General features: G+C 36.6%; 2 pseudogenes; both read right to left on the bottom strand.

The window, feature by feature from the left end:
* Window positions 1–15,962: 15,962 nt before the first annotated feature.
* LOC122905401 lies at window positions 15,963–16,722 on the bottom strand (annotated as a pseudogene).
* A 10,014-nt stretch (window positions 16,723–26,736) lies between these two features.
* Window positions 26,737–50,013, bottom strand: LOC122905400 (annotated as a pseudogene).
* Between the last annotated feature and the right edge of the window lie 22,076 nt (window positions 50,014–72,089).

The raw sequence follows: 72,089 nt of genomic DNA, 5'->3' as shown, positions 1-72,089 counted from the left end.
ATTTTACCAAGGCTTTGACTGGGATGTCATATTTGAAAAGACTCAGATATGACCAGACAGTTTAAAGGAACTAAGGTTGACTTTATGAAACCTGGAGCCATTAAGCCCCTTAGGACTGTTGGCCTGATACCTTGCTTACAGAGTTCCCAGCAGCCTCACCAGGTGAGTAAAGAATGTCACTCCTTGGTAGGTGCAATCTCATGAAGAGGCATATGCCCAAATCGACAGGTATTGCAGGCATGCCTGATGGCAAGTACGTGGCTTGGCTTCTGGCCTGGAGAGGCTACTAGAAGTTCAACCTAGAGATTCCTTATAAGAAGTTCCAGCAAAGCAGATTCTAAAAGATCTATATGATCACACTCAACTGTTCTTGCTGAGCTTATGTAAATAATGGGCCAAGTTTGTTAAAACTGGACTTGTTTCACAAGTGACTTAGTCCTGATTTGGCTATCTCTGTAAATGAGGGTTATTTTAGAGAGAAAAATTATGTTTTAGTAACACACCTTTATGGATGTTAAATTCTAGATTTGATTGTCTTTAAATGTTTGTTTACCTAAGCTAAATAATTTGAGGTAAACTTCAGAGAAGTTGTACAATAGCTCCTTTAGTCGATCTTATTTTGAGGGGATATTAGCAGACCCCACGGCACATGATTAAACAACTGGAAAATGGGATTGATTCCCCTACAATTTTATAACTAACACCTTGTGTGTGGCTGGGATAATGAAATTGCCTAAAAGCCAGCCTATCGCACTCCATAGGATTAACTATGGACTTATGGAGATAATGGATGACCCCACTTTCTTTATGAGTGGATTGGATGATGCATGGGGAACTCCCCTTATCTCTTGACAAGTTTTCTCACTTGCCAGTGATCCTCTGTAATCAGGATATTGTTAAGGCTGGACCACTCAAAGGTCTTCTTATTGGTTTCATCCCTTAGTCATATTTATCCTAGAGGCTACCTCTGTTGAGGTGCAATTGCAAACAGATGCTTTAGCGAAACCTAGAATAGCCCTCCTCATAAAAGAGCCTTAAAGCTCACTATGGGACAGTCCCTGACTGTAATGACTTCACATCAGGTCCAGATTTGTCTTAGAAGCCAAAGGCCACCAATGTATGGCAGAGGCCGACTTATTAAATACTGGGCTACACTAACAGATATGCCAAAAATAATACTTAAAATTTGTCAAACTTTAAACCTAGTTACCTGTCTCTACTTGGTGCCGAGACTCCATCGCTGCAATGACTTCACCACAACAGATGATCCTTACCACGCGCAAAGATACTTCTTCACTGTCAGCACTGGATTCAGCTGCCTCCGCCTTTCGTAACTCCCCTATACATTCCTCCATTGATCAATGTTGACCTGAGTAGGTAGGGACAGCTCTACGCCCCTATTCAGCAGGAAGAAGTTACAGAAGATAAGACCTTCCACCTTCAACCACCTTAAAAATTTAAGGGTCAAAATTGTTCAGGAGGCTGGCTGAGGAGGGAGCAGGGGCTGGCGCCTTGCACCCCCTCTCCACGCACTCCCCTTGGTAATATGTATGACATTTCACAGGCACCCCTAACTGCCCTGAAAGAAGAACAAATGTTTATATTGCAGAGATCACAGTCTTGTAAGGCAGAAGTCTCCCTTTGTTTGCAAATGTCCTTGAGATTTGCAACAAAGAAGTTACCTTACAAAACAGAAGAGACTTAGACCTACTGTTCCTAAAAGAGGGTGGCCTTTGTGCTGCTCTCAGAGAAGAATGCTGTTTTTTGCCGACCAGACTGGAGTAGTAACAGAAACTCCAGACAAATTGAAGAAAAGGCTAAATAAGCGTAAAAGAGACTTTGAATCCCAACAGTCTTGGTATAAAGGAGTTTGAAATCGTTCACCCTGGTTTACTTCCCTAATAACCTCCTTCGGGCCATGCATCATTAACAGAATAACCCAATTCGTAAAGGATAGATTGTCGCTTGTCCAAACCATGGTATTAACCCAACAATATCATGCAATAGGGCAGCGGGAGATTAGCCCCTAGTAAAGTAAAAGATTTTACTCGGGCCAAAAAAGAAAATGGGGGAATGAAAAGGGTTTTCTCCCTCCCTTTCCCCCTCCTTCCCCCTTCTCTTTGCTTAGCCAACACCCCCTTCTCCCACTCCTTAAACATTCCTCCCATGTTGTAAAAAGTGATAAGATACTACAAGGAATGTTGAAAGGTCAGTCTACATGCAAATAAGGGATTGTAGTCTGACCAATGCCGATGGTCAGTCTACATGCTAATAAGGGATTGTAGTCTGGCCAATGCCGATGGTCAGTCTACATGCTAATGAAGGATTGAAATCTAGCCAATACTGTCTGTTTCCCTTTTGTTAACGACCAATGAAAGTAACTTCCCACTATGTAAATGAAGGATGCTGAGCGAACCAATCAGGGGTATTCCCGCGCGCCAAGTATGCCTTTACATTCAAACCAGCCAATGAAAACTTTGTAACCATGCTTCCGCTTCTGTACGTATGCTTTCGCTTCCCCAAACCCCATAAAAAGGCCCTGAACTAAGGGCTGGTGCGCGAGTCCTCCTAAGACTTGACCGCCCGCAGGTACCTGTGTCTACTCAATAAACCTCGTGCTGTTTGCATCTGACCAGTGGACTCGGCTCGGTTTTTGGGTCCGGGGGTCTCCTCCTGAGAAGGGGTCCATTCCGGGGTGCTTGGAGCCCCGGGGGGATCTTTCAATACAACTTAGGCACTGATTGAATTTAGGAGGTAAAGATTATACAGAATTTTGAAGCCTGAGAGATGGGAGTATAGTAAACTTAATTTAGCAATCCAAGAGAAGAGGCATATTTATTCATTCAAGAATATTTATTGAGGTCTTACTATGTACAAGGCCCTGAGCTAGACAGACACCAGGGATAAAGAGACAAATAAGATACATTCTCTTCTTTTAAGTATCTTGAAGTTTACTGGTGGATGATTGAGGTAAAATGGAAAGTGAGATTGTAGACAGACTGAATTTAAGTGGCCAGGAGATCCCCTAGGAATAAATGTCCAAGTGGCATTAGAAATGTGAAACCAAAAATATTTTGGGGTTTGTTATCCCATTGCTATTTTTCATTTTAGTTAAACAATAAGTTTTCCTTTCATATTTGCACTGTGCACTGAGATCACTACCACTGTAAAGCTTAAGCAATCAAACTGTGAATTGGTGTGTGTTATAGAAAAGGTCTTGTTAGAGAAAAAGGAAAATGAAGTTGTTTCAACATAATTAATTATAATAAAGTTATTCTCAGTCCCAGTTTAGTCATAAATTTAATTATGGAAGATAAATTTAATTATGGAGATACGACTTTGAGAAAGAGAAGTGCAAATGAAGGAAGAAAAATTGTATGCATATCCAAACAAAATGAAACTGCTTGCTGTTTTAACCAGAGTAGCCTGAACTCTGTTCAGAAGAATTGATGATACCGATCTCTGCTTTCTTATCTGATTAATCCACACTCAACAGAGAAAACCACATGGGAAAACCTGACCATTTTCAGGAGGACGTGGCTGTTGTAGATACCTCCTCACCAGCAAAATGGCAAAGTACGTGTCCCTCTAGTGTCAGTATCACATTTCCGCCACTGTAAATAGATCTGTGGCTTGAACTTACCACATATATTAAAGTTGCCCTACATATGTTATGCCTTCATAATGTACATATGAAGCTTCAGATTTCTAAACTGATGTTAGACTCACATATACAGTTAAGGGCAAATATTCTCAGTGACTTTGAATAAAATAACTTCTAGAAACATTAACAAGGCTGGAATGTGGGAGAAAAGAAAGTACTTAAACAACCTTACACCAGAAAGAGGAAAATTTTCCCTTCCCAATGTTAAAACTTCTTTTCATTACATGCCTTAGTAAAGCCGGATATTAATTTGAACATGAAAAACCAATTCAAACATCAAAAATACAAAACACTGAAGGCAAAAGTTATGATCAACAGGCTGAATCCTTTTCAATGTGCATGACTTTTTACACAAGGATTGAGGAAAGAAATCAGGAACTATGAACATCACAAATCCATAGTGATAACTGCATTGAGTCTGGTTCCGAAACCAAAACAGAAGGAAAAAAAAGATCTCTGGTATAACTGCATATTCTGTCTTTCCCATCCAATTCTCCTCAGAATTTGTTATACAAAATAACTCCACACTGAAGGAATAGTTGAAAAAACATTTTTGAAAGATACCACACTAAAAACAAAAGACACCACACTATTTACATATGTATAAATTAGTACCTTGCCCTAAGATAATTTTATTTAGTAGCGAAAATCCATAAAATGGGTATCAGGGCAATGCATTGTGATGTTAACTTTGGTATGCACATCCCTCAGCATGTCATTGCAAGTGAAAGGCTATTCACCTTGTCCCACATGCACATTGGTTCCTTGGAATGGGAGGATTCCTGCTCTGGGGATCTGTTGATTTGGCAAATAACATTAAGAGGGGACTTTCCTGAAATTTTTGTTTAAGGAACAAAAGTGCACAAAACATTCCACATATTTGCAAAGTGTCTTCAAAAAACTTTAGTTATATGTGGCTCCTAGTTTACTCAGTAAAGCTTTAAGTATATTCATTCAGAGAATGAATGTGTGATATGTTATATACATATTAGATATATATGTTATATACATATTTATATATATATTACATATTGTATATGTTATACACATATATATATTTTGTATATATATGTCTCTGTGTGTAAAAATATATATGTAATTGATATATGTTAATTATATGTTATATATATATAAAATATATATCAGGAAATTGAGTCAAAGAGTTATATTTCAATAACACTTCAAGTCTGGTTTGGTAAGAGGCTTTAGGCAAACCTTAACAGCTCATTTATTTCTATCATTACAAACCAGTAATGGAATTTTCATGTTACAGAGATGGCAGTCTACCTAGACCTGATTCAACCTCTTCCAATTTTCAATTAAAATACCTGTACAAATTCACAAAAGACAGAAGCAGAGAACTACAATTTGGATTGAAGTTACCAAGAAAGCATATCCCAAATATCTACTGAATGATCCCTAAGTGCATCACTAAGTGTACTGAATTTTTAAAATGCACTCTGAAATTGAACATGTTCTGTAGTCTTAAATAGATAAATAGTAGCTCTAAGAAAGGAAGTATAAGGCTATGCCTTACACAACTGCCTGATTCTGGCTTCAGAGCCTAGGGAATGTGAGGAATGTAAAATCAAATAGTTGAACCCTACACCACAGTGTGGGGACAGATAGGAATTGTACCCCTAAATTTCTCTACTCCCTATTGCCTCTTTCTGACTCAAAAGAAATTTTTAACCACTTTTTAAAAAATACTTATACTGACAGCACAAATACCAGCAGCACTAGAGACAGAAAGTGGTGAAGGTGGTGTATTATACCATGAGAGGGTCTGTGTGGCTAGGAACGACAGTGAAGTAGAGAAAAATAGGAAGTTAATGTGGCACTGTGGCAAGAGTCCATCAGTGAAAGAGAATCAAATATATTCATAAAAGGTAAAGGTAAGCATTTCAAATCAAGGGAAAAATGAGTGAAGACTCAATACAGGTTATTAAAATATTCAGCTAACCATTAGCAGAAAGCCAAAAAAGGAAGAAAGGAAGGAAGGAAGGAAGGAAGGAGGGAAGGAGAGATGGAAGAAAGGAGGGAGGAAGGGAAGGAGTGAAGGGAGGGGAATAGAGAGAAGAAGGGAGAAAGAGCAATTGAATGTCCTTATATGTTAGGCTAAAGTCCAGATGATTTAACAAAGGAAATATAGAAATAGAAGGAACTCTATAGGCAAATAATAATATCTAATATCTTGTGTTTGAACCTTGTTGCCAGACTCTGTGGCATAATTTAAATATATTGTTTATTCCTTGTAAGTATTCAGGAGATATTAATGTAATAACAAATCATAATCTAGTGAAAGATCAAACAAAAAATATAAAATAAAACTCAAAATTAAGAAATATGCTAACATTATGCATCCTCTTAGTAGATCTTAGAAAAATTGTATATTAGTATCCCATAGATGTTGAAAATTTGGAATTTGGCAAAACTGAATACTCAATAATATAAGAATGATAAAATATATCTATTTCAATGCCAAATCCAGCATTATGCTGTATGGAAAAACACTCAGAGAATCTCTACTAAATTCAGGAACAAGACAGGATGAACATTACATTTATCATTGATTAATCATTTATCATTGATTAATCTTGAAAACATCGAGAAGATTGCACTGGAAACTAACAGTGGGTGCCTCATTTGTTATTTTGGATGGGGAGATGCCTCTGCACAGATGGTGATAGGAGTGTGTAATAGATATTATTATTATTTATAAATATTTGGTACTCCTTCCTGGGGTAGGATTATCCCTTCCTACCCTATTGGCCTCAGGCTTCACTATGGAATTTGCTTTAGCCTGTAAATTGTGATTGGAAGTGATAGGTTTCACTTCCAGACAGACGGTTTAAGCAACAATAAATAATTAGTTTAGAGGTGATACTTCAAAACGGGGGGGGGGGTTGTTCTTTGAAAGAAATGATGATGGCGTGACATAATAGCTTTATAGAGAATGACTGGATCCATTCCTCACACTAAAAATTACAGATGTATCAGAGATAGGAGTGCAATAATTGAATTAATGTAAGTATTTAAAATTGTCAACAGATGAGCTGGAGATTGCTGAGCTGCCACGTGTCGAGGTGGTAAATTAGGACAAGTCAAAATGAAAGAAACAATCAAGCCTTTATTCACTCACTGAGATATCGTAAGTAAGAGGCAAAGCAGGAAAAAACTACTGGCCTTCCCAGTGCTTTGGTTTTTTCCCCTAACAGTTGCAGGGTGAGGGTCAGATGCAAGCAGATGGAAGGAAATCTACAGCTTTGTATGGACCTGGGGGGAAGGAGGCCAAGGAGAGACTTGAAGAAGGGCTTGAAGTTGAACAACATTGAATCTTGAGTTAAAGTGGAGAAAAGCATTTTCAAGGTGCCTGGATAAGGCGGTATCCATGAAAGAGGTACCTTGGATAGGCCCTTCCCCACAACCAAGCAGGTCTCTAAATGGAGGCATTAGGGCTATAGATGCAGATATTTCTATATCTGCAATCCAAGAGCATTGTAGGTGTGGGAGTACTGAGTCCTTAACTGTATCTTCCTCCAGACTGTGCACCAAGTCCGGTGTGAGAAGGGCAGATTTCTGGGTAAAGACTATACCTGTCTTAATTTGGACCTAAATAATCACACATAAGTTTTTGGCCTGGAGCAGGACTCCTAAAAAATCATGTGTAAATTACTCTATATGCTGGAAATGAAGAAATGTTTTCCAGCCATAATTTAGAAGCAGTATGGAAAAAAGATGGATACATTTGATTACATAAAAATAAAATAAAACTTTACATCACAAAATATATGGGCAAAATAGAAAGACAGATGGAAAATTGCAAAAATGAATTTGTAATTTAAGTTAAAAAGGGTTACTCTCTACAGTGTATACAGTACTTCTAAATGGCAAAAATAGACACACAAAAAAACCATCAACCCCACAGAAAAATGAGTTAGAAAGATGAAGAGACAGTTAAAAATGTAAATGACTCTTACCCATATGAAAAGATGCTCAGAATCATTCAAAATAAGAGAAATGTAAATTAAAACTACATTGAGATGTCATTTCTCACATATCAGATTGGAAAATCAAAAGTTTAACAACACCGTCTATTGATGAGATTGTGAATAAATGGCACTTTCATTACTTATTATTGGTGCTGCAAAATGGTAAAATGCTTATGAAAGGGATATTGGATATATTCAGCAATATTGCATATATATTTACCTTTTGAAGCAGGAGTCTTACTTCTATGCGTCTATCTCAAAGTTACACTGACAAAAATAAAAAAAGATGTAAAAATAAAGCTATTTATAGTAGTACTGTTTAATACTTAAAGACGGAAACATATATATATGTATATATATAATATATGAAAATATATATACATATCAAAAGGGAATGGATTGTGGCACCTGGGTGGCTCACTCAGTTAAGCATCTGTCTTGGGCTCTGGTCATAATCTCAGGGTCCTGGGATTGAGCCCCCCATCGGGTTCCCTGCTCACTGGAGAACCTGTTTCTCCCTCTCCCTCTATCCCCTGTCCTTGGCTTGTGGTTCCCCTCTCTCAAATAAATAAATAAAATCTTTTTTAAAAATGCATTGAGGAGCACCTGGGTCGCTCAGTCATTAACGGTCTGCCTTTGGCTCAGGTCATGATCCTGGGGTCCTGGGATCGAGCCCTGCATTGGGCTCCCTGCTCCAGGAAGCCTGCTTCTCCCTCTCCCACTCCCCCTGCTTGTGTTCTCTCTCTCCCTGTGTCTCTCTCTGTCTAATAAATAAATAAAATCTTTTAAAAAAAAAAGATGCATTGAATAAACTCTGGTGTATGCACATATTGGGGTACTATGCAACTTTAAAATGGAATGAGAAATATCTATATATACTAGTATGGGATGATATTCTGTATATATTCTTTTTTTTTTTTTTAATTTTATTTATTTATTTGACAGAGATCACAAGTAGGCAGAGAGAGAGGAGGAAGCAGGGTCCCTGCTGAGCAGAGAGCCCGATGCGGAGCTTGATCCCAGGACTCTGGGATCAAGACCTAAGCCCAAGGCAGACGCTGAACCCACTGAGCCACCCAGGCGTCCCTGCGTATATTCTTAAACAAACTGCTAAGAGAGGGTCTGGCAGATAGCTCTCAGCTATCAGTCCTATCAGACAACTAAAGAAAAGGAGATATTTCTTTTCCAAGTGAAGCTGAACATAGAAAGTTCTGTCTTCCTTGCTCCAATTCAGAGCATTTCTGAATGGTCAATCCATCTTTACATAACCCAAAGTTCAGCTAAGGCTTCAGTTGAAACTGGATTCAGTTAATCTTCTTCCTTTGCAAAGTTCTACTTCTTTCCTTTCCTCTCCAAACTTATAATAAACCACCTGCATACTAATCTCTATCACAGATTCTGCTTCCCTGTGAGCTTAGAACCAGGAGTCGTTCAAGACAGCCAAATTTGGATGGGAATTTGAAGCTGGATCACTCCCCATCGCATGGCAAACTATGACTGGAATATAGTACCACTGGCACAACATGGCAATGCAAATGTTAAAACTGTTACTAGTGTGGTAGTGAGGTGCCATAATGAAGGATGGGAGTGCACTGGCTGGTGTAGCATATAAACTATTTAAGAAATATGGGGGACACCACAACTATAAGAACAGTACAATTGAGTGGTTTGTATTTTTTTTAAAAGATTTTATTTATTTATTTGTCAGAGAGAGAGCGAGCGAGCACAGGCAAAGTGGCAGGCAGAGGCAGAGGGAGAAGCAGGCTCCCCGCCGAGAGGGGAGCCTGATGAGGGACTCGATCCCTGGACGTCAGGATCATGACCTAAGCCGAAGGCAGGTGCTCAACCAACTGAGCCACCCAGGCGTCCCCAGCTTAGTGGTTTTTGATAAATTTGATCATTATGAATAAGATGATATATAGCCAAGGTGATTAATCAGCAAGTAAAAGCTAAGGGTGAAAGACCAACGGTCTGGAGACTATTGTCTCTTTTAAGCCAGAGGGCAGAGAAAACTGAGGACCCAGCTCAGAACATAAGCCTCAGATTCACCAAACTAAAACTGTTTAACTCCAACTAAGGCAGAAGTGCTATGCCTAGGTCAGAAACATAGTGAAGAGAAAAATAAGACCCTGACATATGGAATGGTTATATCTAGTGGTTGCCCTGAAAATTCTCAAAGTCTTCTAGACTTGCTGAGCCTATAGAAATGGCTCACATCTCTCTAAAACAGGGAAACAGTCTCCCTTGCTTTAAAAAAAAAAAAAAATGCAGAGGACTCTTCCCCACAAAACATCCCTGGAAATCTGTCCTGACTGAAAAATTCTGGGCATGGGGTAGAAAGGAACTGTACCCCAAAAGAGCTACTGGACGTAGCCATTATGTGCCAGGAGGAACCAGTGGGACTAGATCCTAAGGGAGTGTAATCAAGAGTGCCAGAACATAAAGTTGGATAGGAGGAAACTATCAATATATCCTCTCCCAAGATATGGAATATAATTCTCTGTCAAAGGCTTAAAGAGGCATAAACATCTTATTAGGGTAAATTCCAGAAGCATGCAAAATGTAATGGCTTATACCAAGTGAGGTAGAAATGCCTGAATTACTATATCAGATAGTGGGAAAAGGTTATTTAAAAGCTAATATAAGTGGGTTTGCTAGAGTGAATATAACATATAGGGCCAGAAAACCCACAATACTTACCCAAATTATAAGAAATATGTTAATGAGAAGGTCATCAGCAATATTTTAAAGTTTAGCACAGTTCTCCTCTGTAGGTTAGGGCTAATAAATAGAGGATGACATTAGAGAACAGGGTCAAATAATAGCAATAGTTATGCTAGGCTCTCAAAACAATAGAGTCTAAGCAGGGACAGAAGCTGGATGGATGCAATAATTATGGGTGGTGAGGTCAGAGAAAAAACTAGGGAACTTGATAAGCAGAGACTTACAGAAGTGTTTAATACACAGCTTTCCTAAAGGCAAGTGAGATGAACAGGAAGTAAGGATATTACACAATCTGGAAAATTAAAAGATTTTAAAGATAACCAGAATTCTGAGAATAGTTGCCCTAGCAAAGAGTCATGGCCTCTTGTTAGTTTTTGGAAGTCCAGAGCAGAGAGAACCCTGGACACCATGACAAGTATAAATGGTCATAAATATTCCAGTCTTTTCCTAATGGAAACTACAGCCATTTAATTGGGTGACTATACACTGAGGAAAGGGAGTACTTAAACATTACAAAAACTATTACAACAATAGTCTTCATGCCAAGAAATGAATGATCAGATATTTCACAGAAAGGAAACAGATGGCAAATAAGCACACAGAAGATGTTCAACATCCTTAGTCATTATGGAAATGAAAATTTAAAACAAAATGAAAAATCACTGTACACCTATCAGAGTAACTAAATTAAAAATAGTGACAACATCATATACTGACAAGGATGTGGAGAAACTGGAATATAAAATGATACAACCACTCTGGGAATATTTTGGCAGTTTCTCAAAAATCTAAACACAACTGCCATATGATTCTTCAATTGTGCTTGAGCATTTGCCACAAAGAAATGAAAGCTTATGCTCACAAAAAAAAAAATCTATATGAATGCTCATAGCAGCTTTATTCATAATATGCAAAATTTGGAAACAATCCAGATATCCTTCAACACACTTAAACAAACTGTGGTATATCCACACCATGGACTACTATTCAGCAATTAAAAAAAAGAACAAACCAGTGATACACATAACAATCTGAATGAATCTCCAGGGAATTAAAGAAAGTGAAAAAAAGTCAATACCAAATGGTTTCATACTATATATTTCCACTTACACATCTCTATTGAAATGACAAAATCTTAGAAATGGAGAATAGATTAGTGGTTGCCCAGACTTAAGGACCAGATGGGGGGTGGGAGAGAAGTGGATGTGACTGTAGGATGGCAACATGAGAGACCTTTGTGATGATAAAAACGTTTTTATCTTGACAAAATGAATGATAATACCCTGTATATTTACTATAATTTTGCAAGAAGTTACTATTGAGGGGCACCTGGGTGGCTCAGTTAGCTGAGTATCCAACTCTTGGTTTTGGGTTATGTCATGATTTCAGGGTCCCAAGATTGAGCCCTATATTGAGCTTGTCTCTCTCTCTCTGCTCCTTCCCAGCTCTCTCTCTCTTTCTGTCTGTCTCTCAAAAATAAACATAATCTTAAAAAAAAAAAAAGAAAGAAAGAAATATCATTGAGAGAAACTAAAATGTGCACAGAATCTCTGTATCATTTCTTACTATGAATTATCCCAAAATAAATTTGGTTTAAATAAATCTTTATGCTGTGATGCCTCCTTACAGACTCTGTGGAATTCAAAGCATCATTGGTGAAAAAGACATGGTGTGAAGTTTATGACTAGACCTAATGGGAGACTCATACTTCAGATTATGTGGTTCCTAGAGCAACAGTGCTATATGAAATAGAGAATTATAGACTTTTTGAAAAACACCTTCTGGTGTACTACTAGGATCTGGTAGGGAGTGTCTGGTTATGGAACACCAATTGACTATGAAGGCAATCTGGATATATTCATCCAAGGCAATATTGCTTAGCAATTAAAAAAAAAAAGATTTACCTACATATAATAAGGATGAATCTTTTTTTTTAAAAAGATTTTATTTATTTATTTGACAAAGAGAAATCACAAGTAGACAGAGAGGCAAGCAGAGAGAGAGAGAGGGAAGCAGGCTCCCTGCTGAGCAGAGAGCCCGATGCAGGACTCGATTCCAGGACCCTGAGATCATGACCTAAGCCAAAGGCAGCGGCTTAACCCACTGAGCCACCCAGGCGCCCCAATATGGATGAATCTTAAAATTTTATAACAAGTGAAAGAAGATAGGCATAAGGAAGTACATATAGTAAAATTCCATTTATATTAATTTTTAGTACTAAAAAAATGAATCTATAGTGTTAAAAATCAGTTTAGTACTTGTTTGAGGTTGAGGGAGGCTGACTAATTCCAAAGGAGTAGAAGGAAGTTTTCTAGGATGATAGAAATGTGCTATATCTTGATTTAATGCAAGCCCTATCAAAATACCAATAGCATTTTTTATAAAACTACAACAAATAATCCCAAATTTCTGTGTAAACAAAGAAGACCAAAACAGCAAGAGCAATCTCGAAAAAGAACAACAAAACGAGGTATCACAATCCCAGATTTCAGGATATACTGCAAAGCTGCTATAATCAAAACACTGTGGAACTGGCACAAAAGTAGACATGTAAATCAATGGAGCACAAGAGAGAGCCCAGAAATATACCCATATTAAATAGTCAGTTAACCTATGACAAAGGAAGCAGGAATACGCAATGGAAAAAAAATGGTGTCTTCAACAAATGGTGTTGGGAAAACTGGACAATTATACGCAAAAGAATGAAACTGGACCACTTTCATACACCAAACACAGAAATAATCCAAAATGTGAGATCTGAAACTATAAAAACCCCAGAAGAGAGCACAGACAGTAATTTCTCTGACATGGGCCATAGCACCATTTTTCTAGATAGTTTCCTCAGGCAAAGGAAATAAAAGCAAAAATAAACTATTGGGACTACATCAAAACTAAAAGCTTCTGCCCAGCAAAGGAAAATATCAACTGAACAAAAAGACAAGCTACTGAATGGGAGAAGATATTTGCAAATGATATATCCAGTAAGGGATTAATATCCAAAATATATAATATACAAATGATCCAATTAAAATGGGCAGAAGACATAAACAGACATTTCCCCAAAAAAGACATACAGATGGTCAACAGGCACATGAAAAGATGTTCAACATCACTCATCATCAGAGAAATGCACACCAAAACCACAATGAGATACCACCTCACATCTGGCAGAATGGCTAACATCAAAAACACAAGGAACAACATGTGTTGCAAAGATATGGAGAAAAAGGAACCCTTATAAACTGCTGGTGGGAATGCAAACTTGTACAGTTACTGAGGAAAAAATTAGAGGTTCCTCAAAAATTTAAAAATAAAATTTTTTTTATTTTTTTGATCCAGATGTTCTACTAGTATTTACCCAATGAATACAAAAACACTAATTTGACTAGATATGTACACCCCTATGTTTATTGCAGCATTATTTACAATAGCCAAAATATGGAAGCAACCCATATGTCCATCCAAAGATGAATGAATAAAGCAGAAATACACAAACACACACACACACACACACACACACACACACATACACACACACACTGGAATATTATCCAGCTATAAAAAGTAATGAAATTTTGCCATTTGTAACAACATGGATGTATCTAGAAAGTATAGGATGTATCTAGAGAGTGTTAAGTGAAATAAGTCAGTCAGAGAAAGACAAGTACCATATGATTTCACTCATATATGGAACTTAAGAAACAAAACAAATGAACAAATGAAAAGAAGAGGGCCCCTCTCCCCAAAAAAGCCAGATTCAAATACAGTGAAAAACTGGTGGTTACCAGAGGTAGGCTGGGGATGGGTGAAATAGATAAAATGAGTACATTTATTGTGATGAGCACTAAGTAATGTATAGAATTGTTGAATTATTATATTGTACACCTGAAACTAATATGACATTTTAAGTTTAAGAATAAATTAATAAGTAAAAGAAAACATGTATATGAGTGTAAAATAAAAAAGGAATGTACTACATCTTGCCTGGGGTAGTTGTCACATGGATTTTTACAACTGTCCAAGTTCATCAAACTGAATAAGTAAAATGTGAGCATAATCTTACATATAAATAATATCTAATAAGTTTGATTTAAAAATTGTTTCCAAAAATGACCTACTAACCCACTTGAACAAGCTCCCACTGGCAAAAGATAGGAGAATTTGAGACCTTCTAAGATGATGGAGGAGTAGGGGATCCCAGTTTTGTCCGATCCCTGGAAATCAGCTAGATAATTATTAAATATATTCTGAAAACCTGGAAAATAAACCAGATACCTGAGAAAAGAATTTTACAAATAGAAAAGCAAAAACTTTTTGCAAGATAGGAGATGCAGAGATGTGAATCTGAGGTGATAACATCAGGAGATAAAACACAGGAGTAGAGAGCCTCCACACGCCAGCTACTGAAAATGTTACAAACAGCAGAGTGCAAAGTTGGAACTTCTATAAGTTTACCTGAATGGTGCTCAGGAGGGTTCCAACAGGCAGAATCCCAGGTGGGACAGCATGGTCTCAGGATCCCCCGGGTCACAAAAAGAACAAGGAGCACCCTCATTCTGAGTATGGCAGAGTTCCAGGCATTGGAGCAGGAAAGCTGGTTGCAACAGTTAGACCAGGTGCTTCTTTCTCCTTGGTGTTGCCATAAACCAGAAACCCCTGCATGGTAAGGGGAAAGTTCTCTGAGCAGAGGCCCAGCAAAAAGCAGAACTGCTGTGAGGCCCCCTTCCCTACCCTGAGAGGTGCAGTCCCGGTACACTCCACAAGAGTCTGTTTACAGTTTGGAGACTCATGAGCGGGTCTCGTGCTTGAGGTAAAAATGCTCAGGCACAGACTGGATGAACACAGAGTTCAGTCTGAAACTAGAGAGACAAGAGTGATTGACTGCTTTTCTGTGAGGGCTCACTGAAGAGTGGGGAATTCAAAATAAGCTCCTGGGATAGAGATCGGAGCGCCGCCATTTTAAGCCCCCTGGCAAGAGCGGCGCAATTCTTCCCAGGCAAGACCCCTGAGAATCAGTGAAACAGGCCCCTCCCCTAGAAGACCAGCGGGAACTTCTGGCAAATACCAAGTTTACCAATCATACAAAACTGTAAAACTCCAGCTTTGGGGGAAAGAAGTATACAGCATTCGTGGTTTTTTCTTATTTTTCTTTAATCCTTTTTAATATTTTATTATCCTTTGCAGCTATTTTACTTTATCAATTATTTTTTAATTTTCATTTTTTCGCTAGCCGTTTATATATTTTTCATTTTTGGCTTCCGTTCATTGTATTCAAATATATTTTATTTTATCTTATTTTATTTTCCATTTCTGACCAATTTCGGGATCTAGTTTTTTCTAACAAACACACCAAAATAACCAGGGTCTAGTTTATTGTTCTGTTCTGATCAACTTCTTGTCTGATTTTATTTCCATTTTATTCCCTTTTTTCCCTTTTCTGCTTGGTTTCTGTTCTCTTCTGATTGTGCAATGTATATTTTTCTGGTATAGTTATTATTCTTTAGTCCTTCAGTTTTATATTTTTACACTTTTCAATTATTTTCTTGTCTTTTGCGGGGGAGGGGTTTAAAGAAGGGAATGTATTAATAAGCACAAGGAGAGAACCTGCCATTGGGCACCCCCAGAGGAGGCAGTCCAGTCCAGGCCAGGCCCCCACTCTGGCAGAAAGGAGTCTGAAAGTCCCAGGAGCTCTCAGGGAATGTCACTGCTAAAACATATATATACCATTCATGGAAGGGCAGGAACAGGGCTGGGATAGGATCAGAGGATCTGGCAGGGCATCCTGGCCTGGGACACCCAGTAGTGCTGCCCATCTGCAACCCAATGACAATCTTGCCTTCTTGCAGCTGGTTGTCCGAGAAGTTCCAAGGATCTCCTTGGACTTCTTAGGAAAGCAGTTGGGATCCCCAGAGAAAAGCCCTTTACCCTGGGCTACCAGCAGTCCACCCAGGTTCATCAGCATCCACTGCATATAGGCTATGTTCTTTTCTTCCCAGATGTCTGCAGTCTGAAAGATGTCAATGGTGTGGATGCCACAGTGCTTGGCTGCCTGCAGGAACTGAGATATCTGCTCCAGCACCTTGAAGGCTCTAGTGGAGGCCTGGATATTTTTCCCTGGGGCCTGTCCCTTGGGATACAGCCTGTTGATGAGCTCACACAGAACCATGCCATCCTTCAGCCTGTTCTGAAGTTCTCCCACCCAGGCTAGAGCCAGCCCACATCCTTGTGGCACTGCGTGGTGATTCACTGGATCAGGATCTGCTCCAGGTCTGCATCCTACTGTTTCTCAATCTTCTGCTCTACCTCCCAGCTCAGGCTGTAAGCAGGTCCCCTACTGGCCATTCCAAAGGGTAGTGGTGGAGTGGTGGCTGTAAGTAAGTGGTATTGGTGGTAAGTGCAGCACAATCCTGGCGGGGGCTGCCAGTGGAGTCCAATTATTTTCTTGTCTTTTCAATTATTTTTGTCTTTTTAAATTTTCATTTTTACACTTACAGTTTATAAATATATATATATATATATATATATATTTCATTTTTGGCTTCATTTCATTGTATTCAACTACATTTGTGTGTGTGTGAGTGTGTATCCCAAATATAGTCAAGTATAGGCAAGATCCCAAAATAGGCATATATATATATATATATATATATATATATATATATATAGTTTTCTTTCTTGCCTATTTTTAATATCTGGTTTCTTCTAACAAACAGACGAAAATACACTCTGGATCTAGATTATTGTTCTGTTCTGTTCAACTTCTTGTCGGATTTTATTCCCATTTTTTTCCCTTTTCTTATCTTAATGGTTTCTGTTCTCTTCTGATTTGGTAGTGTGTATTTTTTCAGTATAGTTATTATTTTTTAGTCCTTCAGTTTTATATTTTATTTTCCTTTTCAATTATTTTATTATCTTATCAATTATTTTTACGTCTTTTTTTAAATTTCATTTTTACACTTTTACACCTTCAAGTTTCATTTTAAACTTCATTTTACACTTAAACATTTTTGAGGTTTTCTTTCTTGCCTATTTTGGAATCTAGTTTCTTCTAACAGACCAAAATACTCAGGATCCAGTTTATTGTCTGTTATGTTCTATTTCTTGCTTGATTTTATTCTCAGTTTTTTTTCTTTTTTCTTTTTGGTTCTGTTCTCTTCTGATTTGTGTAGTATACATTTTTCGGGTATCACTGCTGCTCTATTTGTATTTTCCCTCCCTTTGTTTTTTATTCTTTTCTGGACATAATGACATGATGGAAGAACTCACCCCAAAAAGAGAACAAGAGGCAGAACTCACAGCCAGGAATCTAATGAATATGGATGTAAGTAAAATGTCAGAACTAGAATTCAAAACAACAATTGTAAAGATACTCTTTGGGCTTGAAAAAACCATAGGAGACACTAAAGAATCCCTTAATGGAGAAATAAAAGAACTAAAACCTAAATCAGGTTGAAATAAAAAATGTTATTTCTGAGATGCAATAAAAAATAGAGGCTCTAACTGCTAGGATAAACGAGGAAGAAATGTGAGTTATATAGAAGACAATATGATGGAAAATAAGGATGGTAAGAAAAGATAAATAACTACTGGTTCATGAAGGGGTGGATTCAAGAGATCAGGGATATCATAAAGTGAAACAATATTAGAATAATTGAGGTCCCAGAGGACTCTTCTACCCAATCTTCCCCACTTCTCTTTCCCTCAACAGTTAGAACTGCATTGCAATCTGGTGGTACTCTGAGACAGTCCTGGTTTCTTTCCTATTCTCTCTCACTGGCATTTACTCTAATAAATCTCATGCATATGTAATCTCAAACCAATACAACATAGATCTTAATGCCAGTTCAAACAGCAAACTACATAGAAGTCTGCAAACTGTAGGTTGTAGGTCAAATCCAGTCTGTGACCTGTTTTTACAGTCTACAAGCTTAAAAAGGCTTTTACATTTTTAAATGTTTATAACAGTAAATAAAATAATATATACAATGAAAATTGTATGTGGCCAACCAACCCGGAAATGTTTATTTTCTGGTCCTTTACGTTAAAAAAGTTTGCTGACTTCTGAACTACAGAAAGGAAGGAAGGGAAGGAAGGATGGAGGAAAGTGGCAGGGGCCGGGCATTTTTTCCCAGCATTTGATGAAATTTTATTTGACTACATGGTTGATGATATTTAGAAATTATTGTTTATTTTTAAGTATATTACTATTGTGGCTATGTTTTTAAAGTTCTTATGTTTTTAGAAATGTAAAACTATTATCAGATAATATAATACATGGGATTTACTTCAAAAATGCATATGACTGGAGAGGGCAGAAGTGTAAATATAAGATGATTGGCCATGAGTTGCTAAGTCACAGGAATCAAAGGTACAGCTTAAGGAATATAGCCAATGATAATTGTAACAGGATTATAAGGTGACAGATGACAGCTATACTTGTGGTAAGGATAGCATAATGTACAAAGTTGTGGAATCACTATGCTGTACATCAGACACAAAAGTAACATTTTGTTTCAACTACACTCAAAAAGAATCTTTAAAAAAAGATTGGTCATGAGTTGATAATTGTTGATAGTGGGTGATAGTTACATGGCAGTTCCTTATTCTATTCTCCCTATTTTTGCATACTTTTGAAATACTCTATGAGAAAATGATTACAAATGTATTAAATAAATTAGAAATCAGATAAAAATAAGGAAGACTTTCTAATACTAAAACACTATTTAAAACACAATAAGAAAATATTTGACATTACTAATTCCTATGGGTTATATTATATCCCCATAAAAATCATGTGTTCGGAACTCCCCAGCATGTCATAATGTGAACTTATTTGGATATAGGTTATTGCAGATGAAATTAGTTAAAATGAGGCCAAGAAAAAAAAAATAAAAATAAAAAAAATTTAAAAAAAAATGAGGCCAAAACTGGGTAGGATGGGCCCCCAATTCAGTATGACTAGTGCCCTTACAAATAAAACAACACAAGAAGAGGAGATAAGTATAGGCAAGATGATATGAAGAGACTCAGGAAGAAGACAGACATCTTCAAGTCAAGGAGAGAGACCTGGGACAGATGCTTCCCTCATGGCCCTCAGAAAGAACCAGCCCTGCTGATTCAAATTTCTAACCTACCAGAACTGTGAGACAAACAAATTTGGTTGTTTAAGCCACCCAGTTTGTTACTACTTTGTTATGACAGCCTTTGCAAACTAATATAGTGATGAAATACACAATTTCCAGAAAAAAATTAAATGGCCAAAATCAATTTAAAAAAGAAGAAAAAAGCCAGATAGCTAAGAAACTATGAATAAAATTGGGGGGGGAGATTTCCTCCCCAAAAGACTATAATTTTAAGGATATATTTCCTTGAATTTCCAAATTTCCACAGAACCACAATTCACATTGCATGTAAACTCTTCCAAAGTGTATAAATATATGACTTTACTAGGCATTTACTTAGGAATGTAGACAATGGGGGTGCCTGGGTGACTCGGTGGGTTAAGCCTCGGCCTTCTGCTCAGGTCATGATCTTAGGGTCCTGGGATTGAGCATTGGGCCCTCCGCTTAGTAGGGAGCCAGCTTCCCCCTCTCTCTCTGCCTATGGCTCTGCCTACTTGTGATCTCTCTCTCTGTCAAATAAATAAATAAAATATTTTTTTAAAAAAGGAATGTAGATAATGTTAAGGATCTGTAGATCAAAAGACAATTCCCCTTCTATGCCTATATTTAAGAAAATGATAGGAACAAATATTAATAAAGAATTTATATTCTAAATGTTTTCCATACATGAATTAATATCAACCTCCAAACAACTTCTGAGGCACATACTATTATTATTCTGATTTTGTTGATGTGAAAACAGATACAGAGAACATGTACAGGTACATGTCATTCATATATAGAACAAATGGTAGAAAAAAGAATGTTTAGCTTCCATGGCATGCAAAGTATTTCCTTCTTTACCCATAGATACTATTGTTTTTTTATGTATTCTTCTATGTATTCTTATCTCTTTATTTTGAAAGAAGAGAGATAAAACAAATGATTTTGAGACAGGAAAACAATTTTCTTTAACTTGTGAGGAATCATCATGTGAAACCATAAGTTTTTTGGAAGCTGGATAATGTCATATTTTGTTAATGGTTTTAAAGTTCCTACATTATGAGGTGCCTGGGTGGCTCAGCAGGTTAAAGCCTCTGCCTTCGGCTCAGGTCAAGATCCCAGGGTCCTGGGATGGAGCCCCACATCAGGCTCTCTGCCAGCAGAGAGCCTGCTACCCCCCCACCCCCCACCTCTACCTGCCTCTCTGCCTGCTTGTGATCTCTGGCAAATAAATAAATAAAATCTTTAAAAATAAATAAAGAAATTCCTACATTGTGACTTCTTTTAATTAGCCACCAAGAAGTTAACTGAAGTTGGTTACTTACTATATTCTTCGGTTGTTTTTGTGGGGAATTAAAAGAGTGGTAGTATAAAAACAGTGAAGATTTTTTAAAATTACACTTCTGCTGACTTATTGTCAAGAGAGATTATAAGGAAGGAGTAATAGCCTTTAGGTTTGGAAGCTAAACATGTCTTCTTGCCCTCTCTCTCAGCAATGCAAACTGAGCATGATAATTTGTAGTAATATAATTCTCAAAATCTAAATTAGCAAGTGTGTAATAATACCATGATTAGGAACAGGTGGACTATGGAAGAACATTCCAGAATGGGCATTGAGAGGCCAAGGTCTCTCAGTCAGTGGTAAATCCCTTCTCATTCTTCCTGGTCACCAAGTGTTGTGCCATGTACACACACACACACACACACACACACATGCACACACACACTTACCCACCTTTACATGGAACCCATCTGAAGATATATATCAATCTTTAGTAATAATACTCCCAGACTCCTATTAAAAAAAGAGAATATTTTCTCAAACAATATTACCTATTCTGAATACTCCATTCACAGTGGAGAAAGTGTTTACAATGTAACATGAATGATATCAATATCCATTTAGTACATCCTCCTGCTTCTAAACCATGCCAAGATTCTTTTCTGTGTGTAAGAAATGTGAGACTCACCACAGCTACCCTTTTAAGTAGTAGAACCATCAGCCTTTAACAGCCATTTTTGGCAATATTGAGCACTAGCAAAAGCTTTAGAATTGCTTTATCTTTTACAATAGGGCTAATACAATTCTTAGGTAAGAAATTCCCACACTATTTACTAAAGGTAAAATAGAGCCTGTACAGGGATATTCATAGAAACCCACAGACTGGGAAATGGGGACAAACTCATTCTGCCTGTAATAGTACATATTTAGCAGTCCAACTTTATATCCTTAGTTGATTATGAGATCCTTGTAAGCAGGGAATATGTCTTCTTTAAGTATCTTGAGAGTATTTTTCATAGTAACCTGAAAATGAGCATATTTTCTAAAGTAAAAAATCTGTTCTCACCATCTGATCAAAGATTTTTTAGTTAGTTAATATTTATATAAAAGTCTTTGAAATATATAAAAATTGTATTTTCTTATAAATTTAATGGAAATATTAAATAGCCATTAAATGGTAATCAAATGCCCCCTTTTTCACTGGTGCCTAAACATCATCTTAATATCACTTCAATTGGGTATTGAGGCCAAATTTACATAAGAAAGTGAAAGTAGTTAAAATAGCTTGTTTTATCTTATACAATAGATTGATAGTAATAAAATAAAACCCAGTTTCCTGACTAATGTGGTATGAAGACTTGCAAATTATTCTCCGTGATAAAAGAGCACATTAATGTGGTCTGTGAAATTTCTACAGCTATCTATGAGTTTTTACAAACTATCAAGCTGATGCCTCTAATTGTTTATCAAACATTCACCCCTAACCCTTTCAATTTGATCTTCTCCCACTCCACTCCACTTAAACTCCTTTTCAGAAGTTATCAAAGAACTCTTTCAGGTCTATCTCTCTTGTATGTTCAGAAGGAAAAAGCTGCACATTTCATCACCACCTTTTGAAATACTTGTCTTACCTATAACATTAGAATACCTTGGTAATTTCTTCATCTCTTTCTTTTGCCTCTCTCCCCTTCATAGGGTCTTTCCCTCTTTTCAGTGCCACAAAATGTGGTCAGTTCCTCAAGGTTCCATCCTTGACTTTCTTTTCTTTGTGCATTAGTCTCCTCTCTTCTCTGTTCATTATCTTTCCAAGTGACTCAGATCACTATGCAAATGAATCTCAAAACTATACTTCTGACTTCTCTCCTATAATTTAATCCTAACATTACAAATACCAGCTAAATATTACTACAGGTGTTAGGATATAGGGACGGGGAGAGTAGGAGGTGAAAAGATGTAGATGTAGCCTGCTATATATAGAAAAACAAATGAAACTGGGCAGGAATTGATGGGTTCCTTGGAAAAAGTTATGTATACTCAAGAATGTTTTCCCATTATGTTCTTTGGTAAAAATTTATTGTATTGGATCCATATAAGTAATTTTCTCAGTTTATAAGAAGAATGTGTCTTAGTAAGACATTGGAGATTTCAAATATATATGAGATGTATCATAAAGATGATAACAGAGTTTTGTTTTGTTATCTTTACAGAGTTTAAAGGTGTACAGGAGGTCAGAGAGTGAGAAAATATGAGGAAAGTTTAAGCTAATGGATGAAAAAAGAGTACATACAACCTGGAAACTTAGCACATCTTGAGGAGTACTCATGTCTGTTATTTCTCTGACTGCTATGGTGACAAATATACATAATCTCAAGATATCCATGTTACATCCATTGTCCTGTCTGTTGCCATTGCAACACAACAAGAAAACCTTAAAGGAGTAGAATACAGTCAACAGCACGGTCTAATTTCCTTTACATTACTCCAACACCTTTCTATGCAATCCAGGTTCTTCTCCTACCAATGGGACCTTCATTATCTCATATTAGGTTCTACCTGTATCATGTTTCACATCCTCCTTACTTCCTTACTTCCACACTTTGAAATGTGGGTCCAGGATGCCTCACTGTCCCCATTGTGTCACTATTTATGTAGTTATTTATGTAGTTATTGAATGAAAATGACTGTCTCATTTTAAACTAAATTTCAGTACTAAAGATCACTACCCTAAGAAACAAACAACAGAGGAGTGCCTGAGTGGCTCAGTTGGTTGAGTGTCTAACTCTTGATTTTGGCTCAGGTCATGATTTCAGGATCATGAGATCAAGCCCTATGTTGGACTCTGTGCTCAGCAGGGAGTCTGTTTTAGAGTCTCTCTCCTCTCTACACTCCTCCCCCACCCCCCTGCTCACTCTCTCACTCTTGTCTCTTGCTCTCTCTCTCAAATAAATAAATAAATAAATCTTTAAAAGAAAAGAAGCAAACAATAGACATGACAACAGTAGATTGAGAGCTAAAGAAACAAAGCAGAATCCATTATTTATTAATGATTTTGTCTAAATATTACTCTTTTTCTATATTAACACATAATGTATTATTTTCCCCAGGGGTACAGGTCTGTGAATCATCAGGCTTATACATTTCACAGCACTCACCATAGCACATACCCTCCCCACCGTCCATAACCCAGCCAGCTAAATATTATTCTTGAGGTGAACTCTTCCCTAAGAAAAAATTTTTTTTAAAGATTTTATTTATTTATTTGACAGAAAGAAATCACAAGTAGATGGAGAGGCAGGCAGAGAGAGAGAGAGAGGGAAGCAGGCTCCCTGCTGAGCAGAGAGCCCGACACGGGACTCGATCCCAGGGCCCTGAGATCATGACCTGAGCCGAAGGCAGCGGCTTAACCCACTGAGCCACCCAGGCGCCCCCCCTAAGAAACTTTTATTAAGAAATCAATCTGAAATCAATTCATGTTATACCCTTAGCCAACCACAAAGGAAACTATAAGAACTATGAGGTCCTATCACTTCTGTTTCACACTGTCTGGGGACTTTCTTCATTTTACTGTTTAAATTTTGAGACTCAGATTCAGTTGATGACTTCCTTCTTCTGTTTCTTCTGACCCACACATATACATTTCAGCACTGAGTAGACCTTGACAATTTTTTAACAAAAATTTTATTACCTCCCAGTGCTGGTCTCCACAGCTACTATTCCAAAACTTGAGCTCTTTCCCTGCAATTTTTTCCCTTCCCTATTCTCATACCAGAGGTGGTTTTTCTTACTTTAACAAAGCAAATGTGAGATTTATAATTTAGCCCCATTATCAAAGGATTCAAATTTATAGGAGCAAAGAATGAGAACAACATTCAATTAAGATGAAGTAGCCAGACTAAAGAAACTGAGGAGAGGCATAAATAATTGCTTTTTAAACAACAGGGGAATAAACTGGTGTCCCTTCCTCTAATCCACAGTGTCTCTAAGAGTTGTTATCCAAATTGAACATAAATACCACAAAAGCTCTTGCTGAACCTCATCTTATTGGGCCTGTAACAGATTTCACCCATTACTAGAAAGGTTTCACAATGGAATCTGCTGGAAAGATATGACAGAGTAAATCAGTATCTAAGCAGTATTATTTTGAATCTATTCATTGGGGCATTGATCTGTTTTTATCCCCTAAATTTTAAAACAGTTAACAATTATAATTTTTCTAATTTTTCATAAATTTAATCTATATTATTAAGCTAGAAAAAGTTGATTTCGTCCAAGTACATTATAAACTGTTCTCTTGTTTGTATAATTTTTCTTCCTATTTGTGAAAGGAAGTCATCATGGGTCCTTTCTTTTATCTTATTCTGACAACCTTATTTTTCTCTTTTTCTAGGCTGATCAGTGTAATAACCAGTAGAAGTAAGGGGACATTTTAAAATCACATTTCCAAGCAGAGGCTTAACATAACTAAAAAGATGTTAGGAATGTTCAGAATCTGAAGTATGAAGTACTTTGAATCTTTTCTCAAGAACCTGCCTTTCTCCAATGTTCTTTATCTTAGCAATAGTCACACAATCTGACCATCTGCACAAGCAAACAACCATCATCCTAGATATTTCCCTGTCCCTCAACCTACATATATAACCTATGACCAACTCCAACTGCTTTTATTATTTGAATATTTCTCAAACTACTCCACTTATTTCCCCCTCCATAGCCATCACCCTAGTGCCAATGATCCTCTAAACTACAACCAGTGTAGTATGAAATAATTAAAAGTATAAGCTTAGAAAGCGGGCTCAATTCACTCTCTGCCTGGTCTTACCTGTCGTCCACTGGGATATGTTTTTAATTCTAAGTTTCTCAATCATATAATGGAACTAATATGACTAATATTAGTATTTTTTATCCCATAGGTTTACAGTACATTAAATGAGATAATTCATATAATATGCTTAACACAATTTTAAGCACATACTAGAAGTTCCTAAATGTTGGTGTTTACTTTCACCAGATTAGCATACTATAGCCATCATGTTAATAAATGCACTGTATTGGGGCACCTGGGTGGCTTAGTGGGTTGAAACCTCTGCCTTTGCTCTGGTCATGATCTCAGGGTCCTAGGATAGAGCCCCACATCGGGCTCTCTGCTTAGCGGGGCTCCTGCTTCCTCTTCTCTCTCTCTGCCTGCCTCCCTGCCTACTTGTGATCTCTGTCTATCAAATAAATAAATAAAATCTTAAAAAAAAATGCATTGTATTAATCAATGCATTCTTTATATCTGCCTATCCAATATGATAGTCACTAGCCATTGAGGCTATTGAGCACTTGAAGTGTGGATAGCACAGACTGAGATGGTCTCATAAGTGTAAAACACACAATGGAGTTTTAAAATTTTGATATTAAAAATGTCAAATATGTCAATAGTAATTTTTATATTGTTTATGGGTTCAATGCTAACATTTTAATAGATTGGGCTAAATGTTATTAAAATTAATTTTATTGATGTATCCTAACATTTTAAACAGCTACTGAAAAATTTTAAATTACATATGTGACTCACATTTATGGTGAGCATTATATTTCCATTGGACAGCCCTGATCTAGACTTTGCCCATTGTCTCTTACTTGTATTTTCTTCTAAAATGACCAGTTACAATCTTGAAAGGCTTCAAGTGATTTGAGTTTTTGTTTAGAAATATATTCAAAATATTTGATATTTATTAGAGAAGAAGATCTAAAAAATCCTGGCCAGAGGTGTGGGTATGGAATTTTTATATTAAGCAATTTTGATCTTTTAAAACCATAAATCAGCTTCAAGGATTTTTTTCAAATTAGATATTTGAAAATTATATAAATATAATATAATATAAAATTATATTAATTTTAATATCCATTCACTATCCCCTTTAAGTAGTCTGGTTTTTTTTTTTTTAGTTTTATATCTTTAATTAACAATCAGTACTTAGTTCTCATCTACATTAACTGCAGATTTTTTTAAGTGGCAACAGGTACATGGGTAACAAACATATAGAGCTCATTTGGCAAATCTTCATCCTCCTTACATTTTTCTGGGCAACTGCACACAGATACCATATGGAACATTCCTTATTCCTTTGGCCCAGACAGCTTTGTTGAGCCTGATGGTACACATTTGGAGTTTCCATCTCCTTCATGGCAAATTTCCAGATGTCTTTGAGTGCCAGAGGGGTAAGCTTCTTGAAACCCACTCCATGGATGCCTTTGTGAATGCTGATGGTGTATTCTCTGGTCACTACCTCCTTAATGGCAAAACAGTTCTTCTTCTCCCCACCCTTCTTTGTGGGTGCTATTCTGCCAGGCCAAGGTTGGAAAGGAAGAGCACAAGGTATTGTGGGAGAGGGAAAGCAGCATCTCAAGTACAACTAAAAGGTCTTTTTTAATAAATCAATTCTTTATGATTTTAAGATAAAAATCCATTTTAAAAACTTTTTTTTTTTAAATTTTTGAGAGAGAGAGTGTACAAGCATTAGTGAGGAAGAGTACAAGGAGTAGAAGAGGGGAAGTGGGAGAGGAAGAGAAAAAATCCCAAGCAGACTCCATGACCACCACAGAGCCTGATCTCAGAACCCTGAGATCATGATCTGAGCCAAAATCAGGATAAAGCCGCTCAACCAACTGAGCCACACAACTGCCCCTTCCTTATCAACTCCTAATATTAGAAATGCATATGTATCCCTGAATACATGGTGATTATGAGAAAGAAATAGTAGATGTTAAGCTAGAAGAATTTTGGGGGAAAAAATCTCTATTGAGTTAATTGAAAGTTTTTGTATGACAGAGATTAAATAATTTTTGCTCGACCTTTAATTTTTTAATATAAAAGAGACTGTTTCAAATTGTTTGTTCTAGCACACAATGCTGCAATGAATTTTTCTTGTATATGTATCCTTTTTATTTAAAAAAGGAAAATTTGAAAGTATTTAACTTTATTTAAAAAATTAGAACAGATTTGAAAAAATGATTGCATTTTTCTTTTCTAGATAGTGGTCATATGGGTATAGATTATTTCTTCAGCCCTTAAATTAACTTAATTTTCAGATTAATCCTTTTTAAAAATTTTTATATTAATCTTATTTACAAGTTATCTTGGGCATTGCATGAAGATATTCATATCATAATATGTTTACATTTTCTTCCTATTCTCTTTAATCTCTTATTATTTTTCTAGCTTTAATGTCTTGTGCAGGATCTCAGGTATGTGTGAACTATATGGAAATAGCAGTCATTCATGTCTTGACACCCACCCAAAAGGTAACCAAAGTAAAATGTCTCCATTAAATGTGATGATTTCTGTAGATGTACTGTAAATACCTCTTTTTGTTGTTGTCTTTTTTAAAATGTCCTTTTTAAAGATTTCATTTATTTATTTGACACAGAGAGAGATCAGAAGTAGGCAGAGAGGCAGGCAGAGAGAAAGGGGAGAGAAAGGGAGCCCCATGCGGGCCTCAGTCCCAGCACCCTGAGATCATGACCTGAGCTGAAGGCAGAGGCTGAACCCACTGAGCCACCCAGGTGTCCCTCTTGTCTTTTTAAAGAAAGTGTCTTTCTCTCTCCTCCTTTGCTAATAATTTTTATCTTAACTGTGTAGAAAATCATACTGACTGCTTTTTCAGTCCTAATAGAAAGAGGAATCATTTTTGATCATTTGATGTGGTGGTTATTAATTGCATTAGTAACTTTTCAAGCTGAAAAATCCCTACATACCTTAAATTAACTCTACTTTTTAGAGTTAAATATGATTAGCAACTAGGATCTTTGCTTTTACATTTATGAAGAAAATTGACCAACAGTTTTGTTCTCCTGTATTGTTACTGAGTTTGGGTACTCAGATTATATTAACCTAATGAAATGAATTAGACAGCTTTCCTATTTTTTTTATTTTTGGAATAGATGTTTTGAAAAAGATGTTTCTTGAAAACTGACAGAAATTGCATCTAATAGCATCTAGTCTTGGCTTTTGCTGGCAGAAGGGGAGTTGTGATCATCATTTGCAGAAATATATCGATTTCATTAAAAGCCTGGGTGGCTCAGTTGGTTGGACGACTGCCTTCGGCTCAGGGCGTGATCCTGGAGTCCCGGGATCGAGTCCCACATCAGGCTCCCAGCTCCATGGGGAGTCTGCTTCGCTCTCTGACCTTCTCCTCGCTCATGCTCTCTCTCACTGTCTCTCTCTCTCAAATAAATAAATAAAATCTTTAAAAAAAAAATTTCAATTTTTGATATATGTTGGTCCATTACACACTTGTAGTATTTTGCTTATATTTAGTTATTTCTCCTCTTGCATTCTGCTATTGCTTTTTGAGTTTTCTCTCTTCTTGTTTTACTGAACTGGTATCTCTAGAAATTTGTTTCTTAGTGTTTTCACATTGCCTTGTTTTTAACGGTTTCTTTTGTCATAACTTTATCCTTATTTTTATGTGCTCCTCTCTTTTCCTTTTGTTTTTGGATTTAGTTTGTTGATCTTTTCAGATTTTAGCTAATTTGTTTTCCATCTTTCTTTTTTCATCTTTCTTAAATTCTGCTTAATATTTATAATTTGGTACATTTTCCTCCACATTTCAGCAGAAAACAGATTTCAACTCAGTGTTTTCATTGTCATTCAAATGTAAGAATTTCACATTTTAGCATATAATTTTAACCTTAAGTCAACAGACAAATGGTAATATGTTAGTTTTTAGAGATGGGAAATTTTCCTAAATACTCTTGTTTGATTTATAATTATTATATTGTAGTTATAGAATATAGATGGCATGTTGCTAATTATTTGAAATATTTTTTTTTAAAGATTTTATTTATTTATTTGACAGAGAAAGATCACAAGTAGGCAGAGAGGCAGGCAGAGAGAGAGGGGACGAAGCAGGCCCCCTGCCAAGCAGAGAGCCCGACATGGGACCCGATCCCAGAACCCCGAGATCATGACCCGAGCCGAAGGCAGCGGCCCAACCCACTGAGCCATCCAGGCGCCCCTAATTATTTGAAATATTTTGAAACTTCTTTTTGGGACTGGGTATATGACCATCACTGGTAAATGTTGCCTGTGTGTTTGAAAATATGTATTCTATGTTCATTTGATAACAGGTTCTAGACATATATCTATTATATCTAGCTTAGTAATACCATTGAAATCATTTCTACCTTTATAGATTTCCATGTATCATATACCCATTTCCATAAAATGTGTGTTTATTTATTATGCCTTTCCATAACAGAAATGTTATTAATTTTTATACTATTAGGCTATCCTCTCAGCTCCCCTTTTTTAAACATATTTAACATCTCTTTGATAATAATTTTCATTTTTCTCTTTTTCTCATATTAAAATTTCTAGTTGGTATTTTAGGATATATCTCTTCCATACCTTCATTATCAATTTTTCTGCATCTTATTGTGTGTGTATGTGTTTGTGTTTTAAATGAATATATCTTTTAGACAACACTTTTAACTTTTATTTTTTTATTTTTTAAGATTTTATTTACTTATTTGACAGAGAGCGAGATCACAAGCAGGCAGAGAGAGAGATAGGGAAACAGGCTCCCCACCAAGCAGAGAGCCCAATGCGGGACTCGATCCCAGGACCCTGAGATCATGACCTGAGCCAAAGGCAGCAGCTTAACCCACTGAGCCACCCAGTTGCCCCTTAGCTTTTATTTTTAATACAATCTGAGAGTCTTTGTGTTTTCATTATTGTTTTACCTATTTTAATTAATAAACTTTACCATAAATTAATTTGTTACTATTGTACTAGAAGATGTTTTCTACCCACTACAATTAATTTTATCTTGTTTCCCATTTCCCTGATTTAATTAGACATTTTTTATGAACTAACTATATGTATTCTATTCTTTGTTATTTTAATAGTCATTAATTCATTAAGATTCTTTCAACAATTTTTTTTTTTTTTTTTACCATTGACTATGTGCTTGTCAATGCTTTGAGCAGGGGAAATAAAACAGATTAATATTTTGTTTGTTTCCTTTTCAATGTCTATAACTTTGTGAATAATTATGTTTCCCCTTGAACAGGAAAAAGAGTTAGTACATTTCTGTCTCCCATCTTTTTCTCTTCTCCTGACAAGTTTTAGTTTTAGATTTTTGTGCTTACATAAATGATTAAATTATTACTTTTTCAGACACCAATATATTCTACTTATTTTTATACATTCTTCCCCTTCATAGCAGTTTCTTCCTTATGAAATCAATTCCTTCTTTTCAAAAGTTAAACCTCTAAGAATTTTAAGAATTCTTTTAAAGAGATTCTTCATGCTGCTAGACTCTCTGATACTAATATCTTTATTTTTGTACCAACATTGAAGTGATAACTTGGCTGAAACCAATATCAGATTCAAATCTTTCCTTGTAAAATTTCTTGCATTCAATGTTGCTGTTGTCAAGGCTAATAGGCATTGGTTTTAGTTTCCCTGTGAAAGATAAGTTTTAATTTCCTTCTGAAAATTATAAGTGGTTCCCTTTGTGGTTGTTTTATTTTTGTTTTGAGAGTACAGAAGTCTGACGGATGGAAGAGGAGGGGCAGTGGGGAAGGAAGAGAAAATCTTACAAGCTCCACCCCCAGCACAGAGCCTGCTTCAGGGCTTGATTTCAAAACCCTGAGATCACGACCTGAGCCAAAATCAAGAGTGGGACCCTTAACCAACCCTTAACCCTTAACCCTGAGTGGGAGCCACTCAGGCACCCCTCCTTTGTTTTTAATAATCTTAAAAGTCATTATTATTTATCTATATGGGAAAGTTTTTCTCCGACATAATACCTCCTATTCAGTTCTTTATGTACCCTTTAAAATGGAAGTTTTACATCTTTTATTAATTTAAATATATTATCAGTATTTTTTTCTTCAAATATTTTCTCTATTTGTGTGTCTTCTTTCTCCTTCTAGATGGGTACTGCTATTTCTATTATTAGTTTCCATATCTTTTGACTTTTTTTCCCATTCATTCCATCTTTATTCCCTGCCAATATCTTCTGAAAAGTTTTTTGGTCTTATATGTCATCTCAGTAAATCATCCTTCAAGTATATTCAGCAGGTTCTCTTCACTGGCAATAAGTAACTAGAAAATGAAATGAAAAGTAGATGCTACTTGTGATAATAATAAAGACTATCAATTGCCTAAGAGATAATCTAGCAAAGATTACCTGAGAGGTTTAGGGAGATTTTTAAGAATTCTATTAAAAGATATCCAAGTATGGGGCGCCTGGGTGTCTCAGTGGGTTGAGCCGCTGCCTTTGGCTCGGGTCGTGATCTCGGGGTCCTGGGATCGAGTCCCACGTCAGGCTCTCTGCCCGGCGGGGAGCCTGCTTCCCTCTCTCTCTCTCTGCCTGCCTCTCTGTCTACTTGTGATCTCTCTCTGTCAAATAAATAAATAAAATCTTTAAAAAAATAAAAATAAAAAAAAAAGATATCCAAGTAGATCTGAACAGAGATATAATATACTCAAGAACACAGTGGATATAATTTTAAAGATTTTAATTGTCATCAAATAAACCTGTAAATTCATCACTATTCAATTCAACATCATGGCTAAATTTTGGGAGAAACTTGACAAATCTCTTCCAAAGTTTTAACAGAAAGATAAATTTCCATAAATAAGTTTCAAAAAGTACAAAGAGAGGAAACTCATACTATTAGATACTAAGACAGACTACATTACCAAATGATAAAACCATCAGTGTACTAGTGCAGGTACAATTGACTGACTGAAGGAATAAAAAAAACAAAGATTTAAACAGATCTCTTGTTATGTGACAGAGGTTAGATTACATAACTATGAAGTCATGATGGATATTTTTATAAATGAAACTAGAAACTTAATTTACTATTTAAAAAAAATAAAATTGGACCTCTAGTACATACAGTTACATAAATAAATAAATAACCCAAAATGGATAAAAAACTTTAATATGAAAATGAAGGAATCAAGTGAATCACAGATTATGTTTACCAGAGCAAGATATAAAAACCCAAATCACAAGAGAAAAACCAGCATAATTTGACTCATACAAGAATTGGGCAATGCAAGTAAGAATTTCTATGAATAAATATCACTCTCTGGTTTGCCACCAGGAAGCAGACCCTAAGAAAGACCATAACAAAGAGCAGATTTATTATGGAGTGTTCTTATTTTTTTTTTTTTTTTAGATTTTTATTTATTTATTGGACAGAGAGAGAGAGATCACAAGTAGGCAGAAAGGCAGGCAGAGAGAGAGGAGGAAGCAGGCTCCTCGCTGAGCAGAGGGCCCAATGCGGGGCTCGATCCCAGCACCCCGGGACCATGACCTGAGCCGAAGGCAGAGGCTTAACCTACTGAGCCACCCAGGCGCCCCTATTATGGAGTGTTCTTAAAGTCAATTCTGTGTAAGGGAGAGAAGAGAAACAAAGCTGGATTGGGTTAGAGGGAAAAGTACTGCTCTGATGGAGTATCAGTGAAAGCTTTTGCTCTGACGCTAGAGAGGCTGAGCCCAAACATCCCTACACTGACTAGTCCCTAGGAGGAGGGTGTGAATTTGGGTGAGACAACTTTCTTTTAGCCAAGGCTGTTCCTAATGATTATTATGGGCTCTTTGCAACTATCTCTTTTCATCAGTGGAAGAATAAGTCCTCCGGTCCTGAAAAAGGATCTGAATGATATATCACAAATTCCATTGAAGTCATAAGATTGAGATTAAAGTGGTAGACAGGGATTACATACTCACAATGAATAAATAATAAGAATTAGTATATAACACACCTGGTGACTTCCACAGAACCCAGCAAAAATAAAATAAAATAAAATAAATAAAAGGAAAAAAAAAGAGAAGTCAAAACTTAAATGATTAATATATAAAGTTACTCTAATCTCATTAATGAAAAGAATGAAGATATATATATTAAAGATGTTGATTATAGCCTTCTTCTAGTAAAGAACTGGAGTAACTTAGCTATTGAACACTAAAGAAATCAGTTGATAACATATAGCACATGCATTATAATAGAATGATATGCATTAGGCAAAAGAAACAAACCTATTAACTATACATAAAAAAGAATAGACTTTAAAATATATATAACGTTGACTGTAAAGAATAAGAAACAAAATAAGATTTTAACACTGTTACCATCTTATAAATTTAACAAAACATGTAAAACAACTATATTTTTGTATTTGAAAATAGCATGTCTAAAGCAAGATATGCAACATGTTTTGGAAGCCATGATGGATTAGTTGTTATCAGGTTTAGCCTATTGTCCTTAAAAAACTATAAATGCTGATCAACATATAAAAAGCAATTGTTTGCAGGCACTGGGCAGAACCAATCCAGGCCTACGATCTTTAAGAAAAGTATATGAAGTGAGACTTCTATTCTCCCCTGTTTTCTGTCTGAAGTTATTTTTCTTTTCTTTTTTTTTTTTTTTTTTTAAGATTTTTTTTTTTTTTTTTTTTATTTACGTGACAGACAGAGATCACAAGTAGGCAGAGAGGCAGGCAGAGAGAGAGGAAGGGAAGCAGACTCCCTGCTGAGCAGAGAGCCCGATGCGGGGCTTGATTCCAGAACCCTGGGATCATGACCTGAGCCGAAGGCAGAGGCTTTAACCCACTGAGCCACCCAGGCGCCCCTGAAGTTATTTTTCAATCCACAGCAAAGGAAAATAGAATAAGAGAGAGTGGAAGTCTAACTGATCAGGAAACACAAATTTGAATGTAAGGCTGTTAAAGTGGCTGGGACCAAAGTGGAAAGAATAGCAGGAAAAAAGCCCCCCAAATCTGCATAAGTATTCATGTTCTTGGCCAACGTCTAAATTACCCATGCATAGACTGAGACTCTGAGAGATGGCATTTATTGCTTTCTATATTGATTTTTATATTAATAATAGATGTTTTAGTTTTACCTTATTGTGATTAGAGAAAATGATCTTTCTAAATTTTTTTAAAAGATTTATTTGAAAGTGAGAGAGAAACTTGGAGGAGGGGCAGAGGGAGAGGCAGAAGGAATCTCAAGCAGCCTCCCCGCTGAGCACAGAGTCTGATGTGGGGCTCGATCTCACCACCCTGAGATTATGACCTGAGCTGAAACCAAGAGCTGAACATTTAATTGAGAGCCACCCAGGTGCTCCAAGAAAATCGTCTTAATTAGAGCATCCTTTCCTTCTTCCCCAAGAGAGAAAGCACAAGTTTAATCAGACTCTCTCAAGATGGTTGCCAGATCAAGCACCAAAACTATTTAAAGCAAGAGGGTTAGTGAAACTACCAAAAGTGCTGGTACTGCAACTAGCCCAAAGGCCATAATTGATAAATATCCATCACCTTTCTCTTCCACCACTCATTTTACATTTTGTTCACTGTTGGCCATCTCTTTGGCTGGTCTGAGGGGCATGTTTGGCAGGAAAGCTCAAAACTTGACTCTGTAATGGTAAGCCCTTTGTTTTCTTTTCTATGTGTAGTAGCCATTTGAAAAAACAGACCCACAGTGACCCACATTTCCCACTTCTTAAGCTCTAGTGTAGTGTCTTCATGCATTACATTAAGACTGTTCCTGTGTTACAATAGAATATGGCAGAAGTGATAATGCACGACTTATAAGACAAGGTCATAAAAGGTGTTGCATCTTCTGCCTTGGTCTTTTGGACACACTCTCTTGGAGCTCTGAGTCACAATGGAAGATATCCAACTACCTTGAGGATCATATGCAGAGAGATGACATTCAGAAGCTTTGAATCACATAAGTCCCAAAAGTACACAGGGAGAAATGCACAGGCAGTCCTCAACTGTTCCAATCCCTATTTATTCAAGTCATTCCAATGGAGACTCCAGAGAGCTCCAGAGAGCTCAGAGATAAGTTGTCTCTGCTGAGTTCTGTCCAAATTATAATTTCATAAACAAATAACAGATTTTTGTTTTAAACCACTCAATTTTACACAAAAATAGATCAAAACACTTCAACCGTGGTTGCTGTAGTTACCCATTTATAGTTATCATGGGCATAAAAATTCATAAATTCCTCTGTACTTTCATTATGTAGGCGCTATAGCCTGTTTTGGTAATTAGTGTGCATTGAATGTTGTGGCATGTTACAGACCATTAGGCTTCCAAAACTGTGGAGTCTCACGAATCTTCATGACATATCTCCACCTTCTTGATATACTGTGTCTTACTGGCATATCTGCTATACTTTCCACTTCTTACTCACTGATTACCATGATGTCATCAATATACTGAGCTAGTATTGTGATCTATGGCTTGTCAAGATGATCAAGATACCTGAATTCTCCGGTATAACAGAGAACAGCACAGTTAGCATCCCTGGGCTAGGGAGAAAATGTGAACTTTCGTTCTGACCATGTGAATAAAAAACCAAACTTGATCCTCCTTAGTAAAAAGAATTGGAAAAAAAATTATCTGAAAGATCTGTATCCCTATAACAAGTGCCAAAGCCTGTGTTAATCTATTACCACTTAACCAAGTGGTAGTCCCAATAGTAGCTACTACCGCAAATGGTAGAATCCAGCAGCTGTGATTGGGGTTGCCACTTGGATAAATTTATAATAATATATACATCTGCCAAGATCATTTTCATTTTTTGCAGGCTACATATAGTTGAATTAGATGGAAATGCGTGAACCATCACTCCTACATCCCCTATCTTTGATACTGGTATTAATTTCAGCAATCCTTCTCATAAGATAGTATTACTTCTGATTTATAATTTTCCTCAGGATAGGAGTGTGATTTCCTCAGGAGTGTGATTTCTGCTTCTACTTGGCTCTTGATGACCTAGTGGCTCTTATTCCGTAGACCATAATTTCAGCTGCTAAATATTTCTTTCTCAATAATGTACACATGGCCAAGGAAATAACAATAGCTTAGGAACAAAGATCCTTTGATACACTATGAAATGGACTTGAACCAAATTCCACCTGGCCTCCAGAAGCTCCCAGTTAACCAGAGGACCAAATGGTGCTGTTTCAGATCCCATGGCATCACTGCCAGCTCAGACCTTATACCTAACAGTCCTAGAAGTGTCTGGATTTTCCAATTCCTCAGTGTCAGCTACCCAGGGAATGATTCCAGGTCCCTTTGGAGAATAACCAAGGGCGTATTTACTGTATAAATTTCATGTGGCATTGCAGGTTTCTTTCACAAGGGAACTATGTGCTTTAATAAATGAGTTCCAAATTTGAGAACTGACTTAGATCTGGAAATTGAGTGTGAAGGCTCATTTTCTCATTTTAGCACTTGATGACAATCTTCTCTCTATCATCTTTTTTTCTTTCTCTCTTTCTCATAAGTATCTGCCCACCTATCTCATGTCTAAGAACACCATGACCTATTGGCTATTACCATAGATCCCTGAAGGTCAAAACAACTTGATGGCAAGCTAGCAATTATATCCTCTATGCCTCTGACAACGTAGTAGTATGCCCTGGCCTTATTGCCATTGATATTAAAGAGCCCAATTTGATAGAAACAACCTATCCTGTCAATCAGAGCCTGCAGAGTGCAACTACCACCAACCAAGCTTCTTAAAGGTGTTGGTATCTGCTGTGTAGCACATTCCTTTGGGGTGTCTTCTGGACCCACACAGGAATCCTAATCAGGTCATGGGTGATCAAGCTTTACATAGGAAATCTATTCTAATATTCCCATCTCCTTGAGTATTTTCACCTTTTCTGTGATATCATAAGAAATTTCCAGATTTTTGATTCTAATTTCTTTATTCAAGGTTCAAGAAGCTAAACTAGCAAAATCTGGGGAGAAATACTTCACTGTTGTTTCCAGATCAGCGATTCTGAGGCAGGTGTGAGTACTTCCATTCAATAAATTCTCTCATATTCAGCATTATATTCCACACCTTGAGGAATAACTCCCAAGCTCTGCTCTCTGACTTACTTCACATAGCATTATGTACTTAAGATCCATCCTTATTGTTGCGAATGACAAGATTTCATTTGTTCTTAAGTCCGAGTATATATGTGATCTATCTATATCTATATCTATTATGTATTTTCCATACTTTGGATATTTTAGATAAAGGTACAATAGATATAGGGATGCATTTATCTTTTCCAATTAGTGTTTTATTTCTTTCGGTAAATACCTAATGGTAGAATTACTTGATCATGTGGTAATTCTATTTTTAATTTTTTGAGAAACCTCCTTTCCACAGTGGCTGCACAGTTTGCATTCCCACCAACAGTGCATGAGAGTGCCTTTTTCTCCATATCATTGCTAACACTTGTTGTTTCTGTTTTTAATTTTAGCTATTCTACAGTTGTGAACTGATATCTCATTGTGGTTTTGATTTGCATTTCCCTAATGATGAGTGATGTTGAGCATATTTTCATGTGTCTCTTGGTTATCTTACATCCATTTTGGAGAAATGTCTATTCATGCTGCCCATTTTTTAATTACATGTTTTTGTTTTGGGGGTTGAGTTATGTAAGTTCTTTAATTTTTTGGATATTAACCTTTTACCAGATATGTCATTTGCAAATATCTCCTCCCATTCAGTAGGTTGTCTTAGTTTTGTTGGTTTTTTCCCTTGCTGTGCAGAAGTTCTTTATTTTAAGGTAGTCTCAATAGTTTGTTTTTGCTTTTGTTTCCTTTGCTAAGAGATATATCTAGAAAAAGTGTGGCTACAGATGATGTCAGAGAAATTACTGCCTGTGGTCTCTTTTAGGATTTTTATGGTTTTAGGTCTCACATTTAGGTTTTACATCTATTTTTACATTATTTTTATATATGTATATGACATTGGTCTAGTTTTATTTTTTTGCATGTAGCTGTCAATTTTCCCAATATCATTTGTTGAAAAGACTGTCTTTTTCCCATTGCATATTCTTGCCTGCTTTGCCATAGATTAATTGACCTTATAATTGTGGGTGTTATTTTTGAGCTCTCCCTTGTATTCCATTGATTTAGGTATCCTTTTTGTCTTAGTAGCATACTGTTTTGATTACTACAACTTTATAGTTTATCTTGAAATCTAGGATTGTGATACTTCCAGTTTTATTCTTCTTTTTCAAGATAGCTTTGGATATTTGGAGTCTTTTATGGTTCATATAAATTTTACATTTATTTGTTCTAGTTCTGTGAACAAATAGCTGTTTGTATTTTGATAGGGATTGCATTAAATTTGTAGATTGCTTTGGGTAGTGTGGACATTTTTTTTAAATAATTTTTTTAATTTTTTATAAACATATATTTTTATCCCCAGGGGTACAGGTCTGTGAATCGCCAGGTTTACACACTTCACAGCACTCACCAAAGCACATACCCTCCCCAATGTCCATAACCCCACCCCCCTTCTCCCAACCCCCCTCCCCCCAGCAACCCTCAGTTTGTTTTGTGAGATTAAGAGTCACTTATGGTTTGTCTCCCTCCCAATCCCATCTTGTTTCATTTATTCTTCTCCTACCAACTTAAGCCCCCATGTTGCAACACCACTTCCTCATATCAGGGAGATCATATGATAGTTGTCTTTCTCCACTTGACTTATTTTGCTGAACATGATACGCTCTAGTTCCATCCATGCTGTCACAAATGGCAAGATTTCATTTCTTTTGATGGCTGCATGGTATTCCATTGTGTATATATACCACTTCTTCTTTATCCATTCATCTGTTGATGGACATCTAGGTTCTTTCCATAGTTTGGCTATTGTGGACATTGCTGCTATAAACATTCAGGTGCACGTGCCCCTTTGGATCACTACGTTTGTATCTTTAGGGTAAATACGCAGTAGTGCAATTGCTGGGTCATAGGGCAGTTCTATTTTCAACATTTTGAGGAACCTCCATGCTGTTTTCCAGAGTGGTTGCACCAGCTTGCATTCCCACCAACGGTGTAGGAGGGTTCCCTTTTCTCCACATCCTCGCCAGCATCTGTCATTTCCTGACCTGTTGATTTTAGCCATTCTGACTGGTGTGAGGTGATATCTCATTGTGGTTTTGATTTGTATTTCCCTGATGCCGAGTGATATGGAGCATTTTTTCATGTGTCTGTTGGCCATCTGGATGTCTTCATTGCAGAAATGTCTGTTCATGTCCTCTGCCCATTTCTTGATTGGATTATTTGTTCTTTGGGTGTTGAGTTTGCTAAGTTCTTTATAGATTTTGGACACTAGTCCTTTATCTGATACGTCATTTGCAAATATCTTCTCCCATTCTGTCAGTTGTCTTTTGGTTTTGTTAACTGTTTCCTTTGCTGTGCAAAAGCTTTTGATCTTGATGAAATCCCAATAGTTCATTTTTGCCCTTGCTTCCCTTGCCTTTGGCGATGTTCCTAGGAAGATGTTGTTGCGGCTGAGGTCGAAGAGGTTGCTGCCTGTGTTCTCCTCAAGGATTTTGATGGATTCCTTTCTCACATTGAGGTCCTTCATCCATTTTGAGTCTACTTTTGTGTGTGGTGTAAGGAAATGGTCCAATTTCATTTTTCTGCATGTGGCTGTCCAATTTTCCCAACACCATTTATTGAAGAGGCTGTCTTTTTTCCATTGGACATTCTTTCCTGCTTTGTCGAAGATTAGTTGACCATAGAGTTGACGGTCTATTTCTGGGCTCTCTATTCTGTTCCATTGATCTATGTGTCTGTTTTTGTGCCAATACCATGCTGTCTTGATGATGACAACTTTGTAATAGAGCTAGAAGTCCGGAATTGTGATGCCACCAACTTTGGCTTTCTTTTTTTTTTTTTTTTTTTAAGATTTTTATTTATTTATTTATTCGACAGAGAGAGATTACAAGTAGGCAGAGAGGCAGGCAGAGAGAGAGAGGAGGAAGCAGGCTCCCCGCTGAGCAGAGAGCCCGATGCGGGACTTGATCCCAGGATCCTGAGATCATGACCCGAGCCGAAGGCAGCGGCTCAACCCACTGAGCCACCCAGGCGCCCCTTTTTCAATATTCCTTTGGCTATTCGAGGTCTTTTCTGGTTCCATATAAATTTTAGGATTATTTGTTCCATTTCTTTGAAAAAGATGGATGGTACTTTGATAGGAATTGCATTAAATGTGTAGATTGCTTTAGGTAGCATAGACATTTTCACAATATTTATTCTTCCAATCCAGGAGCATGGAACATTTTTCCATTTCTTTGTGTCTTACTCAATTTCTTTCATGAGTACTTTATAGTTTTCTGAGTATAGATTCTTAGCCTCTTTGGTTAGGTTTATTCCTAGGTATCTTATGGTTTGGGGTGCAATTGTAAATGGGATTGACTCCTTAATTTCTCTTTCTTCTGTCTTGTTGTTGGTGTAGAATAATGCAACTGATTTCTGTGCATTGATTTTATATCCTGACACTTTACTGAATTCCTGTACAAGTTCTAGCAGTTTTGGAGTGGAGTCTTTTGGGTTTTCCACATAGAGTATCATATAATCTGCGAAGAGTGATAGTTTTTCTTCTTTGCCGATTTGGATGCCTTTAATTTCCTTTTGTTGTCTGATTGCTGAGGCTAGGACTTCTAGTACTATGTTGAATAGCAGTGGTGATAATGGACATCCCTGCCGTGTTCCTGACCTTCGCGGAAAAACTTTCAGTTTTTCTCCATTGAGAATGATATTTGCGGTGGGTTTTTCATAGATGGCTTTGATGATATTGAGGTATGTGCCCTCTATCCCTACACTTTGAAGGGTTTTGATCAGGAAGGGATGCTGTAATTTTTCAAATGCTTTTTCAGCATCTACTGAGAGTATCATATGGTTCTTGTTCTTTCTTTTATTGATGTGTTGTGTCACATTGACTGATTTGCGGATGTTGAACCAACCTTGCAGCCCTGGAATAAATCCCACTTGGTCGTGCTGAATAATCCTTTTAATGTACTGTTGAATCCTATTGGCTAGTATTTTGGTGAGAATTTTCGCATCTGTGTTCATCAAGGATATTGGTCTATAGCTCTCTTTTTTGATGGGATCCTTGTCTGGTTTTGGGATCAAGGTGATGCTGGCCTCATAAAATGAGTTTGGAAGTTTTCCTTCCATTTCTATTTTTTGGAACAGTTTCAGGAGAATAGGAATTAGTTCTTCTTTAAATGTAGATAGAATTCCCCCAGGAAGCCGCCTGGCCCTGGGCTTTTGTTTGTTTGGAGATTTTTGATGACTGTCTCAATCTCCTTTCTGGTTATGGGTCTGTTCTGGCTTTCTATTTTTTCCTGGTTCAGTTGTGGTAGTTTGTATGTTTCTAGGAATGCATCCATTTCTTCCAAATTGTCAAATTTGTTGGCGTAGAGTTGCTCATAGTATGTTCTTATAATAGTTTGTATTTCTTTTGTGTTAGTTGTGATCTCTCCTCTTTCATTCATGATTTTATTTATTTGGGTCCTTTCTCTTTTCTTTTTGATAAGTCTGGCCAGGGGTTTATTAATTTTATTAATTCTTTCAAAGAACCAGCTCCTAGTTTCGTTGATTTGTTCTATTGTTTTTTTTGGTTTCTATTTCATTGATTTCTGCTCTGATCTTTATGATTTCTCTTCTCCTGCTGAGCTTAGGGATTCTTTATTGTTCTTTCCCCAGCTCCTTTAGGTGTAGGGTTAGTTTGTGTACCTGAGACCTTTCTTGTTTCTTGAGAAAGGCTTGTACCGCTATATATTTTCCTCTCAGGACTGCCTTTGTTGCGTCCCACAGATTTTGAACCATTGTGTTTTCATTATCATTTGTTTCCATGATTTTTTTCAATTCTTCTTTAATTTCCCGGTTGACCCATTCATTCTTTAGAAGGATGCTGTTTAGTCTCCATGTATTTGGGTTCTTTCCAAACTTCCTCTTGTGGTTGAGTTCTAGCTTCAGAGCATTGTGGTCTGAAAATATGCAGGGAATGATCCCAATCTTTTGATACCGGTTGAGTCCTGATTTAGGACCAAGAATGTGATCTATTCTGGAGAATGTTCCATGTGCACTAGAGAAGAATGTATATTCTGTTGCTTTGGGATGAAATGTTCTGAATATATCTGTGATGTCCATCTGGTCCAGTGTGTCATTTAATGCCCTTATTTCCTTGCTGATCTTTTGCTTGGATGATCTGTTCATTTCAGTGAGGGGAGTGTTAAAGTCCCCTACTATTATTGTATTATTGTTGATGTGTTTCTTTGATTTTGTTATTAATTGGTTTATATAGTTGGCTGCTCCCATGTTGGGGGCATAGACATTTAAAATGGTTAGATCTTCTTGTTGGACAGACTTTTGAGTATGATATAGTGTCCTTCCTCATCTCTTATTATAGTCTTTGGCTTAAAATCTAATTGATCTGATATAAGGATTGCCACTCCTGCTTTCTTCTGATGTCCATTAGCATGGTAAATTCTTTTCCACCCCCTCACTTTAAATCTGGAGGTGTCTCGGGCTTAAAATGAGTTTCTTGGAGGCAACATATAGATGGGTTTGTTTTTTTTTTTATCCATTCTGATACCCTGTGTCTTTTGATTGGGGCATTTAGCCCATTAACATTCAGGGTAACTATTGAGAGATATGAATTTAGTGCCATTGTATTGCCTGTTAGGTGACTGTTACTGTATATTGTTTCTGTTCCTTACTGATCTACCACTTGTAGGCTCTCTCTTTGCTTAGAGGACCCCTTTCAATATTTCCTGTAGAGCTGGTTTGGTGTTTGCAAATTAAATTCTTTCAGTTTTTGTTTGTCTTGGAAGCTTTTAATCTCTCCTTCTATTTTCAATGATAGCCTAGCTGGATATAGTATTCTTGGCTGCATGTTTTTCTCGTTTAGTGCTCTGAAAATATCATGCCAGCTCTTTCTGGCCTTCCAGGTCTCTGTGGATAAGTCAGCTGCCAATCTAATATTTTTACCATTGTATGTTACAGACTTCTTTTCCCGGGCTGCTTTCAGGATTTTCTCTTTGTCACTAAGACTTGTAAATTTTACTATTACGTGACGTGGTGTGGGCCTGTTCTTATTGATTTTGAGGGGCGTTCTCTGAACCTCCTGAATTTTGATGCTCGTTTCCTTTGCCATATTGGGGAAATTCTCCCCAATAATTCTCTCCAGTATACCTTCTGCTCCCCTCTCTCTTTCTTCTTCTTCTGGAATCCCAATTATAATAATGTTGTTTCGTCTTATGGTGTCACTTATCTCTCGAATTCTCCCCTTGTGGTCCAGTAGCTGTTTGTCCCTCTTTTGCTCAGCTTCTTTATTCTCTGTCATTTGTTCTTCTAGATTGCTTTTTTTTTTTTTTTAAGATTTTATTTATTTACTTGACAAACAGATCAGAAGTAGGCAGAGAGGCAGGCAGAGAGAGAGGGGAAAGCAGGCTCTCCACCCAGCAGAGAGCCCGATGCGGGGCTCGACCCAGGACCCCGAGATCATGACCTGAGCCGAAGGCAGAGGCTTTAACCCACTGAGCCACCCAGGCGCCCCTGGTCTTCTAGATTGCTAATTCTTTCTTCTGCCTCATTTATCCTAGCAATGAGAGCCTCCATTTTTGATTGCACCTCATTAATAGCTTTTTTTATTTCAACTTGGTTAGATTTTAGTTCTTTTATTTCTCCAGAAAGTGCTTTTATATCTCCCGAGAGGGTTTCTCTAATATCTTCCATGCCTTTTTCAAGCCCGGCTAGAACCTTGAGAATTGTCATTCTGAATTCTAGATCTGACATATTACCAATGTCTGTATTGATTAGGTCCCTAGCCTTCGGTACTGCCTCTTGTTCTTTTTTTTTGTGGTGAATTTTTCTGCCTTGTTATTTTGTCCAGATAAGAGTATATGAAGGAGCAAGTAAAATACTAAAAGGGTGGCAACAACCCCAGGAAAATATGCTTTAACCAAATCAGAAGAGATCCCAAATCATGAGGGGAGAGAAAGGGGATAAAAAGAGGTTCAAAAAAAAGAAAGAAAAAAAAAAAGGAATTAAAAAAAGAAAATGAAGAAAGAAAAGTATGAAAAAGAAAAAATATATATATTAGATAAACTAGTTAAAAAAACGTTAAAAATGAAAAGGGTAAAAGTTAAAAAAAATTAAAACATTTAGCAAAAGTAGAGAAAATAAATGAAAAAGAAAAAAATTACTTTAACTGCAAGACTAAAAAATCACAGGGAGAAAGCCATAAGTTCCGTGTTTTGCTTTCTCCTCCTCTGGAATTCTGCTGCTCTCCTTGGTATTGAAACCGCACTCCTTGGTAGGTGAACTTGGTCTTGGCTGGATTTCTTGTTGATCTTCTGGGGGAGGGGCCTGGTGTAGTGATTCTCAAGTGTCTTTGCCCCAGGCATAATTGCACCACCCTTACCAGGGGCAGGGCTGAGTAATCCGCTGGGGTTTGCTTTCAGGAGCTTTTGTTGCCTGAGCGCTTTCTGTAGAGTTCTGGAGGACAGGAATACAAATGGCGGCCTCCTGGTCTCCGGCCCGGAGGAGCCGAGAGCCTAGGGCCCCACTCCTCAGTGCGCCCTCAGAGAACAGCACCCAGTAACTCCTGTCTGCCTGACCTCTGACCGCGCTCCGAGCTCACCGAGGCTGCGACCAGTTCAAGGTAACCCCGAACTGCGAGCTTACTGTCAGCTCTGTCTCTGCAGCCGGCTTTCTCGCTCCAATACCCGCAAGCTCTGCGACACTCAGACACCCCCAATCCTTCTGTGACCTTGTGGGACCTGAGGCCATGCTGAACCCGCGTGGGCTTCGCCCCGGTTTAGCCTCTGGAGCGATGTCCCTCAGTGGAACAGACTTTTAAAAGTCCTGATTTTGTGCTCCGTTGCTCCGCCGCTTGCTGGGAGCCGGCCCCTCCCCCCGGGGTCTATCTTCCTGTCGCTTTGGATTCACTTCTCCACCAGTCCTACCTTTCAGAAAGTGGTTGTTTTTCTGTTTCTAGAATTGCTGTTCTTCTTCTTTTCGATCTGCCGATGGATTTGCAGGTGTTTGCACTCTTTAGATAAGCTATCTAGCTGATCTCCTGCTAGCTGAAGTAGTCTCAGCCTGCTACTTCTCCACCATCTTGACTCCTCCCCCTAGTGTGGACATTTTAACAATATTTTTTCTCCCAGTCCATGAGCATGGGGTGTCTTTCCCATTTGTTTGTGTCATCTTCAATTTCTTTCAATGACTTTTTGAAGTTTTCAGAGTATAGGTCTTTCAACTCCTTGGTTAAGTTTATCCCTAGGTATTTTATTATTTTGGGTGCAATTGTAAATGGGACTGTTTCCTTATATGTTTTTCTGCTACTTCATTGTTAGTGCATTTAAGTGCAACTGATTTCTGTATATCAATTTTGTACCCTATCACCTTACTGAATTCATTTATCAATTCTAATAGTTTTTGGTGGCATCTTCGGGATTTTTTATTTTTTTATTTTTTAAAGATTTTTATTTATTTATTTGAGAGAGAGACAGTGAGAGAGAGCATGAGCGAGGAGAAGGTCAAAGGTAGAAGCAGACTCCCCATGGAGCTGGGAGCCCAATGCGGGACTTGATCCCGGGACTCCAGGATCATGACCTGAGCCGAAGGCAGCTGTCCAACCAACTGAGCCACCCAGGTGTCCCCTTTGGGATTTTTTTTTTCAAGATTTTATTTATTTATTTGACATATAGAGATCACGAGTAGGCAAAGAGGCAGGCAGAGAGAGAGGAGGAAGCAGGCACCCTGCTGAGCAGAGAGCCCAATGTGGGGCTCCATCCCAGGACCCTGGGATCATGACCTGAGCTGAAGGCAGAGGCTTTAACCCACTGATCCACACAGGCACCCCTGGGATTTTCTATATATAGTATCATGTGATCTGCAAATAGTTAAAGTTTTACTTCTTTCTTACCAATTTTGATCCCTTTTCTTTCTTTCTTGTCTGATTGCTGTGGCCAGGACTTCTAGTACTATGTTTAATAAAAGTGGTGAGAGTAAGTATCTTTGTTTTGTTCCTGATCTTATAGGAAAACCTCTGGTTTTCAACAATGAGTATGATATTTGCTGTGGGTTCTTCATATATGGCCTTTACTATGTTGAGGTTTGCTCCCTCTAACATAGTTTGCTGAGAGTTTTTTGTTTTTTGTTTTTTTTTATGAATCAATGTTGTACACTGTTAAATACTTTCTCTGCATCTATTGAAATGACCATATGGTTTTTATTCTTTCTCTTGTTGATGCAATGTATCATGTTGATTGATTTGCAAATATTGAACCACTCTTGCATCCCAGAAACAAATTACACCTAAGTGTGGTAAATGATTTTTTAAATGTATTGCTGGATTTGGGTTAATATTTTGTTAAGGAATTTGCTTCTATGCTTATCATAGAATAATATACCAATTATCAGAGATATTGGTCTGTAGTTCTCTTTTTTGTAGTGTTTTTATCTGGTTTTGATATCAAGGTAAGACTGGCCCAATGAATGAGTTTGGAAACTTCTCTTTCTTTTCTATTTTTTGGGAACAATTTAAGAAGAATAGGTATTAACTCTTCTTTAAATGTTTGGCACCTTTGAAGCTTCAGGTCCTGGACTTTTAGTTTTTGGGAGTTTTTATATTATAGATTCAGTTTCTTTGCTGGCAATTGGTCAATTTTCTAATTTTTCCTGATTCAGTTTCATGATGTTATATGTTTCTAGGAATTTATCCATTTCTTCTAGGTTGTTCGATTGTTGGCATATAATTTTTCATAATATTCTCTTAAAACCCTTTATATTTCTGTGGTGTTGGTTGTTTTTTCTCTTCTTTCATTTTTGGAGTTTTAAAATTTGAGTCCTCCCCCGCTTTTTTTTGATGAATCTGACTAAGTGTTTTTCAATTTTGTTGATATTTTGCAAGAACCAGCTCCTGGTTTTATTGATCTGTTTTGTTGTTGTTATTTTGTTTGTTTTTTTAGTATTTATTTGGTTTATTTCTTCTCTAAACTTTATTATTTCTTATTTTTTCTACTAGTTTTGGGTTTTGTTTTTTCCTCTTTTTCTAGCTCCTTTAGATTTAAGGTGATTTTTCTTGCCTCTTGAGGTAGGCCTGTACTTTTATAAGCTTCCCTCTTAGAACAGGTTTTGCTGCTTCCCAAAGACTTTGGACTGTTGCATTTTCATTTTCATTTTTTTTAATGTATATTTTGCTTTCCTCCTTGATTTCTTGGTTAACCCATTCATTGGTTAATAGTATGTTATTTAACCTCCATTTACTTCTGTTTTTTCCAGACTTTTTCTTGTGGTTGATTTCTAGTTTCATAGTATTGTGGTTGCAAAAGATGCAAGGTGTGACTTCAATCTTTTTCCAAGTGTTGAGGCTTCTTTTGTGACTTGATATGTGATCTATTCTGGAGAAAATTACACATGCGTTTGAGAAGAATGTGTTTTCTGCTGTTTTAAGATGGAATGTTCTGAATATATGTTACATCCATGTAGTCCAGTGTGTCATTCAAAGCCACTATTTCCTTGTTGATTTTCTCTTTGGATGATCTATCCATTAATGCAGTAGGGTGTTAAAGTCCCCTGCTATTATTATATTACTACTGATTATTTCCTTTATGTTTTATATTAGCTGCCATGTGTATTTGGTTGCTCCCATGTTGGGTGCATAAATATTTATAATTGTTATATCTTCTGTTGGGTTGTTCTCTTTATGATTATATAGTGTGTTTCTTTGTTTCTTGTTACAGTCTTTATTTTAAAATCTATTTTGTCTGATATAAGTATTGCTTTCTTTTCACTTCTATTTGCATGATAAATGCTTTACCATCCCTTCATTTTCAATTTCCTTGTGTCTTTATGTTTGAAATGAATCCTTTATAGGCAGCATTTACATAGTTCTTGCTTTTTATCCATTCTATCATCCTATGTCTTTTGTTTGAGCATTCAGTCCATTTACATTCAAAGTAATTACTGATAGGTATATACTTATTGCTATTTTGTTTTTTGGGTTTTATTTATTTATTTGAAAGAGAGCACATGAGCAAACATGAGCAGCAGGGAAAGGCAGAGGAGAAGCAGACTCTCTGCTGAGCAGGAGGCCCAAAGTCAAGTCCCATGACACCGAGATCATGACCTCAGCCACTAACTGACTGACACACCGAGGTGCCCCATTATTGCTATTTTGTTACTTGTCTTATGGTTGTTTTTGTAGTTCTGTTTCTTCTCTTGCTCTCTTCTCTCATAGTTTGATGGCTTTCCTTAGTGATATAATTAGATTCATTTCTTTATTTTTTACATATCTAATGGCAGTTTTTGATTTACGGTTACCATTAGGTTTATATGTAATATCATATGCACATAGCAGTCTATATTAAGTGATGGTTTCTTAAGTTTGAACCCATTCTTTACTTGTCTCCTTCCATGTTTTAATTATATAGTTTCATACTTTTATTTTATGAATCCATTGACTGATTTTTATACATATACTTAATTATACTGCTTTATTTTTTGCACGTCTTTGTTTTACTCTTACTACAGTCTTTCCTTTCCACTAATAAGTCTGTTTTATCATTTTTTGTATGGCTGGTTTGAGGTCATGAATTCCTTTTGTTTGTGAAATTTCTTTATCCTTCTTTCTATTGTGAATGATAGTCTTGCTAGATAGAGTATTCCTGGCTGCAGGTTTTTTCCTTTCAGCGATTTGAGTATATGAAGCTATTCCTTCTGGCCTGCCATGTTTGTGATGAAAAATCAGCTGATAGCCTTATCAGGTTTCCCTTGTATATAAGTGTTTTGTTTTCTCTTACTGCTTTTAAAATTCTCTTCTTATCACTACTTCTTGACATTTTAATTGCTATGTATCTTGTTGTTCACATCCTTGGGTTGATTTTATTGGGGGGCTCTCTTTTCCTTTTGGATCTAGATTTCCATTTCCTTCCCCAGATTTTGTAAATTTTCAGCTTTTATTTCTTCAGAAACATTTCCTGCCCACCCCCCTCTGCCTTTGTTTTCCTTCTGGGATCCCTATAATGTGAATGTTATTATGTGTGATGGTGTTTCTGAGTTCCCTAAGTCTATTTTAATTTTTTTTTTCTCTCTCCTGTTCAGCTTGATTGCTTCCCATTACTTTGTCTTCTAGGTAGCTGACCAATTTTCAGTTTCTTCTAGTCTCCTCTAATTCCATTTAATGTAGTTTTAATTTCAGTTTATAGAGTTTTTCATTTCTGATTGGTTCTTTTTTTTTTTTCTCTTTGTTGAGGGTCTCATTGAGGCCCTCCACTCTTTTTTCAGTGAATATCTTTACGGCCATTTCTTTAAATTCTTTTTTTCAGCCGTATTACTTATCTCTGTTTTATTTAGCTCTCTTACTTTTTGTCCTCTTCTTTCATCTGGGAGATATTCCTTTGTCTCCTCATTTTGTCTAACTCTCTGTCTGTATCTATGTGTTAGAAAAATCAGCTATATCTCCTGCTCCTGAAAGTAGTAGTCTTATGAAGAAGAGGTCCTGTAGTGCCTTGCAGTGCAATCTATGTCCCCTGTTCATCAGAACCTACTGCTTCAGGGGTGTCTTGTATGTGTGTTGCATACCTCCTACTATTGTGGCTGAGTTGCTTTTGCCTTCAGTCCAGTCATCGGTGATGGCCTCTTTGCCTGTTGTGGGCAGGGTTTGGTCTCTGTGCTATTAGTGGGCCCGTTGGGAGTCACCTTGGGCTTGAGTTGAGTTAGGTGAAGCACTGACCAGAGAGGCGATAGCACTGAACTACAGGGTGTTCTCCCTGAATTGTCCTCTATGAAGCTTTTATTGGTGGGTGGGACCTGTAGTCAAACCAGATGTCTGTCCCCAGTCAATTGCTGGGGGCTGCAGTTAGTATGAGTACTTTCTCCAGGGCAGGAGTCACTTTGGAGTGGTGTTGGCCTCTGTCAGGGCTGCTTACACACTGGCAGACTTGTGGAACCACTTTGGATAAACTCCTGCCAAAGGCATATTGGAAGTGGCCAGGGGGTGCTAGTGAACAGGGGGTGGGACACATACTGTAGCAGGTCCATGCTGGTCTGCGGTGGGAATTGACCTGCAGCCACTTGAGAAGACTCCTGATGAAACCTATTGGAGGGGTGGGTCCACAGAAGAGTGCAGGGGTGTGGTGAATGTTTACAAGCTAAGTGGAGAGTTGGAGCTGTGCTGGCTCCCACAAGTGTCCATGTATTTGGGCTTGGGGGTAGAGGAGGGACATGGTGCCCCTGGTCTTTTGTTCTTGGAGAAGTCTCCCAAAGAATCCTGACTCTCCAGCACATGCTCTGAAACTAGTAAACATATCTCCTTCCTACATATCCCAGGCATTTTTTCACACTTGCTTCTATGCTATATATCAGTGGGGTTGTTTTTTGTGCTGTTCCTTTAAGAGCAGGGACTCCACTCTCCAGGCTCTCCCAGAGCTGAGCTCACTCATTTTTAAGTTTCAGGTATTAATCCTCACTGATTGTTAGGCTCCTCTGGTTTTCAAAGCTGAGTGTTATGGGCATTCATCTTCCCAGTGTGGGGTCCCCATGCCTATGTGTGGGTCTTGTCCTGTCCACCATTTGTGCTCACCATATCCCTCCCTCCTATGGACAGTCCTGCAGGTATACTTGGCTTTGATGTAGGCTCTTCTTTACATTTAGCTGTGGCGAGTCTGTTCTGCCATTCTTTGGGTCATTTTCTGGATTGTTTACACAAATATGGTGGTTATCTAGCTCTATCCGTAGGACAAGATGAGCTTAGGATTCTCCTACTCTGCCATCTTCCCAAGATGTTACTTCATATTCTTTGAGAAAGGTCTTGATTATATAATTTTTTTTTTAGTTTCAAATTCAACTAATTTAACCTCCCTCCTATGTAAAACAAGAACTTTACTGTGCTTTTCCTAATGCATCCCTATGCTTACAAAATTTACTATGCTTACTTAATTTAATATGGGTGTAGATTATAGGTAAGTACAGATTTTTTTTTTTTAGAATTACATATCTCCTTCAAGTAACATTTATTATACTTGTGTCAAGTGTTAACATGTGTACACACATTTCTTGGATTCACTTATATTAAGGTTCACCATAAAAACATTCATTCAAAAATTTCCATTTTTTACTTCTCAATTTTAATTCTTGACCCCCAAATTAAATATTAAAGTTTTCAGTTTCTACATCAGTGCTATAATTTATAAACACTTATCAGAAAATGAAAATTTCAGTTGTCATTTTCTCCCAAGCCTTGTCACTTTGCAGAAAAGGGGAAAAAAGAAAACAGAAATCCATTATTTCTTAATGTTTGATATTGCACAGGTTTAATTTTAAAGCTAGCCTGGAATTTGCTTTAGGTTTCTTGTATTTTGTCTGGTCCCTAAGTAACCTACATCTCATTGGGACTGGATTTTAATAATTTATTTATCCTCAGTATTTCACCAAGTTTGTCAAGGTATCTGAGATACTAAATATTTTTAACTAGATTGCTTCATTTCATTTTAAAAGTAACTGATTTTGCTTCTTAAAGTAACATCATTTTTAAAAGTATTTTAGAATAATTCCTTCCTTTGTGCAGAAGAATTTCTTTCTTAAGTTTCTTTGCTTCTCATTTTATTATTATTCTGGGTTTGTGTATTTCTTGTGTATTGTCCTATATGCTTATCCTTGAAAAAGGAATGCTCAGTCCTCTCAATGGGTCTGGTTTAGTCTATTAAAGGGAGAATGGATTCCTGTAGATGTCTCTCACACCTACTTGACTGTTAATAGAAGGTTCCTTTTATTCTTGAAGTGGAAGGCAAATTAATTTACATAACTTCTAGAACAACTTCTAGTTTTTAGCAGCTTTGACTATAGTAACTTGGGGTCTCGTTCTATTGCCTAGTTCACTGTTTTCTAGGAAGTTAATTTATTTTGGATTATTCTAATTTGTTTTTCTCCTGAAGTAACGTGAAAATCCTTTACTTTCCAAGAATTTCTCACAAGCACTGTCCTTGGCTATGGTACAATTTCCATGAACCACTTTTCTCCCTAATCCCCATTTTCCTCCCTCAGCTTTATTGAGGTACAAAAATTAAGGATGAAAATTCTATGTACTTAAAATGTACAATTTGGGGGCACCTGGGTGGCTTAAGTGGGTTAAGCCTCTGCTTTTGGCTCAGGTCATGATCTCAGGGTCCTGGGATCAAGCCCAGCATCTCATCAGACTCTCTGCTCCGCAGGGAGTATGCTTCCCCTTCTCTCTCTCTGCCTGCCTCTCTGCCAAATAAATAAATAAATAAAATCTTTAAAAAAATGTACAATTTGAGGTAGTTATCTATATACCCATATATACATATGATCTCCACCATCAAGCTGATTAACATTTATCACCTCAGTTACATTAAAAAAAAAAAAAATTGTGTGTGTGGTGAAACACTTATGATTTACCCTCTTAACACATTTCACCCAGGTTCAATTCCAGATCAAATAAGCCTTTTTTATTCTTCTCTGCCCACCTACCTCCCCAGGGCATCCCCATCCCCAGTCCCTCTTTATTCATATTGCTTTACCAGGAACAGAATTTTTGAGGAGTCTGAAGGCTATAGGTACTTAGAGGGTAGTAAGTCTAAGCAGTAGACTGTAGTAGACAGTAGACAGTAGACAGTAGTCTAAGAAGTATCACTGAAAGTAAGTAGATTTTAGTAAATGGACAGCTCAAATTTGTGGTTGGCAAATCCCTGCATCACTGTACTAGTGATGGGTAGTGCATGTGTACTACAACATTGCTTAGCCGCCTTCTGAGGTACTGCTCACACTAGAGGAGAAAAGTATATGATGGCCTCCAGCAGTTACTCAGTCTAACCAGTGTCCAGAAAACAGTTGTTTTCATTTTTTTCAAGATGTTTTGACTTAGTAACTTATAAACTGTCACGTAAATGGAAAGTTGAGAAAGGTAGTTTCCAGAGTAGTTTAAGTGGTAAAGTTTAAGCCATTTTTATTCTTAGCACAAATAGTATCTACATCAGTAATGATTTTGACCAAGGAAATGTAATCTTGAGGCTTAATTTACTAATCAGTGAAATGATTTTATTACTTCCCCCCCAACTTAAAGATTTCTAAATAATCAATTTTTGATATCATGAGTTATAAGAAATATATGTCTTCATCCATTGTTTCCTGACTCACAGCTCCCCAAATCCATGAACCTTCCTGAGCAATTAGACCTATAGGAACATCTTTCTTATAATATTTGGTCTCTTGTCCTCATCTTCTGAAATGGATTCAGAGCCATAAAAATGAAATGGATATACTGTTGTTCATAACAGGTTCCTTTCCATGACTGGGCTTATGAGGTAACTTCTGGAAAACAACTGATGATAGGAGCTTATTTTCTGGGGAACAAAGATGAATACACGATTGAAACCTTTAGTCCTAACCCTGATCCCCATTTGACTTCTGATGAGGGGCAGGAGAGGACTGGAGGTTGAAAAAAAAATGTCAATGGGCAATAATTTAATCAGTAATGCCTATGTAAAAAAGTCTCCATAAAATCCCACAAGATCAGTATTCAAAGAGCTTCTGGGTAGGTGAACATGTAGAGATGCAGGGGGAGTGGTGCATCACAGAAGGCATGGAAGCTCGAGGTCCTTTCCCCAAAGCTTGCCCTATGCATCTTTTTCATCTTGAAAATATAACCTTGAGTTATATTCTTTCATAATAAATGGTAATCTAGTAAGTAAACTATTTGCCTGAGTTCTGTGATCCTAGCAAATCATTTGAATCTGTGGAAGGGGTCACTGGAACCTTATCTACAGCTGATTGGCATCTGAAGGAGGGCTGGGCAGTCTTGTGAAACTGAACTTTTAAACTGTGGAATCTGATGCTGTCTCCGGGTAAATAGTGTCAAAACTGAGTTGAGTTGTAGCATACCTAGGTGGGTATCCAGTAATTGCCTGTTGGTGTGGACAACCCCTCCACCCTATCCTACAGGACCTGAATGCAGAATCCTTTATAACTGTTCTCAATACTCAGTGTGGCTAAGTGACAAAGAAGTCTGAGCCAGATAAAAAGACATGACTTTCAAAAAAAAAAGACATGGTTTGGCTCTATTAAAAAACGTCTCTTAGATAGGATATCTTACTATCAGTCGAAGTAAATGGGAGCAAGTTCACAGCAATAATACCTACATTAAAAGGAAAAATCTTGAACAACCTAACTTTACACCTCAAGAAACTAGAAAAAGAACTAAGGCCAGAGTTAGTAGAAAGAAGGAAATAACAAAGTCAGAGCAGAAATAAATAAAATAAAGACTAAACAGACAATACATCAGTGAAACTAAAAGGTGTTTCTTTAAAAAAAAATAGAAAAACTTTAGCTATTATAAGCCAACAATTTGAACAGCCTATAAGATATGGATCAGTTCCTAGAAATATGCAGCCTACCTAGATTGACTAATGAATAAAACATCTGAACATCACAATTATTTTTAGGAGACTGAGTAAGTTGTCAAAAACTCTCAACATAGAAAAGTCCATTCCTGATGGCTTCACTGGTGAATCCATGGAAGACTTTTTTTTTCCCCCCTTACTGAAGATTTAAAGAATAATTAATACCAATCTTTCTTAAACTCTTCCAAAAAAAAATCAAAGAGGAGGGAACATTTCCAAACTCATTTCATGAAGCTAGCATTACCCTGATACTGAAACCTGACAAAGATGCACACACACAAAAATGACAGGCTAATATCACTGATGAATATAGACACAAAAATCCTCAATGAATTACTAGCAAACTGAATCCAACAATACATTAAAAGGATCAAATGCCATACTGAGTGGGATTTATTCCAGGGATGTGAAGATGGTTCAACATCTACAAATCAATCAGTGTGATACACCACATCAATGAAATTATTAAAATCACATGGTTTTCTCAGTATAGAAAAAGCGTTTGACAAAATTCAGCATCCATTCATGATAAAAACCCTCAAGAAAGTAGGTATTCAAATAAAGTAAATGGGTCAACAAACACATGACCCCAGAAGCCTCCAATGATAAGCTGATAGAAGATAGATAAATCATTAAATCATTTTTAATGGGTTATATTAGGATTTATTCCTTAAGGGATATTAAATGGAGAAGTTTAAAGAATGGGTAAGGGGCATCTTGGTGGCTCAGTCAGTTAAATGTCCGACTCTTGTTTTCAGCTCAGGTCATGATCTCAGGATCATGAGATCAAGCCCCATGTGGGGCTCCATCCTCAGTGTGGAATCTGCTTGAGATTCTCTCTCTCCTCTGTTGTCTGGCCCTTCCCCCACTCAAAATATAAATAGAATATTAAAAAAAAAATAGAGATATGAGTTTGGGCATTGAGAGCCTCTGTAAAATCATGGTTCCTTCAGGCTCCTTGAGTATATGTACACACACACACACACCTGGGCACACACACAATAATACACTTAGAAAATAACAGGATTCACTGTAACAATGAATAACAATGTTCAAATGTATTTAATAGTTTGATAAAAAACTGTGAGAGATCAATTTCAAAAACACAATGGGGTAAAAAGCTATAATTTTTCTGAGATTTAATTGTAGTTAGGTATCTGTTAGCCCCTCAGATTTATCCTTTAAAATGGATTACTTTCGCCAATTAATGGACATTATATGAACTCTGATGTACTGATATTCAAGAAACTGAAGCCCATCTCTGGCATAAACTTATAATAGCATTTTATTTTCCTCACATAACAAGAAGTCTAAAGGAAGGGAGTCTAGGCCCCTTCTATCACTTTGTTCCATTATCCTCACAGAGAAGCTTTTATCTTCCTGCTTGTCTAATCATAGAGGCAAGATGGCTTCTGCCTCTTCAGTTGTGCTGTAGAGAAAGGGACAAAAAGAGTTTTTGTATTAGAAAAACAAAAATAATACCAGAAGTCTCTTAGCAGAAACGTATTTGTGTCTCATTGCCTACACTTTTATTACATTGCTAGCCTTGGCTGCAACAGAGTCTGAGGTGAGTATTTTATCTGGGAACACTGCCAACCTGAACAAAAAGGGGTCCTGTCAGTAAGGGAGAAGTGGAAAATAGCTCTTAGGTAGGAAATTAGGACTGTCAAAGGATTCACTGAATTCAGAATGCTATATAATCACAACCAGTATTGTTAAACAGTCTCAATATTCAAGGTAATACTAAATATTAATAACTATTAATTTTTGCTGCATTTTGGGGTTTTATTTATGAATAGCCATGGTTAATAATGAAATAATAATAAATACATGTTTTATAAACTTTATTATCTATATCATAGTAGTAAGAATAAAGTCATATAGGACATTAATAGCCTTTTATACTAGAATCTTCCTTTTTCAATACACCTCATTAAATGGTGGTTTTAGGGTCCAGTAGAAACCTCCATTGAACAACATCTAAATTCTGAATCATAGGACCTAAATCCAAATTCTAAAGATTTTCTAAGTTAACTACCCGTATCATTTTCGAATAACGTTTCTGTAAATGTCCACATACTGATAGTGGAACACTAAGTCTTAAATAATTCTTTAAGTTAAATGTGGAACATTTATTCAAGAAACTCTTGTGTTTTATGTATCTTTTCTAGCCTTAATATCTAAAATTCAGTATTTGTTAGGTTAGCTTTTAAGATATTAAAATTGTTACCTCTTAAAAATTTTTTGACACTTATAAAATTACTTCTTACTGTATTCTATCTCTGACTAAAATGTGAATCTTAGTTTCTCCAGATTTCTCAAAATCAGTGTTCAATACTGGTAATCAGGCAGGGCAGATTTTCCAATAACATTTAAGTTGCAAGGGGAGAAGAGAAAATAAAGATAGGATATCTATTCTCATGTTCTGTCTGAATGGTTCTCAGAAGTGAACATAGTACATTTTTCTGAATGCAAATCAAATACTAATTTATATTTAATGTAATATGATACTACAGATTTACATCTAATTTCAAATCCTCTATGAATTTAATTAGAATTAATTCTATCTCATCTTACACATCTTATTGAATACATTTTTTCAAATCTAATTCTGATCCTTTTATTTGAGATGATTTGTACTTTATAAACATTCACAAGGAAAAAACGATGGAGTGTCACAGACCATATGTACATGGTGTTCAGATAAAATATGATTTTCTTCAATTATAAAGAAAATCATAGAATATTGCATATAAAAACTTGACCCTTCTTTGCGTATAACTAAAAAATTTAGAAAGAATACAAATGCAATTAAGAGAATAATCAAGTAAGAACTTTTAAAAAACAAGAAAATCTGCAAAAGGCAATGTGCTCCATCTGACACATGCACATATAAAGATAAATGAGTATTTTTTGATATATGGTACATGGATATATAAATCTATGATGATATTCTGAAGGAACAGAATTGCCAAATGAAATCATTACATAACTTTTTCTCTCAAAATGTCCATTAAAGTGTGCTCCATAGGGTAATTCTTCTCCTTCTCCTGGATAAAATCTTGGTTGCTGTCCCATAGCTGTCATAAATAATAAAAATCCCCCTGGTACTTTAGTTACTTAAACTATTTCAATTCTGAAAGTGATAGGTACAGCCAGAGTATAGTAAAAACTACAAGCTTCATTTAAAATTAAAGCTTCTGCACTCACCTAATCAGCCATGCAACAGAAGGGAGGCCTGCAGCACACGGTACGGCTTAGAGATTCCTCTGTTTTCCCAACTTGTCTTTCTTTCTCTCTTCAGTTACTAACTTGCATTGTTTCTGATCACACCAGGGTTTGAGATGGTGGATAGAGAGGGCACAAGAAAGCTACTGCCTGCTGGTACTTTTGTGAGCTGCCATCATTGCTGTCTGGCTTGACAAGTGTCAAAAGTGACTCTTGGTTTTTTCCTCGCTGAGTATTTCAGGTCCTTCCATGATTCCTCAGAATATTTACTTCTCTCTCCATTCATTGGTAGGCATCGCTCACCAACGATTCACTGTAATTTGGTTCTCAGCAGGTCCATCTCTTCATAGATTCTCTTCTGGGATCCTATTACTTACTAAGCAGTTCTTTTGGATAATGCACATTTAAGATGATTCCAGGCACTCTGATGTTTTGCAGCATTATTTACAACAGCCAAAATATGGAAGCAACAATTGCCCATTCATACACGAATGGATAAAGAAAATGTGGTGATGTGGTATATATATATACAATGGAATATCACTCAGCCATAAATATAAGTGAGATCTTGCAATGTGCAACAAGGTAGATGGACCTAGAGGATATAATGCTAAGTGAAATATATCAATAGAGGAAGACAAATACCATATGATTTCACTTATATGTGGAATTAAAGAAAGAAATGAACAAAGAAAAAAGGAACATCCCCCCCCACCCAACGGCTGGGGGGGAATAAAAAAAAAGCCAGACTCTTAAATATAGGGAATAAGTGGTAAATATAGGGAAAAAGTGGGTTGGGGGATGGGTGAAATAGATAAAGGGGATTGAGTACATTTATTGTGATGAGCACTATGTATAGAATTGTTGAATTACAAACAAATAAAAAAAAGAACTCTTAAATGACAAGAGCAAACTGGTGCTTACTAGAGGGGATGTGGGGGATAGATGAAATAGGTAAGACAGATTAAGAGTACACTTAAGATGATAAGCACTGAATAATGTACAGAATTGCTGAATCATTATATAGTATACCTGAAATGAATATAATACTTTATGTTAATTATAGTTCAACAAAAACATTTAATGACTACAACTGTCTTAAAAAAGAAAAAAAAAAGACTCTAGGCCAACTTTTACCCCCATATGTGTGGCCCCCATGTTCACAATTTATCTGGCCAATTTTCAGTTATAAATTACTTTTCAAAATAAAGTTCTCTATTCTATTGTCACAACTGGTACTTTCCATATGTATACAGATGTGTTTTAATTAATAAAATTGAAATTAAGTTCAAAACATCACTGAGTCATAATTGTTTTGCAATAATGAATATAGACTAGAAAAAACTATTAGTGAACATTAATTATTGTGTATTAAAAACATGGAGGTCTTTATTAAAAACTAAGATAGGTCAACATACTTCCTTTACAGATCAAGAAGCAAAGAATCAGTTTAACAAAAGTTGTTTTCAGCCAGGGACAGTTCAAAGCTTTACATCATGCACTCAAGAGAGTACAGGGTCTAGAGTCAAACATATGTGGCTTTAAGTACTAGATCCATAATGTATTAGTTGCAAGAAGTTGACCAAGTTCAATAAAATATGTAATCTCAGTTTCTTCTTCCATAAAATGGGGATAACAGCTCTAGCAAATAAATTGTTTTGATAATTAAATAGAATGCAAAATATACGGTATATATCACATAATAATTCCTTATCCATTGTTAATTAATTTTGCCTTCTAACACTGGTGAAAAAAAATTTTTTTTTTTAAATTACAGTGGTAGCTTCTTTGGGTCTTCATTTTTTTTTTTTTTTTTTTTTTTTAAAATAGGCTCCCTGCTACCTGTGGAGCACAATGTGGGGCCTGAACTCACTGACTCTGAGATTAAGACCTGAGCTGAGATCAGGAGTCAGACACTTAACTGAATGAGCCACCTATGTGCCCCTCAGGCATTCCCTTTTAAAAAATGATTCTGAAGGTAAAAAGAGCACATATTACATGAATATATACATATATATGCTTTATTTTCAGGTCATTAAATTATTACAATGCAATATTTAGCAAGTGTGTAGATGATGTGGTATTAAAGTGGGAATCTTTGTTTTACTTAGTACATAAAACAAATTTAAAGCTGTCAAACTATTTTTCACACTTTATTTTTCTAGATAAAGCAAAGGAACTAGTAAAAATAAGCATGGTCTTCTATTGAATTAATTTTGGGGATTAGTAAAGCAAGTAGAGAAGCTCTGGTTTTCAACCTAGTAGGGGAGACACAGATCATTGGATAAAAGTTCTCCAAGGCATGCTGGGAAGAGAACTCTGTTAGAACTAGAATAGTAGTCCTAGGGCTTTATGATGCAAATCCTCAGTGTTTAGATATTCATAATTTATCCTCTTAATCTCTCAACAAGTTACTTGTGTTGGTTGTCAAATAATAGTCAAGCTATTGCTAAGTGAAATGGTTAGTATCTATAGCCACTGTATTTATCCCAATAGAAAACAACAGTATTTTCCCCAGGTAGATAGTGTCACTATGTCAGTGTCACTGTAATACTTCCTTGTTTGTTTATACTTTTCTCAAATATGCATTCATTTCAAGATTTTGGGTGTAATGTATGCTAAATATGCTTTCTCCATGTGGTTAACAATGTTGTGAAGGATTAGTAAAAGATTTTGCTCCTGATCTTATTTTCTATTCTAATGCAGATCCAGAACAACACTAGAAGAGTCTACTGTATAACATCTAGATCACAATTCTAGATAATGCTTCCCTCTGATATCCAAAATTCTAATATACATTATGTTTAAATATTAATGAAACCTATTTCATTGAGCTTTGTATGAGAACAAGATTATTACTTTCCAGGCCCACTTTATATAGGTAACAAATACTGTCCCTTCAAAACTGCTAGTGTTTTGGGACACCTGGGTGGCTCAGATGGTTAAATGTCTGCCTTTGGCTCAGGTCATGATCCTGGGGTCCTGGGACTGAGAGCCACATCAGGCTCCCGGCTCAGTAGGGAGTTTGTTACTCCCTCTCCCTCTGCCCTTCCTACCCATGACTTGTGCTCTCTCACTTTCAAATAAGTAAAATCTTAAAAAACAAAACAAAAACAAAACCCCAAAATGCTAGTGTTTTGTTCATAGTAAGTCAGTGATTTGAGTTATCTCTTCTTATGGAACATAAAGGGACTTGTGATGTTAACTGGAAATATAAGTATGATATTATTTTTCATATATATAAGTGTAGTTAATATATTACATATAAACACACTTGAAATATCTCTATATACATTTCCTAACTCTGTCCACTGAAAGGGCTTAGAAATAATGGCCCAGCAGTAACAATAAATAAGCCAATATGTATCTTGGTTTCTAAATACGTTCTTCCACTAAAAGGAACATGGTTCCTTTTGGGGGTGGGGGAGGCAAATTCCAGAGCTCAGGAAGAGAGAGAGCAAGATGAAATTGGAATATTTTGTTATATAAAGAAGCAAAAAAGTGTTCAAATAATCAAAAGCACATGCCAAAAGGATAAGCAAACCATCTTGAAGGAGTTCCTACAGGGCAAAGCAAATAATTTGAGTATCAAAATCCAGAGTATTAATAGTAGATTCTACCCCATTAGATGCAATAAGAATTTAGAAGTACATATTGATATAAACTTTCAAGACAAATAAATAAGGGGACTGATATTAAAGGCTTATGCATTTATTCATTAGCTTAGTTCATTCAGTAAATTTGTATCCTTCCCTTGTACCCCCAAGGACTTAAAGGAGAACTTACAGGGTGGAATCCTCTCCTCAATAGGATAAAGCCTACCACATAAGCCAATGACTTAGACACTTCTTTAGACACAAGTGTTAGTATACTGGAAGCCTCCTGGGGTGGGGAAAGCTCCAAGTATGTTATCTCCAATTCTGCGTGGTTACTTTAATGCTGTATCTCTGTCATCTCTTAAAGTTTGGCGCTGCCAAAATGTCCATATCCTCCTTCTATATCTCTTGCCGTATCTCCCATAATTTCTCCTCCCAGGTTCTCAGCTATTCTATTTCTGCCAGGCACTTAGGAACTGGAAAAGCCCTTAGGTTCCAAGTTAAGAAAGAACATTGAGTTCTGGTGAATAAAATGTAATGAAGATCTCAAATATAACTCTACCATTCTAAATTAAAAAGAAACAAACAAGCCACATAAAACATGCTATTAAATCATGATTTTCATTAAATATTACCCAGTTCTCAATGCCAACATATTTAAAAGTAGGCTGAAAATCTATTATAAATATGCTAAACAAAAAAACTGAATTGAAAACTACATATCAGAAATTAATCTTTTCAGAATATTTCTATAAGTGCAGTTTGTATTAAACATAAATGATTATACTTAATTTAAATTTTTTGTTGTTTTGAAATGAAATAATGATAAACATCCTAGTGGCTATATAAAAATAGCTACAATGAAGAGTTAGTTTATGGCTGTTAGCTAGAATAATTATGTATGGAAACTGTTTGGAAAACAAATGTCACGTTAGTTAAATTATAACAAGACGATACCCCATTGACTTATTTACTAAATGTTTACTAAATACTACCAGGATTATGTACTGTATAAAAGCATTACTATGGTGGACCATCATATCAGGCAATGAATTATAAAAAGTTCTCGGTCTTAAAGAAACTCACTAGTGATAAAAGAACACCTGTAAATCAATAAATGCAAATCCAGGTCTCAATTGCACAATCAAGTTACCTGAGTAACTGTATGGATGGTGGGCAGGAGAGAACTGGTGTGGCAAACAGAGGCAGAAGAAAAATTATTAAATTTCTTTACCCACTGACAAGCCCTTAAAACAGGCAGAGTGACATTCCTCTAGGGACTCAACTGCCTTCATCTTAGCACTTTGCTTAGGGCAAATGGCAATCCTAGTGGACTCACCCCTACCCCCAACCAGTATCCTGTAAGTCTACTTTAATTAAATTCTGCAGAAACTTCTTTATCTCTAAACCCTCCAAGATAGTGTTAACAATCATTCTCAAGCATGTGGCCCACCCTAAAAGGTCTCACAACAAAGGTTTTATTCCCAGTAATGAATAACCTTTTGCCCAACAATAGCTAGCCCCTCAAGGTCCTGGAAACCTTGCTTCCAAAATTCCTTAGACACTTATGCCATCCCTGACCCCCTACCCACTTGCAAGCATATAATGGACCACTCCTTAAAACCCCCAGGGCAGCAGCTCTTTCTGCCCACTGGTCCTGTCCCTGTGCTTTAATAAACCACCATTTTGTACCAAAGATGTCTCAAGAATTCTTTCTTGGTTGTGGGCTCCGGACCTCACCCACCAAACCGAAGACTTCATCAGAATGAGAAAGCTTCCTAAAAGAGGCAATGCTTGAGTCGCAGTTTAAGATACAAGAACAAATGAATGAGAGGCTATTAAACAGTAGAAACAGCTTATACAAAGTCACAGAGGCACCGACTAGTATGGTTGAGAAAGGATCAGGGGAGAATCAAACTTCAAGCAAGGTCCAATTTGTGGAAGACTTTACAAAGACTAACCTAAGGGATGGTAAAATCAAATGCATAAAATAATATAAATGAAAATTTACCCAGTCTCTGAAATGTCATGTTCCTTACTACTTTAGGTCCTAGATACTTCTTTTTTCTGTCTGAAAATTCCTTCCCACAGATTTTATCACAACTGGATGCTTTACCTCATCCAAGTCCTGGCCTAAATGTATCTCCTAGGAGGGCTACCTCCATGGCTCAGTAGGTTAAGTGTCTGATCCTTGATTTTAGCTCTGGTCAAGATTTCCGGGTCATGAGACTGCTCTGCACTCAAAGAGAAGCCTGCTTGAGATTCTTTCCTTCTGCCCCTTCTTGTACTTCTCTCTTTCTCTCAAATTAAATAAATAAGGCTTTAAGAAACCAAAAAATAAATAAGAATTATTTCCTAGTAAACACCTTTCTATGCCATCCAACTAAATTATCGCCACCCTATCACACCACCTATTTACCCTGCCATTTCCTTTGTTTTAAAGTCAACATATTTAAAATCAACATAGAGAGATTAGAAACACAGAATAAATACCAACTGCACAACTTCCTACAACATACCCACCTGCCCTTGATTTCTAATGTCTTTATTTGTAAACTAGACTCAGAAAATCATGGAAATTGCTAAGCAACATAAAATGCAGTACTGACTCTAGGGATTTGTTGGCTGGCAATCATCCTTTTATCCTGTAACACAGAAACACATTTTGTCCACTAGTAGCCCAAAGAATGACTAAAGTAGAAGAAACCCCTTCAGAGATACTTGAATTTTATTATTCAAAAGGATACATCTCTAATGCAAAATCATCAAATAATATGACAAAACATAGTAAGCATTTTGGAGACCAGAAAAGGTTTCTAGCCCTTAGAATCATAGGCAAATCTTCCTAGCCTTGAGGAGAGACATTTGTCTCCAGAAAATAGGGCTAGGAAGTAAATCTCCATTTGTATTGGGAAAACATAAACTTTTTTTATTTAGCTTCCTGCTAACGTAGGAGCTTCAGGGAATGTTTACATATAAACTGACATCCTTTAAAATATTTCAGGGACTTTAAGAGGAAAATGAAATGTTAATTCTTCCTGTGGTCTGCAGACCTCTGAATGCGTCCCTGAACTTTTACAGTCACCCAATCAAATTACCAAGTGCCTAGGACCATTTACTTCTTCAACTCTGATTTAGGAAAAAAACCAAAACTCTTGCTACTAAATGAAAGAATTACTTCCATATTTCTAGTTCTCCTATCAAGATATCTAGTTGTACTATCTAGTTCTCCTATCAAGTTCTCCTATCTATTGTTGACAATAGAAATAAAAATATTAAAACGGCCTAAAGTAGAATGCATAATTATATTGTAAAAAAAATATGTTCTCAAAATTTTTAAATTTTATTGAACTGGTAGTCATTATACTCTAAAAGTCTTTAGTATATGCAAATCCTTTCATTAAGACTCAAAACTAGATGGAATTCATTTAAATCCAGACCATACATTACTACTAATAGATCAATATCACAAGTATTAACTGTAGGTAAAATATTTGTAATTGTCTTTAAAAAATACAGTCTGAAATTCATTAAACATTTGTATAAAATTTTTAAATGTATGCTTTTTTATATTTACTTTTTCATAGTATAGTTTTATGTACACAAATTATATTTTGAATTAAAAAGATGTTGATTAAATTTGCATTATACATTTACAATATTAAAATTGTGACAGTGGTCTTAAAATATCTGACAGCTTTAGGTCAGTGAATTACTCAAAAAAAAGCCTAGATATTTTGAAAGGATCAGAAGCCATTCCACAAAATCAACATGAGGCAACAATGGGAACTGATCAAATAAGTGAGCATATGGGCCATTGAGAGCATTTATGAGAGGTAAGTAACAGGCCTGTTTTGTGCAGTTCTGGTAAAGTTAGATGTGGAGAACGTAGGGCATTTGCAAACTGAAATCACTTGAAGATATTACACTGATGATGGAGATGAGGGCTTTGAGTATTCATTGCTGATATTAGAAAAGAGGTGATGGCATTAATGCTTAATGATTTAGCTAACATGGATCCACAACAAATAACTCATGCTTTATAAACAAAAATGTGCATTTTCCTTCTTTATGAAGCTATGCTAGCTTCATGTTATCACTTCTTTCTCTTGATGTCCTAATTTTTGTGGTCCATTGTTTGTGGAGTACATCCTTCTCTTGCAAAGCACAGGATAACTTTGCTTTTTAACCATCTTCTACAGACTCCCCTACTGTCTGTTTTTTTTTTCAGAGATTACAGACAATGGCTTGCCAAACCTCCAAACTCTTTTATTGCCCTACAATTTAATTGAGGTAAATTGGAAGATTAAGATGGTCTAAGAGAATTAAGTGAGTTCCAATTATTCTATGACCCATCTTAAACTACAATTTCCCCTTAAAGAAATTTAAATTCCCTCTTTTACTTGGGGCGCCTGGGTGGCTCGGTGGGTTGAAGCCTCTGCCTTCGGCTCGGGTCGTGGTCCCGGGGTCCTGGGATGGAGCCCGCGTCGGGCTCTCTGCTCGGCAGGAAGCCTGCTTCCCTCTCTCTGCCTGCCTCTCCGCCTGCTTGTGATCTCTCTCTCTGGCAAATAAATAAATAAAATCTTTAAAAAAAAAAAATATTCTCAATTGCCAAAATGGGAGACAACTATCTCAAAACAATAACAACTTCTTAAACTTCTTGCTGTCCTTGATCTTTTGAAATACACTTAAATTTTGGGTTTACTTTACTAGCATCAGTTGATTCTTTGCTTAATAGATATATTTTCATAGGAAGTAATATATATTCATTGTAGTGATTTTTTTTTTTTTCTTCTAGTACTGTATTCTCCTTTATTAACTGAACCTCTTTCAGGGATACAAACATAAGCTATGCTCTCAAAGAAGTTACGGCTTAGAAGTGAAGCTGAGATAAATCTAATGTTAAAATAGAAGGCAGAAAGAAATGTCATGAAAAGGATCAGGTTGCATTTCATAGGAATTCAGTAGATAAGATTACTTTCAGCTGATTAAATATAAATAAAAAACTACAGAAGAGATTTATTTAGGCTGCACTTTCAAAGAATTCCATATTCAAGCAAAAGATTGGGCTTCAGTGAATCTATAAGTTACATGAAATGATATATAATATTTGGAAGATATATGTATATATACATCTGTGGTAGGGCAAAAAGGACAGGATAAGATCACTAGTATTCATTATATTCTTTTTTTTTTTTTTAAAGATTTTATTTTTATTTAATTGACAGACAGAGATCACAAGTAGGCAGAGAGGCAGGCAGAGAGAGAAAGAGAGAGAGAGAGAGAGAGAGAGAGAGGAAAGCAGGCTCTCCACTCAGCAGAGAGCCCGATGCGGAACTCGATCCCAGGACCCTGGGATCATGACCTGAGCCGAAGGCAGAGGCTTAACCCACTGAGCCACCCAGGCGCGCCAGTATTCATTATATTCTGAAAAACATACATGACATTCAAAATGGTTAAACGCAAACTATGCCACACAGAGCAGTGTTTGGAGAGGCTTTAAAATTGTTAGAATTAGCATGATTAGCATTACATTCTCATTGCCTCCAATTGTTCATCAGCATTTTTTCTTCTCAGCAGTCTGGCTGAGGAAACATATTAAGTTTTCTTTGAATTTTCTGAAATATGTTTTTCCAAAGACTAGAAAACACATCTGATGATTCCTAACTATTTCAAAATAGAATATGTTGATTTTAATTCCATCATTTTCCTTAGACCTAGAGATTGTTCACTACTGACAAAACTTGAGTTCATAATAATACTATGCCTTTGTGCTTATTCTTTGCAATGGAAACTGTTATTATTTTAAATTAACAGCAAAGGGGCGCCTGGGTGGCTCAGTGGGTTAAAGCCTCTGCCTTTGGCTCAGGTCATGATCCCAGGGTCCTAGGATCGAGCCCCACATCGGGCTCTCTGCTCGGCAGGGAGCCTGCTTCCTCCTCTCTCTCTCTGCTGGCCTCTCTACCTACTTGTGATTTCTCTCTGTCTGTCTAATAAATAAATAAAATATTAAAAAAAATTAACAGCAAAAATGATATAAAAAAGAAAAGATTAGAACTTGGACAGTAGATGTCATATTAAAAATACATGTAGGATATTTTAAGTTTATTTTAAAAAATTTATGATGGGAATTGATGGGAAACTGAAGACATATCTACAGAGATCTATAGAGAAAAAAAAAGAATAAATTGAGATGTCCATTTGGTAAAGAGCAGGAATAATAATAATATGGAAAAAATGCACTTAGAAAAATAAGAGTGTTTTATAGAGTTTTCTATAAGGATGAATGTGTGAAAAAAATGGCAAGATGGTTTTAAAAGATTTAGAATCACAAAGTAGAGAGTGACAGCAATTCAACTACTCACTCAAATAAGAAAAAGGGGGGGACACACTGCTACTTGATGGCATGAAACTGAAGTACCCAAATTTCTGAGGTGTTTAAAAAAATCTGGTATGAAGGGCCTAAAAGTATAATAGGTATGAAAATAACTTTTTGAGTTTAGTAGAATGTGAGCTGATGATAAAAGACTGACAGGTACAGAGGAAGTAAAAAGCAAAACAGTAAAAAAGAAAGATAAATTCAGATATTGATATTTAAGTATACCTGCATAGCACTGCATAAAAAGTATACATTCCAGATCCAAATACAATATTAGCCTATTGTGTTCTGTGCATATGTTGAATAGGTAGCAAAAGTATGAAGAGTTCTTACTAATGTAGTCATTATCCTTTACAAAAAATATTGCAATGACTTTAAAGTCACAGAACAACAACAAAAAATATTTTCATGCTTCCTTTTATTGAGCTGGTCAAATTGCTCCACACATTGTGAACATTGTAGTTTAAGTAAAGAAATTATTTAAATATTTTTGCAGTTCTCTTCCCTGCCTTGGTGTATCCTGTATGGTCCAGGAACTTCACACAAAAAGGTACGAAAGGACCAAAGGCACATCATTCAGAGCTTTCTGCTGACTAAAATGATCGAATACCCTTGTAGACTTAACTAGTCACATTTTGCCTGTCCCCAGATCTTTTACGCAGGGCTGAGTGACTGATTGACAGTGCCATTTAAGAGGAAGTTCAAGCTGTGGAGACTTTGGACCATATATTCCATTCCAATACTATAACCAATACTAAAACATAATAAGATGGTTCTACCAAATGCAGAAGCATAATCATGAACATTAACTTTAGACTAAAATGAAACAGTTCTGGCCCTCCCATGTAAATTCAATTAATATAAATCTAAAAGTTATAGTCATCAAAATATTTGAGGCTTTCAGTTAAAGAGAATTAGCAATATAATGTGATTTGGTAAGATACCAAATGAAATATGCAATTCTGTGCAAGTGTATGGAGCCATCTCAGCCCCTAAACTAACCCCTCACTAACTTCAAGAAGCTTGATTTCTCAACATTCAATTCTCTCCTTGCAATACCGTCTTTTTTTTCATTGATCTTTCCTATCTTCTCTGCCTACTAACACATTTTGTAAAATGGAGTTCAGTGTTTTTCTCTTCTCACCTTTAGCACAGTGCAGGGGTAAGGCTGAAGAGTGAAGAGGCACGGTTTCAGAGTGTCCCCACATCCAACTTTGTAGCCCAAATTCTCTCCCCAGGACTTGGGGCTTGAATATCCAAATCACTGTACTTAAGCTTAGATACCCATAGAGTCAGCAGAAACCAGCAGATAAACATAGAAAATCCTCCTGGAACATCTTTTAGGCAAAGTTTGGGAGAAAAATCACATTTTATATCCATATAAATATGAACTGACTACAGAGTAGAAAACGCATATGAATTTTTAGATAAGAACTGGAGACTTGAAATAAGATTACTCTTAAAAAATAAGATTATTCTCGGCTGGGGGTGGGTGAGTATATCATTGTTGGAGATATTTTGATAGAAAAGTCTGAGAAGCTCAGTATTATGCTAAATAAATCTACCTTATAAATATGGATTAGCATTTTTGTGTGTGAATAATGAAGCAGAAGTGAAAGGAGGTTTAATAATAGGGATGGCCACCAACACACAATATGGAGTGGGTCAAGTTTATCCTCCACTGTCACTATCATGTCACTATCACCTCTCAGACCCTGTCCCAAGCTCTTGAAGAATCTGACTTCTTTTTTTAACCTCAGCCTCACTGCTAAGCATATTTTGTCTTTTCTTCATCAGTATGTGCTCTTCTGCATTCCATTTCCTTAAGAAATCACTATGAGTGTAAAGAGATAATCATTTGGGGCGCCTGGGTGGCTCAGTGGGTTAAAGCCTCTGCCTTCAGCTCAGGTCATGATCTCTGGGACCTGGGATCAAGCCCTGCATCAGGCTCTCTTCTCAGAGGGGAGCCTGCTTCTTCCCTCACACTCTGCCTGTCTCTCTGCCTACTTGTGATCTCTGCCAAATAAATAAATAAAATCTTAAAAAAAAAAGAAAAGATAATCGTTTAGTACTAAAGATAACAATTCATAATAAGGTGGTAGTCATACAATGAATTCTATGCACTTACTTTGGACATATCTGTCATTAGGTAAATTCTGCTGAGCATTTACAGTGTGCCAGAGAATGTGAAAAGTGTTAAGAATGCTTTTCTTCCTTCAGTTTTTAAGATTCCTAAACTATTTTTTTAGTAGCATGCAAAATCTAGTGCCATATTCTGCACAGAGTGCTCATCAATGAAATAATTCTTTCTTGACACAGGCATCAAACCCAGAAAGGGTAAAGGAGACAAGAAGAAATGAAGCAAATGTGAAGGATACCAGAATAGAAAGTAATCAAATTAGTCTGAATCTAGCATTTCAAAATGATTGTAATTTCAATCATATTTTTCACAGCACTGGAAACTTGAACAATTATATGCTTTCATCTGTGAAAAGTTAGCAAAGTCATCTAACCAACCAATAATATATTTATTTGATGACAACAGATCTGACAGAAAATGATGTTTTTTTCAATCCCAGGAAACAACCTAACAAGTCCTCAGAATACATATAAATTTTTTTCATGTGTTTAAAATGCATTCAAATTTTACATGATGCTAACACAACCTTGTCATATACATTATCACCATCTTTTTACAGATGAGGGAACAAGTTCTGAGAGGTTAAGTGACTTAGTTCAAGTTGCATAGTTAGAGGCAGGATCCCAATTTCTAAGACTGCAGATGGTTCTATATGATTGCTTTACACCTACAGCAATCAAGATCCAGGCAGGAGCCAGAAATAACAGAATAACTGACACAGAGTGTCCGTAGAATTATTAACGGGAGTGACTACTAAGAGAGGAGATCACTAACAAATACAGGAGTAGTGGTTTAGGGAGCAGCCAGTACCTCTGAGGCTGTGGGAAAATACCCAGTAACTTGGGGAAATAAACTGGAAGAACCATTCTTCCATCCCTGTCCTCTATACTACTAAGCCAGGGAGACAGAACCTACTGGAGATAACGTGGCTGTGGTCCAAGAGATGGCAAATGAAATTCATTGAGGTGTCACTGGGCTGGTAACCCAGCTGGGGTGCCAGTGAAACTTCCTAGGAATCCACCCACTGGGTAAGGCTTATTGCAAAGTCACACACTAGGGAACCAGCCAAAGATACCATAGGGTAGTCAAACACTTGTATCTTGCACATCACTGGCCAGAAAGCCACTCACTGACCACATCATATGAGTAAGAAGAAAACACCGGTACCAAGAAGTTTGACGCAGTGTCCCTTCAGCAGCTTCTACTGACAAGTCCTAACATTGGACCAATTGAGAACAAAGCAATGTTTACAGGATCCAGCTCATAATATCACAATTCAGGGCAATGAAGATGAATAAGGAGCTGAGAAGCACTCAATTGTGGGCACAGACCTCAATGACCCTTCTGAGTTCTTGAGGGGAAAATGCTTTTACCTCAAACTCCTACTCCAATTTTTCCCCCTAATTATCCCTACAATAAAATGCAGCTCTAACCTCTGGGGACACTGTGTACAGATCTCAGGTATGAGATGTGGTTAAGTGCATGAAGAGAGTACAATGCAGTTAATGAGACCAGGTCTGAAGCCAAAACACTGGGTTTGAATATCAGTTTCAGCACTGATTAAATTTGCAGCCTTGCAAAAGTTAATCTTTGTATGCTTCAGTCTCCTTATCTGTAAGAGGGGATAATAATACCTACTTTATTAAGATGCTGGGAGAAACAAATGTAAAGCCTGTAGTACATCTGGCACATGGTTAGAATTTGGTAAATATTAGCATTTACCCAT

Source organism: Neovison vison, chromosome 4 (assembly GCF_020171115.1).
Source record: "Neovison vison isolate M4711 chromosome 4, ASM_NN_V1, whole genome shotgun sequence".
In the NCBI taxonomy this organism is placed as follows: domain Eukaryota; kingdom Metazoa; phylum Chordata; class Mammalia; order Carnivora; family Mustelidae; genus Neogale; species Neogale vison.
The sequence above is the reverse complement of the archived record's forward strand: the minus strand, read 5'-3'. Positions and strand labels throughout refer to the sequence as shown.